General features: G+C 40.2%; 2 protein-coding genes and 1 long non-coding RNA gene across 3 annotated transcripts; all 3 read left to right on the forward strand.

Moving 5' to 3' along the window:
• The first annotated feature begins 9,304 nt into the window (after nucleotides 1-9,304).
• Nucleotides 9,305-47,238, forward strand: LOC146386248 (uncharacterized). The gene is made up of 3 exons (XM_084930105.1): nucleotides 9,305-10,415; nucleotides 40,968-41,123; nucleotides 47,176-47,238. Exons 1-3 carry the CDS (start codon nucleotides 9,441-9,443, stop codon nucleotides 47,236-47,238), a joined length of 1,194 nt encoding a protein of 397 aa, XP_084786231.1. The 5' UTR covers nucleotides 9,305-9,440.
• Nucleotides 47,239-48,701: 1,463 nt separating this feature from the next.
• Nucleotides 48,702-51,909, forward strand: LOC146386249 (uncharacterized). Its single transcript, XR_014800562.1, has 5 exons — nucleotides 48,702-48,882; nucleotides 49,349-49,427; nucleotides 49,713-49,749; nucleotides 50,367-50,462; nucleotides 51,250-51,909. It is a non-coding gene; the product is annotated as an uncharacterized LOC146386249 (long non-coding RNA).
• Nucleotides 51,910-64,548: 12,639 nt separating this feature from the next.
• On the forward strand, nucleotides 64,549-67,264 carry LOC146386250 (uncharacterized). Its single transcript, XM_084930068.1, has 2 exons — nucleotides 64,549-64,641; nucleotides 65,326-67,264. Exons 1-2 carry the CDS (start codon nucleotides 64,552-64,554, stop codon nucleotides 67,246-67,248), a joined length of 2,013 nt encoding a protein of 670 aa, XP_084786194.1. The 5' UTR covers nucleotides 64,549-64,551; the 3' UTR covers nucleotides 67,249-67,264.
• Nucleotides 67,265-72,089: the final 4,825 nt, after the last annotated feature.

The raw sequence follows: 72,089 nt of genomic DNA on the forward strand, positions 1-72,089 counted from the left end.
AATGAGAATAAGAAAGAAAAGTATTTCTTTGTGCTCCCTTTTCCCTTTTAATGCCCTTCCTGGCCCCCCTGGCAAAACTTTGCTAGACCCGCCCCTGCACAGTTACCAGCTGTCTGCTATGTAAAAAAAGGATCCTGGTGTTATTTGTCTCTCAGAAACAGTTCATAACTTCCCTTCAACTCATTCATGTCACCTAAAAGGTAAACCTGTTTCTCCATCACCTGTTCAGCTCTGATGATTCAGTAAGGACATCTCCTGGTTTTGTCATCATGTTTCCCTCTCACCACATATCTAAATCGATATCATGACCAGCAGCTTTTACGGCTGTGGCTCCAGCAAACATCAGCTGATACTAGAAATTAATATTAAATAAATTATAACAACAGCTTATCAAGCTTAAACGTGCTGCTGTTGATTAGCGCGACCTCCGCTGGTTTCCTCTTTCTGGCGCAAAGTGGGCGATAAACCAAAAAGAGAGACGGGACTTAGGACAGAAAAGCCGATCCGCTGATCGTTGATCAGTTTCATGATTGAAGTAGCAACAGTAGAGGGAGGGGGGAGAATGAGAGAAGAAAAGCCAGCTGACAGCGTAAAGACGCAGAATAACACCTTTGTGTCTTTTTTTCATTCCAGCTGAAGTCCGGGACAAATCGCGTTCCTTTTCAGCTCAATACGAAACACATAATATTTTCTCTGAATACGAGACGATTCCATGTTTTACGTGACGGTTGGCAACTCTACTAGCTAACCTTATGAACGAACTACAGTTCACTATCAGTAACAACATAGCACCCACCCAGCTGTATAGAAACTCCGTCATGCTAGCTAGTACGTAGTACGAATTATTGTAATTGACTGAAAAAAGTCAGCACAACGAAAATAAACTCCACCTAAACTTGGTTTATATCAGACCCAGATAGACTGCAGGTCATAACTTCTTACCTGATGTTCAGTTCCCCTGACCCTCGGACCGGCGGCCGCCTCGGGTCTCTCCTCCTCCTGCCTCCCCTTTCCCTCATCCACCTGCTGGCCTCCACCACTTGCTAATGGCCTGTATTGTATAGCGCTTTTACTTAGTCCCTAAGGACTACTTTACACTACATTCAGTCATTCATGCACACACTGGTGATGGCAAGCAACGTTGTAGCCACAGCTGCCCTGGGGCGCACTGACAGAGGCAAGGCTGCCGGACACTGGCACCACCGGGCCCTCTGACCACCACCTGTAGGCAACGGATGAAGTCTCTTGCCCAAGGACACAATGACCGAAACTGTCGGAGCCGGGGCTCGAACCGGCAACCTTCCGATTACAAGACGAACTGCCAACTCTTGTGCTGAATCTGTGGAAGCTACGCGATGCCACCACCAAACAATTGAGTTATTTTTACACATCTAACACATCTACCAATCCACCACCTTTCATTGTTTATACCGTTATGGAAAAACAACCCCCCCCCCCCAAGACATTGGCACATCAAAACGAAAAATCACCATCGGCCCACCGAGTACAGCTATGGCTGCATATGTGTTTAATAGTAGTGTAGGAGTAGTGTTTAGTCTTTTTTGTAGAGCTGGCAATGCAGCCGTTTTTGAGGGCATTGCCATATTGGAATCTCGACTTCTCCGATGAGGCTAACCAGAACACCGTTTACTCGAGTGTGACATTATTCCCAGGTCCGTGTTCCGATTTCCGAGGTAAGTCGAACACAACACACAAAGTAACGAATAACGACCCTATCTAAATCCCAGTAATGATTAAAACGTTCCTGATTTTGGCATAATAACTAGTTACCATGCTCGTTACCACAATAATAACATAGTTACTGTAACGTGTTACTTAATAACACTGGTCTTCACATATCCAGCGCCAAAACCTGGTGAACAGAACTAAAGATTGTGGGTGTAATTGTCAGCCCAGAAACTTTAAGATTTGTTGAACTCCATCCATCATCACTAACGTTACCTACCATCAGTCTAGCCATTACATGTTTCTTTCTGCCTTTCTACTCTCATATGCTTTTCTCCACATCATCTCACACAATTTCCCTCTATTATTTGCCTATTAGGTCACTGTCCATCTGTCCAACCCACATATGATCTTTCTCTCTGTCCATTTGTCTGTCTTTCACATCATTTGTCTATTGCAGCTCATATGAATCTTTCTTTTCTGTCTCTATCCAGCTGTCAATCCCTCTGTTATCTATCTATCTCTGCTTTCTTGAGGCTTTTTAGTCTTTTTTCTGCTCTGAGAAATCACGGCCTTGATCCCTGTAGGGAAATTTGTCCTGATAAAATGTCACTCTCGAACACTCACATGCAAACGTACCCACAAACACTAAAGCGCACTTATACACACAAGTACACACATACACGTATCCAAAAAGCCTGTATTTGTCCTAATAAAACGTCAAGCCGGCAGCAAAATGAACTGTAATGACTTTCAGGCTGTACTAATGGCCAATAAATCCTGGATTAGGACGCTCACACGCACTCCCCCTCTCTCTCACACACATGCACACACACACACACACACACATGCAAACACACCCACACAGGGTCATGTTTCATGGCGTGCTGTGCTGGGTTCATTCAGGAGTCAGATGGGTAAAGTTTTAAGCTGTTTTCAGCTCTTAATGACTGTTGTGCTGACTTTTATAATAACAGCATGGAAAGGAATCAGCAGGAATTAGCATGCTAGGATCATTTAAATCAATGATTCATGATGACTGAGGCTCAAAGCCATACACACTCGCTTTCTCACACACATGCATAGCACACACACACACACACACACACACGCATACAGCATTCACATACACAAATGCTTCCATCAGAGAATTTCACTTTATGACAGTTCAGAGTCATTTTCCGGCTAAATGTACAAAATAAAATCCCGGAAGCAGTGTCTCCGTCGTCTTTCATTATCAGCCCAGTGATGGATTCATTTCATTGCTTTATTTTAGACAGAATCAGCAGGATAAGGTGCAAATGAGAGGGGAAATTGTGTATGAGGGATGTTTATGGAGGATTTCTGCAGTATTAGATGATATGTGGGGGAGAATGATCAGTGAGATGGCGCAGAGAGAGAAAAGGTCATCAGTCATGATACAGCTGTCTTTGACTCAAATGACTTAGAATCAATATTACTAGAACTTTATCTGCTGTAGATACATTGAACTCAAATGAGGCAACATCGTGTTCATTATAAACCATGATGAACCTTTTGTAACCACCGAGATTTTTCTTTTCAGGAATTGACAGTATGTCCCAGCCAATATGTAGTGCTTTAAGTAGGACTAGTTCTTAAAATCCATAGTCTGTGAAGCTTTTGACTTCAAATTTTAAATGTTGGTGAACAGCAACTGCACCTCACAGCTGGACGTATTTGACGACATTAGAACTAAAAGCTCTTTGGAACACTGTCATGCTCTAATAATGTGATTTATCAGGAGCACTTTGCAAATAAAATAAAGCTTGTAATGTAATGTTGTACTCTATAAATACATTTTGAATTCATTGCACTTCAGAAGATCGTAGAATATGATGATTTTTTTTATTGTGTTGTTTTAAAATGATAATAACAAAAAAGCAACACAAAGCTTTGCACTCAAGCTTCTTGCACCTACCCCCTTTTCAGCAGATGTTCTGACATGGGATGAAGAAAATATTTCTTGTTCTTCTGACTCCCATTTTTTTCAAAGATTGCTCTTTTTGCTTTTTAATGTGATATCATTTTAAGGAAATTTGACAATTTGACAAAACTAAGATAAAAAGAAAATGCTTCATTTTAATAATGTGAACTATGATATTAAAGAACTGACCTAAAAAATTCAAAAAGACACCTTTCTATTTTATATTAACAGTTTACTTTGAATAGACTGCTACAACAGGGGGCTTTCAAATTATCCACTAGAATCATCCTCTTACAATCTTTCAGGAAATTTTGAGTTGGAAAGTGTTTTTTTTGTTTGGTCCATTTTTTAAACATGCAGAGAATTAATAAAATTGTACATTTTTCTTTTAGTGCTACCAGATTAATAGAGGAACATTAAAACAGAAGGGAGAGATGACAGATTGAGGAAAACTATTCACAACTAGATGTTGCTAAAAAATACAACAACAGCTGAAACAGAAGATTCTGAATTTTGTTTTATCATGCTGCACTGGTCAGAAAGGTGCTTGTATGCTACTTTGTTGAAACCTCAAAGGACATCCATGGTTTTCCAGTTCCATTTACATCACATTACTTTACAGCCAGTGTTCTATTAGTTGCTGTGTAACCAAAGTAGCCTCTTTCTGTGCCCTACATAATGGCTGAAATCGGTACACACACATTTTAACGTAAAGGAGGAGATAAAGCACAATTTATTTATTTATTTTTAACTTGTTGAACTATTTAGTTTACATGTAGGACAGTGGATTTGGATAAATCTGCTCAGTCAGTTTATGAATGCTGTTTAGAGCTTGATGCTTTATACAACACTGTAGGGGTTTTCCACTGAATGCAGCAAAGAGAATTCATAACTGAATTGCAGAGGGAGACTTAGACAAAGAGGTATGCAATGATGGCCATGTGGAGGAAACATTTGTGGCAGAGGAGGATACAGAGAGACTGGAGGAGGCGCCTTAAGCTGAGGGAGAGCAGAATGATATTCACTGTCACCCGCTGTGGGAGAAAAATAACATTCAGGATCTCAGAGAGAAAAGGAGAAAGAGAAAAGCCAAGAAAATAACAGGGACCAGAAAAAAAGAGTTCTTGCTACAAGGATTGCAGTTGCTTTGCCCAACATATGAGTTCAAGTTCCAATTATTAATTTATCTTGTTAATAAATTATTGAATTAACATATAATGGGTGCTGTATAATGGTGCTATAAATAATATACCAGTAAGCATAAAAATCACAAAGCGAAAAACAAGAAAACAAAAAAGAAAATGAACATTAATATCACATTTAGATAATTTTTTCCAGCAGCTAGGCTGCCAGTCCTCGCACATCACCCCTATTCTTGCTGTCCTTTGAGATAACTGATGTTGTGAACTGTGCTATATATCTCCTTTTCCTCCTGTGACTGTAGAATAGGTAAAGCTTGTCTGCACTTTTTAATAATGTACTTTAGTTGTTATTGCTTTATTATTGTGAGATTGTATTAATGTTTTAATGAAAAGCATTTCCACATTTCAAACACAGCATGAGCCTTCTTGTTGGCTGGCCTTTGAAGCGTGAATATTACATGTTGAACTGCACAGAAATTTAATCTAAGAGCACAGCAGCAGAGGCAATAAAAACGTAGTCATTTCAATGTAGAGAAGAAAACACTGCTTTTAGCTAGTTTGAAGATAAATATTAATGTAAGGATTTTATGGAACTTGTTTTTCTTGATAAATATTAATATGCTTTGAAGGTTAAAAGTTCATTATGCTTGGGGAGAGTAATAATGACACAGGCTGTGTTTGATTCATGTAGATGCAGCAAAGTGCAAAGAGGCTGAGCTGGAATAGTTTGGTCAATCACAGTAACCCACAAAGCAACAATTCAACAAATGAGGAATCGGTTTCTCAGTAAAAGCATTTTGTTGTGGAGATGTTATGGAATTACACAATTTGATCAGACAAGGATATGTAATTACAAATATGATTTTTGCATCCATTATGCATCGCACCAGTGTTTGCACTGTAATGTGTTAGAAAAAACAAACATGAAAAGCTGAAAGGAGTTGCAAAATGTGAAATATTCTTGAAAAAGCTATTTGTTTATTTACATAGACAGAAATGATCTAGTTTTAGTTAGTGTGACTCTTAAATCTTAGTAGTATTTGCACAACCTCCTGAGTCTCCTCAGGGAAGTGTCATGTGGGCTTGAACTGTTGTCACAACTAATTGCTTCAGCCTCTAAATGGATAAGTTTTTGTCTTTTTAAGCTGGAAAAATTATACATGAATACAAATAAATAGATATGGAGCACAGCTTATTAAAACTAATTTTTAAGTCAGTAAAAAAATAGGATGAAGGTTGTGTTGTGGAACACACGCACAAGCTAGCATGAATTATGACATCAACACAGCCCTGACTGGAGCCATTTATATGTCTGAATAAGGAAAAAGTCACAATAGTGTTGCTCTGAATGATTGGTAATGAGCAGACCAATGGCAAGAGTCTCATGGCAGTGGAGATATAGTAATTAGTAGTGATGGGAATTCCAGCTCGTTCTAGAGAACCGGCTTTTTCGGCTTGACTCACTAAAAAGAGCCGGCTGTTCTGGCTCCCAATCGGCTATTCAGGTTGTTTTGTTGCTTTAATTAATTTATTATCAACAACAATGTAAAATTATGCACAAAAGGAATTACTAATGTAAAAAACCAAACAAACGTGGTTTTATTTATATATGTTTATATATAAATATATACGCTGGCCCCTAGAGACAAAGCAAGTACAAAAAGGTACAACCTCCAAAAAGCATGTAAAAACTCCAAAGCACGTACAAACTCAGAAGCATATACGAACTCCAAAACGCATTGCTAGTGTAAACTGAACTTCCAAAACAAAGCTACCTAGATCACTTAAATTACACAATTGAAAGCATGTTTATTGTTTGTGTATTTATACCGAAGTACTCATATATATTCAAATAATTTAAAAAAAAGTTAATTTACCTGTTACTACCACACACCAAATCCTGTCATTGGTACTCCCTGGCTTGTGTAGCCACGAATGTTTTTAGAAAAGCACACAGAGTCAGTGCTTGCGAGAATGGGTGTGGTTGTTGAATACAGTGCTTTGAGTAGTCCGTGAGAGTAGAGAAGCGCTATATAAGAAGCAGTTCACTGACCATTTACTAGGGTAACAAAAGCACAGCACTTTGTGCTCTGTTTTGTGTTTTGGAGTTTGTACATGTTTGGAGGTTTCACATGCTTCGGAGTTTGTACATGCTTCTGAGTTTTTATGTGCTTCTGAATTTTTACGTGTTTTGGAGTTTGTCTGTCCTTGGGAGTTTGCACGTGTTTTGTCTCTAGGGGCCACCGTAAATGTGCTTTTATTTATTCAGTCCACATAAAATGTAATAAATAAATCATATAATACAAAAACAAACTATTTACATTTCAACTTTTAACTATTTAAATTTTCAGCTTTTTCCTTTTAAAAATATTTATAAGTGAAACAACACAAAACACTGCAAACCACAACACAATTAAATATAAATAAAAATATGCAAAACAAAAAGAAGATGCACATTCTCTGTCATCTGGGCCTGCATGAATAAACTTTCTGAATCCTTTATCATCCGCAACTGAAAATAGTTGTGGATGATTACTATACTTTTCTAATATGATGTTGTTGTCCCTGGCTCTCTTTCTCTCTCTTTCCCTCCTGCTCTGTTCCTGTGCTACTGCAGTGTAACTACCGCCCCTCTGCCCAGCGCAAGCACAAGGCTCGCATGCGGAGTGAAGCGAAAAAAAGTGAGAGAGAGAGGTTGAGAGAAAGAGAAAAAAAACCCACGGCTCCGAATAAGGAGCCAGTTTGTGTCGTTCACTTCAAAGAGTCGGCTCTAAGAGCAGTTTCGTTCGTGACCAACACATCACTAGTAATTAGTCCAAAGACTTCATTTTTTTAGATGAAGAAGTCTCCCAGTTCTTAGGCTTAACCTCACCTGAGAAAATTCCTACATCAGTGCTGCTGTCCAGCCTGTTGGAAGCCCAGCTGTGCCACCTCCCCAGCCTTCTCCTCACCTGCCTTATTGTTGATGGGGCTATAGACTGAGGATGAGAGGCCTACTTCCACAGCTCCCACTGCTCCCTGTTCCAGGATGAAGGAGGGCTCCTCCTGTTATCAGTCCAGGCCCCGGCCAGAGATCAAACCTAAGTCTGCCTCTGCTATAAGTACAGTAAACTTGTTTTTGAGTGCTCTTTTGGATCCTTTGTAACCTGAGTATTCTGAATATGGGTCGCACAGGTGTCCTGTGCAGCCACAGCCCCAGCTTGATGTGGTGAAGCCATCTCAATAAAAGCCAGGAACCCTGAACCTGCAGAACTTCCAATGGAACCTGAATTTATCCATAAAACCTTAAAACCCTTTCCATCTGAGTCAGAGCCCAAGTCCTGAGTTGTATGCGCTTCTTAAGCCAGTGGACCCGGAACCTTAAGTGGTCCTACCATTCTTCAGTCCAGCCCCCTGACACTCTTCTGCCACCCATGCCAGCCTCAAGATATGCCAGCTGGGGGACTTCTTCACCATCTTCGGCCCCTACCCATGCTAATAGAGGTGTCCTACTGCCTCCTTCATTGCCAGCCTTCAGAGGGTGTCCCCTACCGACATCAGCCTCCAGCCAAGACAGGAACCAACTCTTTGTTTAAAAAGTACTAATCTCTGATTATTACCCAGAAGGCAATACAGAGCTTAGATGAAGCCAGGCTCCAGTCTCTGAAGGTGTGCTTGACAGGGTGGCCCCGTTATTACCAGCTTCCCTCTAAATCCGTGCACTTGGTAACTAACTGGTGGCCCGGAAAACTAAGACCCAAGGATTTGTTCATTTTTAAGGCTAGAAAAATGAGTGATGTTATAATAACATGCCGGTTTTTACCTTTTCAAGAAAGGTGGGATTGAAAGAGAGATCGAAGTCCCCCCGAAGATGTTAAAAATAGTTTATCTATATGTGCTTTTGCTAATAGTAAATCATATTTATTCTTAATCAAATACTTATTGAAAGTAGAAAAGCGCTATATAAGAATCAGTTCATTTACTATAATCTATGAAATGATTCTAAAAACAGGCCTGTCACTGAGAGTCTGTGCAGTCATCATATTAATTAGACTTATAGTTTGATTACATTTTTACTACTATTACTTTTACTTTTACTTTACTCCCTACATTTTTAAACAGGTATCCTCCTACTCCTTATATTTTCAAAACAGGCTCATTACTATTGCTTCAATGCATTTTGGGGGAGTTATTACTTCGTCACAGCAAGCCTCCAAACATCAAACCGATTTGAGCCCAAACAGAAACACGAATGAGAATCCTGTTTGTTTATTAATCACCAGAGGATGCTGCATAAAACGAAATGACATATTCCAAAGTCAGGGGTTAACACAACACTGGAACACTAGCAGGGGTCCTAAGCTGCGGTTGCCATACTTCAGCATCTAGCTAGCCAAACAGAAGACGAGTGAACATAAAGGGAGTGATGTTGGTGTTCGCTCGCTCTGTGGTAGAGTATCACTTCCTGTTCCTGCTGAAAGACAGTGGTGCTTCTCAGTAGCTTATCTGCTTAGCTATTTAATGAAAAACTTTTAAATACATTATTTTTTCATAGTATAATCTTCACGTGCTTCATCCGAAGCACACTTTCTGTGTACTCACTACCTAATTTATAGCCAAAGTATTCACTCACTGTCTCTGTACTGTTTCGCTAGCTTAGCTTAGCTCGTAGCCGACTCGTTAGCACCATGGCTACTTCACCTGTCCCTCCTGCACTTTCTTGCTCATTGTGTCAGATGTTTAGTTACTCCTCTGCCTCCTTTAGCAGTAATGATATCTGTAACAAATGTAGCATATTTGCAGCTCTGGAGGCCAGGATTACTGAATTGGAGACTCGGCTTCGCACCCTTCATTCACCCGTAGCTAGCCAGGCCCCTGTAGCTGGTGCAGCCGAAGATAGCGTAGGCCCCGCTAGCTGTTCCCCGGCAGACCCCAAGCAGCTGGGGAAAGAGGGTGGCTGGGTGACGGTGAGGAGGAAGCATAGTCCTAAACAGAAGCCCCAGGTACACCACCAACCTGTTCATGTGTCTAACCGTTTTTCACCACTCGGCGACACACCCGCCGGGGGTCAAACTCTGGTAATTGGTGATTCTGTTCCCAGACATGTGAAGCTAGAGACACCGGCAACCATAGTAAATTGTCTTCCAGGGGCCAGGGCAGGCAACATTGAAGGAAATTTAAAACTGCTGGCTAAAGGTAAACGTAAATTCAGTAAAATCATAATTCACGTCGGCAGTAATGACACCCGGTTACGCCAATCGGAGGTCACTAAAATCAATATTGAATCGGTGTGCAACTTTGCCAAAACAATGTCGGACTCTGTAGTTTTCTCTGGTCCCCTCCCCAATCAGACCAGGAGTGACATGTTTAGCCGCATGTTCTCCTTAAATTGCTGGCTTTCTGAGTGGTGTCCCAGAAACGATGTGGGCTTCATAGATAATTGGCAAACCTTCTGGAGGAAACCTGATCTTGTTAGGAGAGACGGCATCCATCCCACTTTGGATGGAGCAGCTCTCATTTCTAGAAATATGGACAAATTTATTAAACCCCCCAAAATATGGCTATCCAGAGGTGGGACCAGGAAGCAGAGTTGCAGTCTTACACGTCTCTCTGCAGCTTCTCTCCTTCTGCTACCCCCCAAAAAACCCATCTTCATAGAGACTGTGTCAGCTTCCAAAAAGACAAAAAACAAACTAAAAACCAGCAATAAACAACTTAAACATAAACAATTACAAAGAAAGAACAATACAGTATCCACATCTGAACCAAAGAGTAAAACAGTGAAATGTGGATTATTAAATATAATCCACCAGTCTCCAAGTCTTGTGGATAAGTCTCTGTTAGTACATGACTTAATAATTGATCAACAAATCGATTTACTCTGCCTTACAGAAACCTGGTTGCAGCAGGATGATTATGTTAGTTTAAATGAATCAACACCCCCGAGTCATTCTAACTACCAGAAATCTCGAAGCACAGGCCGAGGGGGCGGTGTGGCAGCAATTTTTCACACCAGCCTATTAATTAACGAAAGACCAAGACAGACTTTTAATTAATTTGAAAGCCTGATGCTTAGCCTTGTCCCCCCCAGCTGTAAAACTCAGAAACCAGTCTTACTTGTTATCATCTATCGTCCACGTGGGCCTTACACAGAGTTTCTGTCTGATTTCTCAGGCTTTTTTATCTGATTTAGTGCTCAGCTCAGATAAAATAATTATTATGGATGATTTTAACATCCATGTAGATGCTAAAAATGACAGCCTCAACATGGCATTTAATCTGTTATTAGACTTCTCTCAAAATGTAAAAGAACCCACCCACCACTTTAATCACACTCTAGACCTTGTTTTAACATATGGCATAGAAACTGTCAGAGCTCTTTTGAGCCACTCATCCCTTTAACGTTAACTAGTAATGACTTCATGAACTTCTTCACAAATAAAATTTTTATCATTAGAGAAAAAATTACCAATAATCATCCCACAGATGTAATATTATCTACAGCTACTCTTAGTACCATTGATGTTAAGTTACTCTTTTTCTCCAATTGATCTTTCTGAGTTAACTTCAATAATTACTTCCTCCAAACCATCAACGTGTCTTTTAGACCCCATTCCTACAAAACTGCTCAAAGAAGTCCTGCCATTAATTAATTCTTCGATCTTAAATATGATCAACATGTACATGTAAATGGAGAGTCCTCTTCACACACTGAGGTTAATTATGGAGTTCCACAGGGTTCAGTGCTAGGACCAATTCTGTTTACACTATATAGCATACATTTTCACTGCTATGCAGATGACACCCAGCTCTATCTGTCCATGAAGCCAGATAACACACACCAATGAGTTAAACTGCAGGAATGTCTTAAAGACATAAAGATCTGGATGGCAGCTAACTTTCTGCTTCTTAATTCAGATCAAACTGAGGTTATTGTACTCGGCCCTGAAAATCTTAGAAATATGGTATCTAACCAGATTCTTACTCTGGATGGCATTACCTTGGCCTCCAGTAACGCTGTGAGGAACCTTGGAGTCATTTTTGACCAGGACATGTCCTTCAATGCACATATTAAACAAATATGTAAGACTGCTTTCCTCCATGTGCGAAACATCTCTAAAATTAGAAATATCCTGTCTTAGAGTGACGCTGAAAAACTAGTTCATGCATTTATTACTTCTAGGCTGGACGACTGTAATTCATTGTTATCAGGATGTCCAAAAAACTCGCTGAAAAGCCTTCAGTTAATCCAAAATGCTGCAGCAAGAGTCCTGACAGGGACTAGAAAGAGAGAGCAGATTTCTCCTGTATTGGCTTCCCTTCATTGGCTCCCTGTTAAATCCAGAATTGAATTCAAAATCCTGCTCCTCACATACAAGGTCTTAAATAATCAGGCCCCATCTTATCTTAATGACCTTGTAGTACCATATCATCCTATTAGAGCACTTCGCTCTCGCACTGCAGGCCTACTTGTTGTTCCTAGAGTATTTAAAAGTAGAATGGGAGGCAGAGCCTTCAGTTTTCAGGCCCCTCTTCTGTGGAACCAGCTATCAGTTTGGATTCGGGAGACAGACACTATCTCTACTTTTAAGATTAGGCTTAAAACTTTCCTTTTTGCTAAAGCATATAGTTAGGGCTGGACCAGGTGACCCTGAATCCTCCCTTAGTTATGCTGCAATAGACGTAGGCTGCCGGGGGATTCCCATGAAAGAAAGGTGACTGGAAAGGAAAAACTCAATGCATGAGTTTTTCCTTTCCAGTCACCTTTCTCACTCACTATGTGTTAACAGACCTCTCTGCATTGAATCATATCTGTTATTAACCTCTGTCTCTCTTCCACAGCATGTCTTTTATCCTGTCTTCCTTCTCTCACCCCAACCGGTCGCAGCAGATGGCCCCACCCCTCCCTGAGCCTGGTTCTGCCGGAGGTTTCTTTCTGTTAAAAGGGAGTTTTTCCTTCCCACTGTCGGCAAAGTGCTTGCTCATAGGGGGTAATTTGACTGTTGGTTTTTTCTCTGTATCTATTATTGTAGGGTCTACCTTACAATATAAAGCACCTTGAGGCGACTATTGTTGTGATTTGGCGCTGTATAAATAAAATTGAATTGAATTGAATTTGGAAAATGATAAACACACACTTGCCCTCTCGATGGGAAATTTGAGTACTGAAAAAATAACAAGATGGAACAGTCAACCGACATAAAGTATTATGCACATTGTGTAAGAAGGAATTTTCTTTTCACCGAAGCACTTCGAAGCTTAAAATATTACATTGACGCGAAGCATACGTTAGTCGGGCATGCTGCTAGGACTTTGGCTAATGCATCACCCAGCTTGCGACAAACCACTCACGGAGCATCGGGGACTCAGTAAGTCTACCTCAGACATATTGACTGACACAATTGCCAAGTGGATTGCAACAAACTGCAGACCTATTAATATCGTTGAGAACACGCGCTTTACATAGATTTGGTTCCTCGTTTCAAGGACTTGAAGTACCTCCCCAAGAGTGACAGAGAGAGAGTGGATAAATGTTTACAGAGTTTTTTGTTAACATGAATGTTCAAGATGCTTAATAAACATGTTAAGTGCGTATATTTTCCCCTTTTTTCTCGAGTCTGTTTGCTCATGCAAAATGAAAGGTGATTAATATAGAATAAAAAATGAATGATATTTAATTGTGATTAATCAAAATCCACAGTACCCCTGTGATGAATCTGATTAAACATTTTAATTGTTTGACAGCACTAATATATATTATATATATTAGTGTATACTTACCTATTAGTATATAGGGTTTTTTTTTTTAAAGTTGCATTTCAGAGGAGAGAACCTGTGTTAAAAGATTGAAGAAAATTATCCAAATTCTCTTTGAATTTAAGCATTTAACATTCTTTGTGTTTATCCTGCATTCCTTCATTATATTGCATAAATGTCTGTTAAAAGCTTAAATATATAGTTGAAAATTATAGTATTATTGAATAATAATGATTTTGATAACAATAAAGTAAATGCTTAAATAGCATTCTTATTAAAAATGCAAATATAAATGATTTGAGGACATGAGGCTGCAGAGAGATGCTGAGGAGATCAGGGAGAGAACAATTGCTCTCTAAACATGTAAAGATTGTTCCAAAATAAGTTATTATGAGTTTTATAAATTGATTTATACTAGTTTTTTTTATATCTCTGAATGTAAAATTACACTATATTGCCAAGGTTATTCCCTCATCCATTCTAATCACTTAATTCAGGTGTTCCAATCACTTCCATGGCCACAGGTGTATAAAATCAAACACCTGGGCATCTAAACTGTTCCTACCAACTTTTGTGAAAAAATTGGTTTCTCTCAAGAATTCACTGCCTGGTGCTATGATAGGAAGCCGTCTATGCAAAAACATTATTTGGTACTAAATATTCCAAGGTTAACTTAGGTTAAATTAGGTATAAATTACAACATGGAAGTAACTGGAATAGCAGCAAAATCACAGAGGAGAGTGAAAGGATGCAGGTAGGTTACCAATAGTCCACGATTCATGTTCATGGTAAGAAAGGGCATTGGATATTTCAGGCATTTTTAAAAATATATTTAATAGTTTTTGTGTTATTCATCAAGTTTTGATGGCTTCAAAGTGGGTCGACAGACCAATTTTCCAGAAAATATAACCTCAAAGGTATTTGACATATGAAGGTGAGATTTCTCATCAAACTTCCTACTGTAAAATTTTAATAAAAACCAGATGGCCTAAGAGTTGATTTGAGATGGACTAACTGTGTACTGTCAAACGTGATGGTGTTTGTATTGTCTTTGCAAGTTTGTTTGTTCTGTAGCTTTTAAACTGTGTCATAATGTTGTACTCAGTTCATTCGTTGTTCAGTTCCACAAGCCAGATGTGACAAGAAGATACACTCTTGTACTGCAAGGCCTGTTCTACTCTTTTTTTCAAAGTGTGTGTGTGTGTGTGTGTGTGTGTGTGTGTGTGTGTGTTTGTTTCAAATGCCACCAGCATTTTTCTAATCGACAGGGACACAACTTGGCACCCAGTGGAACCTCTCACTGTGACAGTTTTGGCTCACTGATTCACTGGAGTTTTGTGTGTGACTTGCCTGCATATATATGTATTATTGGGTCCATAACGACTTCCCTCTCCCCTCTTTGCAGCCATTCTATTGTCTCTTTTGGTTTTGCAACTCAGCATGAGTGCTTCAGGAGCCCACTATGCTCATTACACAAACATGCACACACATACAGACACACACACATGCACATATAATTGCACACAGAAGAAGGAAGACAACCCCAGGGACTGTCTTTGTCAAGTCTCTTTCCCTTGTTCGCTGCCGTTTTTGTTTTTTCTCTTTTAGCTTTTTCCTTCTTCACACCTCCCCTTTTCCTTCTTTTCTCTTACTGTCTGCCATCCCTTCTCTTTTCTTACTGTATTCTGTCTTTTTTGTTAGCCTCTGCCTTTCACAAAGCAGTCCAGGTCAGGGAAGGCCACTATGCACAGCTTTGGCCTTCCCTCTCTTCCACCTGCTCTCCTCTATTGCTTCTGATACTTCCCATGAAACCTGTAGACAATGATGGACCTAAGGAAAAAGCAAAAACACACTCCTGTATTGTGTAAAACAAAATCTAGCAGTTGTATTCGCTTATTATTTTTATTATGATTATTATTATCATTATTATAAAAAATGCAATTATGGAAACTCATTTTGGTGGAGAGAAAAATCTGCAACTCAACTAAATAAACTATATAGAACTAGAAACTGTCAAATTTAGAATTTAGCTTCAAATGTTGCAGCAGCAGGATTAAGGATGACCATAACTTGATGCAACTGTTTTTGCTCGTCTGATGGTTCTTACAGGCATCCTTTTGACAGGTGTCCACATTACAAATATTCTATATGTAATGTTCTTTTCATTTATTGTTTTATGATAGTAAGGACCAAAATCTCTTTTACTGAAACAGATTTTAATAAATGCAACTCAGAAACATCAGTAAACCAGCAATTTGTCAAACAAGTAAGGTTTCAGTTGGTTAATTCATGTTCAGGGAAGAGGAAAGTCTTTTTTCAAAAGCCAAATTTGTTTCTCAAGGTTGACCCACAGTGTGGATTTCTTTCGTGCTGCCTTTCTGTGGATTTCTGACAGATCACAGACATTTTTCATACTGTATTTTGTCATCTAACGTCACCGTGCTGAGCCAAAGCGAAACCTCAGGATATTTACATCTCCCACCAGCCCCTATACAGTGACAACCGGTGTTAATTAAACACAATGCAGTAGAATCCTACCATGACCAATTTAATACATCCTGTCTGTATGGGGAAGTAAGAGCAGTTTGTCAGATGGGAACTGTGTCTGAACGCATGGTGTCCAGGGGGACTATAGTGGCAGATGGACCCACTAAGAATAGTAGAGTCAAACTGACGGCATGGGTTGATGGAGGACCAAGTCAGGCCTGGGCTGATGAGAAACCCAAGCAAAAACATACATACATAACATGTGTTCTCATTTGATGTGTTAGAAGAGAGCAGAATATATACACCAAACGTGGCCTTAACTTCCACACTGTGGCTTTTATATATTTGTGTTCCTTTTATTTAAAGAATTTTTTGTTTTCTTTAGTTAATTAAAATGTCTAAAAGTGTGTAAAAGGCGTGGGAGATGTGTGTTGGACCAACATGCAACAACAACAACAAGTTATAATCACTTTGTCTATACACATACAGGCATACTGTATATATTTGTGTGTGTGTGTGTGTGTGTGTGTGTGCGTGTGTGTGTGTGTGTGTGCGTGCGTGCCTATGCATGGATAGTATGATAATAGAGTCCTGAGTGACAGAGGTATCAGCAGATTAGCCTCTTAATGTAATACACGTTACAGGATTTTGCTGTATAGCACAATCCAGTGTACACTAGATGTTCCCTTCCATAATTCACAGTGCCAGATGGTACAGCAGCTGTAGCCCAAATGTAGCTTTCGTTAAGGAGTTAGACTATAACTTAACACTAGCAAGTGGGAGAACGAATAACTTAAGACCTACACCTGGCCCATATATAAATGACTTCTTGCTGACTGCTGTCATGCCAGAAATGGCAGTGATTAATGTTAGACAACATTAACTTATGCCTCTTAATTCCTGTGGACAGCTGTGTCCTGAGGAATTATGTTTTCAGGTTTTCAGGAGACCCTGGTGGGAATTGCAACAAGAATCTCTTTAATCGACACTGTTTTTCAAGGCCACAGTTAAAAAAAAAAGTCTAACAGGTAACAATTGGTAATGAAAGAAAATGATGACACTTTATAAGCATAACTCGTAAGGAAGTTAACTTTATGATTAGTTTATATTATTCTGCAAACACTTTTCTGTTATTTTTCACCATAATTAAAAAACAAAGACGAAATGGTGCATTCGCTGTTCATGGTTAACAACTCGTTCACTACTATACTGTGACAGAGTAGTTAAGACATATCTACAGGAAGATCATTACAGGAAGTTGGTGTCTAATTGGTAATTCTAAATTAACTGTTGGTGTGAATGTGGGAGTAAATAATTTTCATAATCAGACATCAAGTGATACGTGAGTAGCCTGACTCTCCTCCAGTGACAACTGGGATTGGATCCATGTGAAACAAGTTATAATCCAAAACAGGCTTTAATAATAAATCTGTCTTAAAAATGGTGCCACACAGGGAACTATTATTTGAGTATATTTTGTCATTTCATATCAGTTCAATTTGGACTGTACAGATAGTTGTATGTGTAGTTTTCACAGTTTGCACTTGTTACATTTTTTTATAATTGAATTAATGTCATCATTAGTTCCCTGTTACCTCTTCCAACTAAATGGTGAGTGGAACAGTAAAGTGAACCAAAACCAAAAAGTCATATTTTTTGTGAAAGTGGGAAAAAACAGTTAATCTTGGACACATGTCAGTGTCAGGATTCTTGAATTGTGGACCCAGAGTTTAGCATTTTTAAGTGTCTTTTGGGTTTCAAGAAGTGGCTTTGTTCCTAGTCTCTGTTAGTATTGCTTTGGTTCTCTGTTTTGTGTCTAGGTTGGTGATAAATCTCCCCTCATTGCCTGATATATTTATTGTTCAAGTCTTCGTTTTTCCTTTGTCACGTTGCCCCTCATCGCTGCATCCCTCCCAGTAGCATGTTTTTCCTTGAAGCATCTCAGTTTTTTTATTATCTACCCCTGGCCTTTGTTTCCTTGTGCTTTTATAAGAGTTGAGCAATAAAGCTGCCTGTTTGAATTCGCTTTTGTCTCTGGTGTCCTCTGGATCCTCTTCCTGCCTACTGCACAGCCGCACCATGACATTAAGTGTTAGGCTTGTTTAATGTGAGGTACACTGGCTAGATGAGGAGCTAATATTGGCACAGTAGTCAAATAATATTCAGGCTCTCTCCATTTATTATCATTATCTCTCTCCTGCTCTGCACTCCGCTCTGTGGAATTCATAACAGCCTGACAGTGTGTATGTGTGTGTGTGTGTGTGTGGCCAAAGATGTGTATTTGTGTCTGTATTTAGAAGAGGACTGAAAAAAACCTTACAAAATTTATGTGTTACTGAGCATGCAGACTTTAGCATGCATTTGTGTTGATGGTGACTGTATTTGTGTGTGTGTGAGTGTGTGTGTGTGTGTGTGTGTGTGTGTGTGCCGGCTGGAAAATAAGCGTGCATGCATCCCCTAAATCACATCACACGGCTAATGTAGATGTTAAATTGAATCGGCTGCTGCATCATTTGTCTGGTGGATCGTTACTGGTAATAGGTCTGTCATATTAGTGAGGCATTCCTCATCTGGACAGTAAAATCTCTTTCCTGTGCTCACTGGAATAGCTGTGCTTAAGTCATTGTATTTTTTCATTTGTTTTCTATTTGTGCAATCTCACAAACAAGACAAATGCCATACTCGTGCTATTTATTGTGATTCCAAATACAAGTTGAATTACTCCAATGTTTGAGAGCTGACAGATCAAACCTTGATGTACAATGGAAAGCTGTTTAAATGCCATACATGAACCCAAACAAAAAACCTTTTTAGACAATTATGAACAAATTAATGTTTAAAAATAATTAAAAACAAATTATGCAACTTAAAAATGTTGATTATTATTCCAAACACACACAAAAAAGCTTGTGCTTATGCTTATTGTTAAAAAAATGCAAGCCCCCCCCCATAAAAATCTGTATACATCTACTGTGGTAGATGATCATATATTTCTACTTCTTTCATCAGGCTAAAAATAGTAAGGCCAGATTAGACTTTGCCAAAAGGTCCCCAAAAAAGCCAGAGTAGCAGCAGCATTCTTTTGGCACCATTCACAAGCCACAGTAACGGTGGTCCAGCACAAACACATCCTCCAACCACACACACCCATATTTGACTTCAAACTCCATTTGAATCAAAGCATCAAGTTTATTTCACACCTCAAACCTTTTGTAAATAATGAAACAAATAAACTGCAATAAATTACAGGTTGACAAATACATAAAATAAACTACTACCTCTTTTAAATAACAGAAAAACAAATAATCTTCATGGTGTAATTATTTTACATGTAGTTGTTTTTTGTTTTTTTGTTTTTGTTTTTGTTTTTTTTTACTGTGTAATAATATTCAACATTGCTATCAATACATTTTTCAAAAAATGCCTCTGTGCAAATGGGTTTAAAACAGCTGTGGGATACTGTTTGTCCTTGATTTGGACAGCCCAGCGCATGCTCCTGACGCAGGGCAAACAAATTCTCTCGCAGAGACCTTGTGCAGGTGAAGCCAAAGGGAAGATATGTTTCATCACATTTTCTAGTCTTTGGCTTGGAAGGAAGTTGGTTTGGAAGCATATTTGGGGATGCCTCATCTTCTGCTTTGCGTTTGTGTGGGAGCCCCGTCAAAAACCTGTCCATTATGCTAGCAGTGTCCAAGCATTCTTTTTTTTAAATTCACACACACACACACACAAACACACACACACACACACTTTGGGAACCACTGGTTTAAAGGTTTGTGGTCCAGTCCCCTTTAATTTTGGCATATCGAAATGTAAGTAAAAAGACACCCGTGACATGGAAAATCTCTCAGACACCTCTTCTGCTGCGAATGGAGCCTACAAATGCCGAGGCTTGAGATAGCCTCTTCGTCACAGAGACTGAGATCCTTCAGCTCATCTTTACTCAGAACTGGAATAAAAGAACTTAACATCCAGATTTTTTATCAGAGAAGTGATAGTGTTAAAACTGTTTCTGTATAACTGTTTTTTAATTGCTAATAGTGAATCATGCATAATTCTAATCAAACTATACCTCTGGTGTCAGCTATCAGGTACTATCATGTACCGCTGTAAGAGGCAGGCAGGATTGAGCCAAAATGCAGGACTGAAGTCAAAACTCAGACACAAGAAACCTAAACTGAGACAAACTATTCTGACGGGACAAACAGCCAGAGGATGAGAGAGATTGTGACAAGGAACTCACAGGCCTTTGGTGACAGAGAACCAAAGGCTAGATATGAAACTAAGACCTGGGGATACAAAAAGACGGATCACAACTATAATAACCAAAACTGGGATCTTCACCTCAGAATATTAAATAAACCAGAATCAGAAGTCAAACACAAATGCCCAGTTACAGACCCAGGACCATGACAGGTACCAGGGGAAGAAAGACTAAAATCATGGTTGTCTGCTAATTTTCTCAATTCAATAGTAGTAGTTAATTCAAACACAAAACAGAGGTTCTTCTGGTAGGAACCAAAACTGTTTTGGATGAATTCAATACATTTGCTTTTGGAATTGTCAATAAATAGAGAGTATTGACAAACCTCTCTTTCCTCATATGTTAAATTTAGTTGTTTTTGATAGCAACTCAGATTATGAAACAAATATCAATAACACATGATCTAAGTAACATTATTTGGCTATGCCCATCCTTTGCAGCTCAAAGTACTCCTATTCTTGTATGTGCTCTGATTACATCTTGTATTGATTATTGTAATTCGATCTTTTCTGGCCTACCAGAGAAATTTCTTCACAGCTTCCATACAGTTGACCGTGTCAAAACTAAAATATCTTTCAGAACATCTTACTCCTGTGTTTCAGACTCTTCATTTGCTTATTTTAAAATATTGCATAAATGTGTAAGATTGTGCATCTTACTTTTAGTTCTTTCTATACTCTTGTTATCTACTGAACATTGTCAGTCATCCCATACTCTTTGATTCTTCTCCACCATTATTCTCATTATACCACCTGCTCATTTGACCACCATCGGCTTAGAGTTTTCAGCCATGTGACCCCTCGTCTTTGGAAATCCCAAAACCACATTTGCAACATTGATTCTCTTCTCTTCGGAGCACTAGGTGGGGTGACTCCCAAGCTAGGTGAGTAGCTCCAGCAGATCCCAGTAAATTCTTTTACCGACAGAAAAAGACTCCGACTCAGTGTTGTCAAAGCTCACAAAATCATCTTTATTCTACATTTCCGGAAAAGGAGAGCTGCAGACGTTAGCAAGCATCAACAAGTCTAAAACATTACAAGCCAGATGCGTATATATAGTTCTGCTATACGTCACACACAGTCACACATAGTTTTGATCAAAACAACTCTGCAGTGCACTCTGCCTAGTTTCACTTTCTGTCTGCACGGCTTCCTGTTCTCTGCACAAAGCGTGCAGAGTTTCCTATCAGTATTTCCTATCAGTGACTTCTACACACATCATAACTCAAAGTGGCGTTTTTCTACTCTGGCCTCTACAAAACAATATAATACAGAAAATAAGCACTAAGAATATATATTCATTCCATAACACTATCTATCTATCTATCTATCTATCTATCTATATATATATATATATATATATATATGTGTGTGTGTGTGTGTGTGTGTGTGTGTGTGTGTGTGTGTGTGTGTGTGTGTAGGCACATGATCAAAAGTGGGTCAGTGACCCTCTTTAGGGAGAACCCCCTCTGGGGCTTAAATACCTGGGACTCTCCACCATTTGGTCTTAGAACTGAAAAAGCTTCTCGAATGAGAGGTAAAACGTCTTCAAATAAGTCCAGGCACTTTTCTTTCCAAGCTCCTTAGATTAACATGACCTGGATGACTGAGAACCTACACAGACAAACAGTCAGAACTGGGTCCCCAATGTTGAGATGCAGAGAACTCTTCTACCAGTGTACAGGTAACAAACCAGGGTCATACAAGTGTATCTATCTATCCATCGCTTTTTATAAAGCACTTTAAAACAACCACAAAGGACACAATGTGCTGTACATTGCAGGTAAACAATAAAAGTACATAAGATGTAAAATAAAAGATAAATTAAAAAAGATCAAATAACTAAAAGGAAAACTAAGTCTTGCTGGGGCTGAAAGCCAAAGAGTAAAAATAAACTTTAAGAAGTGTTATTAAAGTGGACAGTGAAGGGGCCTCTAACACACAAGGGCAAGTTATTCCATAATTTTGGGGCAATGATAGAGGAGGCCCTGTCCCTTCTGAGCTTCCTTTTGTACTTCCAGGAGCAGCTGACCTGAGAGACCGACAGGATGTGTAGGGGTGAAGAAGCTCAGAGAGGTAAGGTGGGGCAAGATTGAGAAAACATTTAAAAACAAATATAAGAATTTTAAAATGAACTCTAAAATATAAAGGTAGCCAGTGGTTATATGCTCTTTTTTACGAGTTCATTTGTGCAGCTTGATTTTGAGCAGCAGATTTAAGGGTAACAACTGACACACATGAAGTGAGTTACAATAATCCAGGAGAAATAAAATAAAAACATCACTGATCACTGTTTCAAAGTGCTGCCTAGAAAGAAAAAGGTGTTGGCAATCACCTTAAATGATAAAAATTGGACTTAATCATCACTCTGATTTGACTGTCCAATATAAATTACCGTACAACTTAAAACTAAGGTCAGTAGCTCCTTCTGGTCCAGGTATTCTACCACTCCTCAGTGGACAGTGTGCTCTCCTGCCGTCTGGGTGTCTGGCTCCACAGAGGGTAATTAACACTGCCCCCAAATCACTGGCTGCCTTCTACCAACACTGAAGTTCATCTCCAGCTACTTCTGTCTCTGGAAAACCAGGGCCACATCCTGCTCGCCACCTGTTTCACCCACTGCCCTCCAGTCAGCACTTCAGGTTAATCAGGTCCCACAGCTCCATGATTAAAAAGAGGTTCTTCCCCTGGGCCATTCGGACAGTAAACAAAAATGTAAACATGTAGATATAGTTTCTGTTTTTGAATCTGAAAGTTTTAGGACAAGGGTGTAGGCCAGATCAGGCCACAGCGATGGTTAGCCTGGGTATCAAATTCTAATCGAAGAAGGGAGGATTTCAGCCTGACCGTTTACAAGAGATAATAATTGGTTTTATAATTGGTTCCAACTTGTGTTAAGAATCCTCCAGCAAGAGATCCCTGAAGTCTACAATTACTGGACAATAGCAACTTTTAGTCAAAAATGTGCACACTGGCACACAAACTGCACCTTCCCTAGAAGCATCCAGCTAAATGTTTTTTTATCTTTTTATGTCCTCATGATAACAATCGGTTAACAATTGGTTTATGTCACCCATCCCAGTGTTTTGAGTTTGTACTATTATTGATCTTTGATTTCATCATAGCTTTTGACCGCTTTGTGTTTTGGTTTCTGTTTTGTATTTCTGGCTCTCTAGTTCTTCTTTGTTTTTTGATTTCTAGTTCTTAGGTTTAGTGTAGGTTTAGTTTTGTCATGTTCATTGTCTTGCTCCCCAGTCAGTCGTGTCTCATGTTGCAGTTTGTTACTCCCGTCTCTGTGCTTCATCCTCTGTTCCGAGGTCTGTCAGGTTTCCATGTCTTAGTGTCTAGTCTGCGTCTTTGTGAACTGTCTCTCTGTTTTACTTTGGTAGTTCTTGTCCTATGTTAATGTTTTCAGTTTTGCTTCCGCTTGGTCTCATCATGTTTGATTACTCCCAGCTGTGCTCTCCTCCTGTGTCTCATTCCCTCGTTATCCCTCTGTGTATTTAAGCCCTGTCTTACTCTGTGTCTTACCCTCATTCTCTGCTGTGTTTTGCCTACCTGCCTGTTTAGTTACATGTACCTTCCAAGTTTACTTAGTGTTGTAGTTTCTGATGTTCAGCAATAAAAGCTGCCTTTTGAGTTTACCTTTTGTGTTTGAGTCTGCGCTTGGGTCCTCTCCTGTCTGCTTCACACGGCCAGCACATGACAGGTAAAACAATATGCTGAAGGTGCAACATTAAGATAAATTGAGAGAAGATATGCCAGGTGGTTCAGGAACTGACAGAAAGAACTGGAGATCGATCAGAATGGAGTCATTATATCTTGAATGGAGTCAAATATCTCCAAGACATTACCACTGCAGTTTTCCAGTCTACCAGGGCATTGCAAATTTTGTCATAAGTGGTCCCAAACCATAGGATCACAGCAACTTGCACAGACACAAACTCTGATTTATTGTGATCATTTATTTATGTTGGTTAGGGTTTTACAATCATACAGACAAAAGATTTGAAAAATGGAATTGTCTGCCCTCAGTTCTGATCCATTTCCACTCAAGACTTGTGGGATCAACGTGTGCATGCTGTTCTGCTTAGGGTGACCAACACAACCACACTGGCTGACATGTGACAAATGCTGGTTTAAGAATGGAATGTCATCCCACAACAGTGTGTGATCAAAGTGGTGAGCAGCATGAGAAGGATGTGCCAGGCTGTTGTGGCTGTATAATGTATACATTGTTAAATTGCTAATATGTTTTGTTTCTTCAGACTTCAATTGGCCAATCCAATAAATGACACCAAATAACAGTCAATAGCAAAATAGGCTGTTTAGCTTTGGCAGAGGAGATTTGCAACCTTTTTCATGGGAGCACCCCACGTACTCAGCTCTGCTGTTTCTTTACAAATGTGGCAAACTAAACAGACCTTCCAACAGGGCAAGACTTATTGCCAAGAAGCATTGTTACAACAAAGAAATAATCAACCAAACACAAATTTTACATTTTGTGCTAAGATTATATTTTATAACTTTTTTTGATGTATACCAAAGCTCAATCAATTTTAAAAAGAACAAACAATGGGTAGAAAACTGTTAACGAAAGGTACCCAGTGTTAAATAACACTTCTAGATACAACTAAATATTACACATCCATCCATTATATTCCACTTATCCTTATCAGGGTCACAGGGGGCTGGAGCCTATCCCAACCAACATAGGAAGAGAGGCGGATACACAGAGAGACACACAACCTTTCACACCTATGAGCACTTTAGAGTCATTGATAACCCCAGTGACTGTATACTGGGAGGAAGCTGAATTACCTGGATAGAACCCACGCAAACATGTGGAAAACATGTAAACTCCACACAGAAATCCCCCAGTCAGATGATGGAAACTCAGGACCATGCTAACCACCACCCCACCATGCACAAATATCATACAGCAGCATAAATTAGTGTTATTATCCATATTTTTTTCTGTAGCGGCCATTTACTTTATTATGTTTATTATGCATTGAGTATGTCTAGCCTTTCACATTTGGCCACAAAGTGATAGTGGTAGTGAAAAATATAAAATTATAGTAAAAGGTTATTCTATGCGTGACAGTTGGATTCACAAAAATGTCATGTTTATATGAGACACTTCTGGCAAATTGATTTATTCCTCTTTCAGACTTATTACTATATAGCATTAAAGGAATGCACAGAGAGAATATTAATATGAATTTTCATTGACCAGTCTTGAATGGATGTAGCAACATTATCTCTCTATTACACAATATTAACTTTTTGGCAGCTACCATCAGCCACCTATTATGTTATTGATTTCAGAGTCTAGACAGAACCCCCGTTATACATGCAATAGTGCTGCAGCTGCTTTTACACACACCACTAATCCATAGAAAAGTTTATCCCCTTACTTTTGAAGAATAACTCATGTTATCAACAGAAGTCTGACACTTGTGGATCAGACAAACATTTCAAACATTCTTACAGCATCACGTTTCCGTTAAATCCTTCAGAGTATAGTTAATTGCCAATGTGATTTGTGAGTGATTCACTGAAACCCTGATAGACAGAATGAGCTCCTCCTTCTCTGTTATACTATCACAGTCTAGATCCATATTGCTGCTCTTTTCAAAGGCCAAAAAAATCAGATTTAATTTTACAGATAGTGTGGTTTTTTTTTAGCTGGAAATGTGTGGATTACCAATTCTGGGTGAGGAAAGAGTTTTTTGTTGTTGTGCACTGATAACATATGACAGGCAAACACTTTTGAATCTTCGTTCCTTCCATTCGTGTCGGACCGACCCCTGCTGGACTGTGGGCAATGCTAATCTACTACAACTGGATATGTTCTTCAGCTTCTCCTACCTACAATGCTACAGGAAGCGGGGAAGAAGACGTGGCCGTCACGCCTTTCTCAGAGCCTTTCTCAGAGCCAGAATTACGGACCATGTACATCCTAACCTGGACACTCCATCGTTTTCTCCTTCCTCCCTGGATTGCTCTGACGCTAAGTTGCTTACTCATCGCTGGATTTATTCGGTTGATCATCAAGCCTCCTCTGCCCTTTCTTCAACACACTTTCCTGCTCGGATTTGGATAACATTGCGCCGACGGGGAGTTTGTCAAAGCAATCTAAGTACTCTATGTCATGCTTCTAGAGGTGACTTACTACCCTGGCCACGAATGGCACTGCTTAATGTCAGGTCGCTGATAAATAAGACCTTTGTTTTAAATGACTTCTTCTCTACTAGCAGCCATGATGTTTTATTCCTTACAGAAACCTGGATTCGCCCTAGTGAGCTCATCCCTTCCTCTGAACTTCTTCCTTTGGACTGTCTTTTTTAGTTCACCGAGGCTTTCTGGTAGGGGAGGTGGTTTAGCCTCGGTTTTTGAAAACTTATATAATGTTAGGCAACTTTCCTCACCTGCTAGCTTTGCTAGCTTTGAAGCTCAGTTATTGGAGATGACCACTCTGTGTGTGTTGGTCTACTGACCGCCCAAATATAACAAGTGTTTTATCTCGGACTTCGCCAACTTCCTGGGTTCTGTTCTACGTTCATTCTTGTCCACAGTCTTGTTACCTCCCGTATTGACTACTGCAATTCTCTTTTGCATGGTCTCCCCCAAAAATCCCTCCATAAGCTTCAACTGGTTCAGAACCCCTCCTACCAGCACAATCAATCAATCAAAGCTTTATTTGCCACATGCAGGTTGCCCTGCAGTGAAATGGGACCCCCCCCGACCTTACACACACAACACAGACATCACATGGGGATACAAGTCGGAGATCGGTAGCGTTACAGAAAAACACTGAAATGTACACAACAATGGGAAAGTACAAGAGGGAAAAAAGAGACCTCTACTCATGCTGGGCTCCTATGGGAGGACAGCATGAGAACAGGAAACAAAAAACTCCTCTGTACAAAAAGCACATAAATGTCCACAGCACAACTTTGTGAAAGACATGACAAGCCACAGGATTGGGTGGGGGGTGAGGAGTAATACGAAGCGAACACAGCAGCCGCCCTGCACAGCGCTACCATTCCAGCGCGGCACACAGACCCGCCGTGTTCCCCCACAGGAAACAAGCATCGAAGGCGTTTGGAAAGGGAGGGGGATGAGTGTGTGCTTATCAGTGTAAGTGTATGTGTGTGCGTGTCCATAGTTCAGCTGAGACAGTGTCCTTCGCCCTGCCAGGCTAAGTAAACAGTCTTCCAGCCAACCCAGGTGGCCTTGCATGGAATGGGAAGGAACAGACTAAACACAGTCGTTATCAGGGTCTTGTTTTTCGGCACCAGCCCCTGTTCTTCAGGAACTTCACTGGCTCCCTGTGAAATTCCAGATAATATTCAAACTACTTCTGCTCACCTTCAAGGCCATTCATAACCTCGCTCCTCCTTACCTTTCTGACCTGTTAAGCACTACCTGTTCTGCCCTTTCACTTTGATCTTCTTCTTCTATCCAGCTTGCTGTACCTTCCTTCCGCCTCACCACCATGGGAAGCAGAGCTTTCAGCTGCTCTGCTCCCAGGCTGTGGAACTCTCTACCCCCAGAAATAAGAAATATTGGTTCTCTCCCCCAGTTTAAACCTCAACTCAAAACCCATCTGTTCAAATCTGCATATTCACTGTGAATCCACTGTTTGTTAATTTTATTTTGTGCTTTTGTTTTATTTTTCTTATTTTGTCATTGTTTTATTATGTGTTTTATCCTATTGTAAAGTGTCCTTGGGTGACTTGAAAGGCACTCATGAATAAAATGTATTATTATTATTATTATTATTATTATTATTATTATTATTATTAATAAATATGACTCTGTTCTTATTATTGGTGATTTTAACATGCACATCTGTTGTAAGAATGACCTGCTTGCTAAAGACTTTCTTGCTTTAACTGACTCTTTTAACAGTGGGTAAATGGACCAACCCATGTTAAAGGATATATTTTGGACTTGTTCTTTACGTATGGCCTGGATATAAGTATTAAGGATATAAATGAAGCTGGAATGATCATTTCCCAGTTATTTTTGATATTGGTTTATCTGCCGTGGGACCGCAGTCTGTAGCTCCCTCTTGTCTGCTACATATACTCAGCTCTGAAGCTGTGTCAAAGTTTGCTGTGTCTTTTTTGGAGTTGGTATTTATGATTCCTGACTGCTGCTCAATTCGCTCATCTGATGGTTATGCTAATATTTTGTTATCATTATTTTCTTCTACCCCTGATTTGGCTGTACCTGACTGCTGTTCTCTCTGCTCGGTTGATGGTTATGGTAATATCTTGTTAGCTCTTTGTTCTTCTAGTCTTGATTCTCCTGCTCCCATCAAAATGAAGCGCTCTAGAACCTACTCTCATTGCTGGCTAAATAATACTACGCATGCCTCACGACGTGTTTGTCGCTGTGATGATAGAAGGTGGAAAAAAGGTAAACTTCAGGTCTCTTATGATATGTTACGGACTAGCCGCTCAAATTTTCAAACTGCTGCTAGAATGGCTAAAGCATCTTTTCTTCCCAAAGTCATTCTGGCTAATGGTCACAACCATTAGCCAGAATTTGTTACTTTTTTTTGTAACAAATTTTAAGTAAAAAATTTTGTTACTTAAAATTTTTAATTCTGTTGTTAATCCCTGTTCTGATGTTCCTTTACTATATTCACAAGCTCTTTGTGAGCATTTTCAAATTCTCTTTTTAGATAAGGTTTCATCTTTTAAGTCTTCCTCTTCATCTGCTTCTTGTCCTGTTTTTTCCTCTGGGTGTAATTCAACTTTTCATCGAGTTGAGCCCGTGGTACTTTTGACTCTCAATCAGCTGGTTGATCAACTGAAAAACACCAATACTGTGTTTGATATTCTCCCATCACGCATTGTTAAGGGCTGCTTTGATGTAACTGGACCAAGCATTCTATTCTTAATAATTTAAGAATAGTCTCTGGATCTGTCCCACTGGCCTTTAAGCATGCTGTAGTCCAGCCTATTCTGAAAAAAAAAAAAGAATCTTGATTGTTATGATCTCTTGAACTACAGACCGATCTCTAAGCTTCCATTTCTGTCCAAGATCCGGGAGCAACTAGTTCTTTCTCAGCTTCAGGCGTATTTAGACGCAAACAACATTGCAGAGAAATTTCAGTCTGCCTTTAAGCCACGGCACAGCACTGAAACTGCCTTGCTTAGAGTTCTCAATAACCTTCTTATAAGCACTGATTCTGGACGCTCTGTGGTCCTGGTTTTATTGGACCTTTCCTCTGCTCTTGATATGGTGGATCATAACATTCTTCTACTAAGACTTGAGCATACTGTGGGTATTAGAGGCACTGCCCTTAACTGGTTTAAATCTTATCTGGCTGACAGATCCTTCCCGGTTAATTTGGGCAACTTCTCGTCTTCCTCGGTACCTGTACGCTGTGGTGTGCCTCAAGGATCTGTATTCGGCCCTATTCTCTTCTCATTATATCTGCTCCCTCTTGGAGTAATTTTTGATAAGTATAATATTACCTTTCATTGCTATGCCGATGACATACAGATTAACTTTGAGATTACTGACGATCTTGCTGTGTCTTTTCATTATTTTCGTGAATGCATGCGTGAGGTTAAAGATTGGTTTAAGAGTAATTCTCTTGTCTTGAACAAAGAGAAAACAGAGATTGTGGTGTTCGACAGCAAAATCCTCCGCGACCAATTGTGTGCTGCTTTGATGCCCTTTGCTAGCTCCTCTTCTGATTATGCTGGTAATTTGGGTATATTATTGGATAGCTCGTTTAAATTTGACAAGCAAGTGTCTGCTGTAGTGAGGTGTAGTTTTCATCAGCTGCGCCTTATTTCTAAGGCTATGCACTATGTTCCTCATAAAGACCTGGAGAAACTTATTCACGCATTTGTGACCTCCAGGTTGGATTACTACAACTCTCTTTACATTGGCCTTTCCTCCTCCCTTCTCCTTAGGTTGCAGACTGTCCAGAATGCAGCAGGAAATTTTCCTCCATCACTCCTGGTCTTGCCGGCTTGCACTGGCTGCCAGTTAAGTACCGTATTCAATTTAAAATACTACTCTGCACGTACAAAATTATTAATAATTTAGCGCCGAGCTACCTCAATGAACTTCTTAGGTTACACACTCCTGTCAGAGCACTTAGATCTGCTTACCCAACTACCCAGGTGGAGCAACCCCGTTCTCGGCTGAAGTCTCGGGCCGACCTTGCATTTGCTGTAGCTGCCCCAGTCTTATGGAACAATTTTCCTGTTGCTATCCGGGTGTCTGACTCTATGCCATTGTTTAAATCACGGTTAAAGACTTATTTATTTAATCTTGCGTTGCCATCTAGCTATTTAATAATAATAATAATAATAATACATTTTATTTATAGGCGCCTTTCAGACCCTCAAGGTCACCTTACAGTAACACATAAACAATACCATAAAAAACATAAGAAAAATGTATATATAGCAAACATGGTAAGATAAAATTTAGACATAAACAGCCATAAAAGTATAAAAGCAAATATAAAAACTGAGCAAGGTAAAAATGGCCCAAGACAGATCAGGTGTATGCAAAAGTTATGAAGCGCTTTGAAAGTGAGAAGCAGGATCTTGAAATTGACACGGAGGTGAATTGGAAGCCAATGGAGCTGTTTAAGAACAGGTGTTATATGTTCAGTGGATCTAGTTCTGAAAATAATATGATCAGCTGTATTTTGAACTAACTGCAATTTATGGAGGGATTTATGAGGTAGACCATAGAGAAGAGAATTACAGTAATCCAGACGAGATGTGACAAGAGCATTGACAAGTATGGCGGTACTGTGTGGTGTGAGTGAGGGACGAAGACGGTTAATATTACGAAGATGAAAGTAGGAAGACCGAGTGATATTATTTATATGTGCTGTGAAAGACAGAGTGCTATCGAGGATGACACCAAGACTCTTAACCTGAGGGCAGGGGAGAGTTATCAATGGATAACGAAAGACTGGTTGGAACTGTTGTCAGTTTTGATCTGGTGCCTATTTAAATGAATTCTGTTTTATTGCCATTAAGTTTAAGAAAGTTGTGAGTAAACCAGACCTTGATTTCACTTAAACAGTCAGAAATGGATGTGGGTGGGAGAGTAGCTGTGGGTTTGGAGGATAGGTAGAGCTGGGTGTCATCTGCGTAGAAGTGAAACTGGATGTTATGCTTCCTAAAAATATTACCTAGGGGTAGGAGATAGATGATAAAAAGTAAAGGACCCAGGACAGAGCCTTGGGGTACACCGGAATTAACTGGAGTAGATACTGATCTGTGAGGGAGTAATTGAACAAACTGTGAGCGGCCAGAGAGATAAGAAATAAACCAGGCGAGTACAGATGCTAATCTGTGAAGGAGGATGCAGTGGGAGATACTATCAAAAGCTGCTGTAAGGTCAAGGAGAATGAGGATGGATATAAGTCCAGAATCAGCTGCAAGCAGAAGATCATTGGTGATTTTTACTAGGGCTGTTTCTGTACTGTGACATGAACGGAAGCAAGACTGAAACTGTTCGTACACGTTATTTCCAGTAAGATGACGATGAACCTGTGCAGCCACTATCTTTTCAAGATTTTTTGCTAGGAAAGGGAGATTTGAAATTGGCCTGAAATTATTTAGATTGGAGGGATCTGAACCATTCTTTTTCAATATTGGGGTTATTATTGCAGTTTTAAGAGAAGAAGGAAGAGAACCAGATATAAGAGAAGAGTGTACAATATTAGCAATCAGTGGGGCAAGAGACGGGAATGAGAGTTTAACAAGATTTGTCGGCAGTGGATCAAGTTTACACGATGATGACTTTAAGTTAGTAATTATGGAAGATAGCTGAGTTATTGTGGGAAGTTCAAAATTGGATAGAGAGAATGACAGCTGAGAAGGACAAAAAATGCAGATAGAACAATTGACCATAACACAGGACGAGGGCAATTGTTGGTAAAGATTCTCAATCTTGGTGTAAAAAAAGTCCATAAATTTGTTGCAAACTGCGGCAGAGTGTGTATGTATGGCAAAGGTATCTGGGGGTTTAACAATATTATGCAATGTAGAAAAAAAAGTGCGAGTGTTTCCTTCAGCGGATTCAATAACAGAGGTGTAGTAAGCAGATTTAGCATGATGAATAGCTTCTTTATAATGTTGTATATGACTGAGATACATGTCCTTGTGAATAGTAAGTTTTCCTGGAGAGACATTCCAGGCAGCGTCCAGTAGCTTTAAGTTGGCGAAGTTCAGATGAGTACCATGGCGCAGAGCGAGAGAAAGAAACAGTTCAAGTTTTTTGGGGAGCCAAGGTATCTAAGAGGTTGATTAAGTTCATTGTTATAGTGAGATACCAGGTCGTCTATGGAAGCTGAGGCATTAGTGGTAGGTAAATATATTAATGCCATGGGAAAGAGCTGATAGATCAATGCCCCTAATATTTCTAAAAGTAATTGAGCGGTTTTGTTTATTTTTGTATAGTGGGAAACTAGCATTGAATAAAACGAATTTTTGGTCTGAAAAAGGCATGTCCAATACAGCACAATTCTTAGGGGTGACACCAATGCAGCAAACAAGATCCAAAATGTGTCCTTTGGAGTGTGTGGGAACGTCCATATATTGGTGTAAGCCAAAATTGTCCAGACAGGATATAAACAGGATATAAAATCTCTTGTGAGTATTTGGTGTGTGTTGATACATTTTTATCTGTTATGCTTTGTTAACTACTTTTATGTATTATGATTGTTATGGTTTTTATGTTTAATACGTGCTGGGTATTTTCTCTTTTCCCTCTCCCATCTCCTTTTTTCCTATGTTATTTTGTCAAGCACCTTGGTATACCCTTGGTTTTTCACTGTGCTTTATAAATAATGTTTATTATTATTATTATTATTGACCAATCAATTAAAATGTAAAATAATTAGATTAAACAGTTAGCAGGCATAGTACCAACTAATGGCAATGGTGATGACTAGTTGACTGGTTGACAACTTGGACACATCCTTTGTTTAAACCAACGCAGCACTTAATCATTAGTTATTATTAATCTTTCACTCTCTTCCACAGTGTGTCCTTGTTCCCTCACTCAGCGTGCAGCATTATTTACCATCCCCAAATTGAAGGACACGTTATATTTAATGGGAGATGTCAGAGACAGGCCACGAACTGGGCATCTTAAAAAGACCACACCACAAGAAGACCATTTCCTTACCCTGTCAGCACTTAGGAACCACAGGCAGTCTCTTACAGCTTTGCACTCAAGGTTTACAGAATAATATTGACGATGGCTCTCTATTTAGCTAGGTCAAGTGATGGCTTTTGAAGCAACGGCTTAACTACTGCCAGCTTCAAGGCCCGTGGTGCATAGCTGTTTAATAGAGGTCGGTTGAAAAGACTGCACAGAGCAAACCTCCAGTCTTATTGTACTGCAATGGCTGCCCTTCACCGTCGGGCCCATTGGTGGTGTGCTGATTCTGGCAACATGTGCACTGGAACCTGAACATTTGGAGAGAGGTTCAGCAGTGTGTCCAGATTCTGCCAACGACAGTTGAATTGTTGAGTCAAAATGTGGAGAAGATACAGAGAACACTATTCTGATTGCTGGCCAATGTGATGGTGTGGGTCAGCATCACCTTCACTGGAAAACAAGGTTTGTCATCATTGGAGGCAATCTCAGAGGGATATAGAGATGTTATTCTGCAACCAATGGCAGTCCATATTGTCAAACTTTGGGACTGAACTCTATCCTCCTGACAATGCTCATTACCACAGAGCAGGATTTGTTAGAGACTACAGAATTTGAGAGTGGAGAGGTCTGCCTGCAGTCTTCACCCAACTCCACTGAGCATTTATGGCTGCCGTTTAAAAGAAAGTAAACAGGCTTTCAATTCAAGGAGCTTAATTTTGTAAGGTAAAGACCCTACAATAACACAAAGAAAACAGAGTAAAAATCAAGAATACGACCTCCTGTGAGAAAGCGCTTTGGCGACAGTGGGTTTCCTTTTAAGAAACCTCTAGCAGAACCAGGCTCAGGCAGGGGCTGCCATTCACTGTATCCAGTTGGGGTGAGGGGAGCAAGACAGGACAAAGACATGCTATGGAAGAGAGTCAAAGATTGATAATAACCAATAATTAAATATAGAGTGATGTATAAACGTATGGTGAGCGAAAAGAGAAGAGAGAACGAGAAACAACCAGTGCATCATGAGAAGCCCTCAGCAGCTTAGACCTATTGCAGCAGTAACTAAAGGTGGATTCAGGGTCACCTGATCCAGCCCTGACTTTAGGTTTGTCAAAAAGGAAAGTGTTCCAGGTTCCACAGAGGAGGGGCCTTAAAGCTGAAGGCTCTGCTTCCCATATTACTTTGAAATATCCTAGAAACCACAAGTAAGCCCACAGTCTGAGACCAAAGTGCTCTGAGGTGATATGGTACTACAAGGTGATCAAGATACGATGGAGTCCAAAAGCCATTAAGAGTAAGCAACACTTTTGATACCATGTTGCCCATTTCTGGAGCCGACTATCATAACCTCAGTTTTATTTAAATTTAGCAGCAAAAAAAAAAAAAAAAAACTAAAATTAGAGGCCATCTAGGCCTTTATATCTTTAAGACATTCCTGTAGTTTAACTAATTGGTGTGTGTTATACCAGGCTTTACGGATAGATAGAGTTGAGTGTCATCTGCATAGCAGTGAGAATGTATGCTATGCCTCCTTATGATACTGCCTAAGGGAAACATGTATAATGTAAACAGAATTGGTCCTAGCACTGAACCCTGTGGAACTCCATAATTAACCTCAGTGTGTGAAGAGGACTCTCCATTTACATGAACAAACTGGGATCTATTAGATAGACATGAATCAAACCACTGCATTGCAGTACCTTTAATACCTTTACAGCATGCAGTCCTCACTGCAATAAATTATTATGGTCAACAGTATCAGTCAGGTGTTTTACAGCTACTCTTTCAAAAAGATTGGGGTGTGGCCTATAATTAGCTAAGACAGCTAGGTCAAGTGATGCCCGTGGTGCATAGCTGTTTCATAGAGGTAGGTTGATCATATCTAAGATTCAAACGTTGCAATTTAAACATATTACCTATTACAAAAAAATCACAGTTTGGTGAAATAATCTTTTTGAAAAGGGTGTCAGTATCTGAAACCAGGTCTTCAAATGACAAAGTGACTTGCTAAGACGGGGATGTTTTAGTTGGTAGGTCAGACACTTTGAAAGGTTTCTGGGTTTCACCTTTGGGCCACTGTGCATATAATCGTCTGCTCTGGCCACCTCCTGTTTGATATTTCAGCAACAGATTATTTGACACTGAGCTGCAGCACACATAAAAGACTTTTACATAATTCAGATCCCTCCACATTTCTTGACCTTTCCAACCACTTTCCTCAATCGCACACACACATGCACCCCCCCCCCCCCACCCCCCACCCCACACACACACACACACACCACCTGTCACGTTTTGCTTCTTGCAGTTCATTGCCTGCCTGGTGACAGTGTTGACAACTAGCGCACACACGGGTATGTGTGTGTGTGTGAGACTGAGAGCAGGATGTGTAAAAGGCCAGATGATCTTTCACCTCGACTATTCAGGGGGCTCTCTCTTTTCCTCAGCCTCTTTTCCTCTTTCTCTTTCACGCACACACTTGCATACACTCTATAAGTATGTGTGTACATATGCCCTGTATGTTCTAGTTGCGTGTCAAGTTTTATATTGGCCAAATCTGCTGCCACACTGTCTCTTAATATTTTATTAGCCCTTTCCTCCATTCTACCATTCTTCAACTCCTGCACCACACCCTGCAACCCCCACCTCATACTTCATGTCACTCTGTGCTACATAGTTCTTTCTTTCTGGAAGCATCTCATCTTGCTAGCATTGTGTCACACTTTGGCTAGAGTTCAGTGAAAAGCAGGAGGTGACAGCTGTATCTAACTAGCTGTAAGTTGCTGCTCCCTAATGCTGGAGTTCTGTTGGGGTGCCTTTGGCCATACTGGGCCTGATTCACTTTGTCACTGAACTCTGTCTAAAACATAGAAACAAACTTTTAAACAGAACACTGCACAGTTTGCTTAGAGAAAAGGTAGCAGGACATCTACTTTTGTCCACTTTTGTCTTGACTGGAAATTCAGTATATTTACTTACTTGTATATTAAAACAAACAACAAAGGGAGTACTGCTGATAGATTTTTTTTCAGTGTTTATTGCTTCATGAGCAAGGAAGCAGGTACATCAGACAGACAGATAGGTAGGATTGTTATATATACAGGGTGGGCCATTTATATGGATACACTGTAATAAAATGGGAATGGTTGGTGATATTAAAGTCCTGTTTGTGGCACATTAGTATATGTGAGGGGGCAAACTGGGTGGTGACCATGGTGGCCATTTAGAAGTCGGCCATCTTGGATACAACTTTTGTTTTTTCAATAGGAAGAGGGCCATGTGACACATCAAACTTATTGGTAATGTCACAAGAAAAACAATGGTGTGCTTGGTTTCAACGTAACTTTATTCTTTCATGAGTTATTTACAAGTTTCTCTTTGTTCACAGCCATTGACATGTCGAAGAGGTTAACACGTGAGGAGCGGATCGAAATTGTGTTGATATCTGGTGAACCCAGTAACTGGGTCATTGCAGCAGATTTCAATGCAAGACACCCTACGAGACCACCCATCTCCCATGCTACAGTTAGCAAACTGCATACTAATTTTCGTGAAACTGGTTCAATGTTGGATTTGCCAAAATGTGGACGCAAGAAAACTGTCACTAATGAAGAAACATCAGTGGCTGTCCTAGCTTCATTCAGCAAGAGCCCACAGCGTAGCACTCGCCGCATGTCACTGGAGAGTGGCATTAGTCGAACATCCCTTCGACAGATATTAGCTACTCACAAATGGCACCCTTACAAACTCCAGCTACTGCAGCATCTCAATGAGGATGACCCGGATCGGCGCACAGAATTTGCAGAATGGGCAAAACAAAAATTGGAACAGGACCCTCAGTTCACGCAGAAGATTTTGTTCAGTGATGAGGCAAACTTTTATGTGAATGGTGAAGTTAACAAACAAAACCAGCGCTATTGGTCTGACACTAACCCACATTGGATGGAAACCTCCAAGACTGTTGGAACAACAAAAGTGATGGTTTTGTGTGGTATATGGGGTACAATGATAGTGGGTCCATTCTTCATCAATGGAAACCTCAAGGCCACTGGATATTTGAAATTGCTACATGATGATGTGTTTCCCTCTTTATGCACTGAAGCTGGCACGTTCCCTGAGTTTTTCCAGCAAGATGGTGCACCACCACATTAAGGGTGCCAGGTCCGAGCATTCCTAGATGAACAGTTTCCTGGAAAGTGGATTGGTCGTCGTGGGCCAGTTGAATGGCCCCCAAGGTCTCCCGATCTGACCCCCTTAGACTTTTATCTTTGGGGTCATCTGAAGGCAATTGTCTATGGTGTGAAGATACGAGATGTGCAGCACCTGAAACTACGGATACTGGATGCCTGTGCTGGCATTTCTCCTGCTGTGTTGCTATCAGTGTGTGAAGAGTGGGAGAAGAGGGTTGTATTGACAACACAATGGGCAGCACATTGAACACATTTTATAAGTGGTCAGAAACTTGTAAATAACTCATGAAAGAATAAAGTTACGTTGAAACCAAGCACACCACTGTCTTTCTTGTGACATTACCAATAAGTTTGATGTGTCACATGGCCCTCTTCCTATTGAAAAAACAAAAGTTGTATCCAAGATGGCCGACTTCTAAATGGCCACCATGGTCACCACCCATCTTGAGGAGTTTTCCCCCTCACATATACTAATGTGCCACAAACAGGACTTTAATATCACCAACCATTCCCACGTTATTACGGTGTATCCATATAAATGGCCCACCCTGTAGAACTGCTTCAGGATCAATTGATACCTTTGCAGAATGTTTTTCCTGTCTCTATGGAGACAATACAATGTAAGTGATGGTATAAACACTTTCCTATCCTAACAGCTACTACCAGATGTACTTGATTACTTGTTCTGACTTGTGAAGGAAAGACAGTGCAGACACTGTCCAGGCCCTCGTCATATACTGACCAATAACTATAAAATATAAACAAGGTCATAATTACAATTGCAAGATATTAACTCACAATTTAGTTCCTTTGGTTATAAAACACTTAAACTTTATTACATATCACATTAGAAATTATGCAACGGATTAAATCCACATAATCACCATTAAATTTGCAATTTGTATTATAATGTGATATTAAGTCGAACCAAAGGAGGAACACTATAAATTTCTTAATAGTATAATATTTTATTCAGCAGTGTAGCATTTAATAAGACTAGCACTTTAGAATCTGTCCAAATAAAGGCCTTAGGGCTAAATTCCAAAGCTTGCAGGATTTGATCAGTTATTATGTTTTAAATGGAACTCCATACCTTCTTGTCATTGTAAACACTTCTTTCTTCATAACGTTTACTGTTCGGAAAACAGAGAAAGACAGAGTTGCATTTGTGTGTGTGTGTGTGTGTGTGTGTGTGTGTGTGTGAGAGAGAGAGAGAGAGAGAGAGAGAGAGAGAGACCTTAAGTTTCTTTACAAGCTGAGAGTGACAAACAGAAAGACAGAACCTGTGAGTGGTTAGTGACAGTCGAGAGGGCTCCACTGTAATTGTTTTTCTTCTTATATTTTCTTGGGGAGATTGTGCCATCAGTGTCTGCAGACCTACAGGTAGCCGAGCTAGGCAACAGATAAAGATGACTGACAGCTTCAATTTTGATCTAGATTCATCTCACTGCTTTTTCTTTTCTTTGTGTCCATTGGGCAGCAAAACACAAATAGGAGAAAGTGGTAGTATGTAAATAAGCTGCACTGACATAGTTGCCAAAAACGTTATCTGGGAAGTCGCAAAGTAATTGTGACTAAGCGACATCAACATCTAGCCAGTGGTTTATTGTGTATCATTTTGAACTAAATAAAAAACAAGATTGCTGTTTGAGCGGTCTGTCTCCAAAAACCTGAAGGAACGATTTTAATTGAATTTCCAAAAAAACTCGCACTCAGTGATATTGATAATGAACTCATTTACTAGTTTGCTTATTTACTTATTTTTAGAAAGTAACATTTTGTACTGTTGCTTTAAATGTAAATGTATTTAAAAAAAATAACTTAATATTTAGATTAAATGTAGGTATACCTAAGTAAATATTAAAAAGCAAACTACAGAATATGCACACATGCACACACACAGAACTTTTTTAGCAACCAAACTGTGTAAAATGTGTTCATCTCTAGGGTCATTACTTGGTTTACCTCACATTTATTATTTACATTCAGACATATTTTTTGGTTGACTTTTGATTAGCGATTTCTTCATTGTACAATTTAACTGTTTGTCTTCTACTTTGTGACTCAGACATTCCACTTGCTGGGATTTATTTGGGGCTAACTTTAAAAAACAAATATCTAAATGACCCTATTAGTGATTAGTTAACATGTTTCATACATTTTCCCCTTTTTACTTTCTTGGAGATAAAATCATTAAATTATTATGTCTGTCATGATGGCATTGTCCCTGCCGGCGCTGCCTGGAGTCTGGCACCTCAGCCAACTATTCTTGTTGAAGAAAAGACATCAGTAGTAAGTTAGCCATCTGTCAGATGTGTCAGTGAGACACACCTGGCTGCTTCAGCATAGGAAAACTTGACTGAGACTGCCCTGAGCTGGGCTGCTTATGCACTCCTGCAGACATAATAGGCAGGCAGTAAGTGGGTGGAGGACATTGTCACACTCAGTGTAGCACATAGCAGATCCGCAAGAGAAAAGAGCTGATTTGAAAGTAGAAATATAATTATAAACAAAGCAACAATGTATTCCTCTAAGGACCAGCACAAACTGCTAGCACCATTAACTACTGCTGTATGTTTACACTACCTCATTATGAAGCCTAATTCACAGTGGACAGAAGCAATTTGAGATGTAGACGAGGGGGTACATTTCTAAATTACATGGTATTACAGGATAAACAGTTACAGGATTTGGCTCAGATGTACTGACTGATTTGATGTTGCACTTTTCTCTTGCCCTTTAGCACCATAAGCCTGAAATCATTAGGAGGCTTATGGTGAAATCATTAGTTATGCAACTCATAGTTATGCTTTCGCCATACACTCACAGTTAGTCCTACTAACCTTACTCTATGTATCACATTTTCTCAAGAGAACATATGTACAGATTTAAAGTGAATAATAAATGGACAGATTTCACACAAATGACAAAATTAACAATAAAGTCACTGTCCTCACGAACATAGATTCAGCTTTACAGACAGCTAAACATCCTCCTAATCAAAATTCAAGGAACAGGCCAATGTGTTGGGTTGAATGGTTTACTAAGGATAAAGTGTGAAACTGTTGACACAAGCAGAAATAAAACCAATAAAAACGTTGCATCAATGCACAATATAACAAACACAGCAGTAAAGCCACTGTCGTGGTTCTGGGTGTTACCCAGTGTTTTGTGTTTAATTGATATTTCTTGATTATTTGTTATTTATGTGTCCCAGTCCTGCGTGTGGTGAATCTAGTTTTGCTTCTCTATTCACTGTAGAGAGCAGAGCAGCGGCGTAAAGGACGTCCTCGCCGTACCTGGGTCCATCAGGTCCTCCAGAAGCAGTTTGGTGAGTTTCACCACTTTCTCCAGGAGCTGCGTCTGGATGACGGCCGCTTTCAGCGGTACCACCGTCTTTCCCTCGCCCAGTTTGAGGAGCTGCTGTCCTGCGTCGGCCCGCATCGCCCGCCTAGACACCAACTACAGGCGCTCAATCCCACCAGCAGAGCGCCTGTCCGTCTGCCTGCGGTTAGTAAAAGTGTTTAGTCCTTTATCGATACCTGTGCTAATATATGCTCATTTGAAGTCCCAGTGACTTTCCCACGGCAAATGCAACCAAATTTCTCAGTGGTGTGACTAAAGAAAATCCTAGGTCTCACCAGTGCAACCAGCCGTTCGGGTAAAAAAAAAAAAAAAAAAGTCTCTGCAAATCTGAAAGTCTCTGTGTGGCCAACAGCAGACAACATTATGGCCATATAGTTGGCTAAACCAATCATGAAGGTTCTGCTTAGAGTAGCTGAACGCCGCAGTACTGACTCCGCAGTGGAACATGGGAATAGAGCAGCTGCGAGAGAATTCAACATTAATGAATCAATAGTACAGAAGTGGAGGAAGCAAGAAGAATGAGTTGAGTACAGTTTGATTTATCTGACTCTTTGGTTTTGCTTAATGCGCCTTATAATCCGGTGCACCTTATGGTCCAATAAATATGGTAACTTATCTTTTTTGTAGATATGTGCTCCAAATAAAGAATTTTGTGTTGACAAGATTGTTAGTTAATCATTTACAAACCAAAAATGTCTGTATGGACAGCAATTTAAAAAAAAAAGTGAACATGTAAAGCTGCAGTGTTAAGTGATGCGGTTGAAAAATTTGGGTGCTTTTGCACTGGTGCACCTAAAAAACAAAGTTAGGTGCACCAGTGCAACCGTAGCGAAAAGTTAGTCTAGAGTCCTGGTTTTCCTAGCTCTTGTTTTCTTAGTTCCTAGTTACAGTTCAGTTCAATTCAATTTTATTTATATAGCACCAAATCACAACAACAGTTGCCTCAAGGCGCTTTATATTGTAAGGTAGACCCTACAATAATGGATACAGAGAAAAACCCAACAATCATATGACCCCCTATGAGCAAGCACTTTGGCGACAGTAGGAAGGAAAAACTCCCTTTTAGCAGGAAGAAACCTCCAGCAGAACCAGGCTCAGGGAGGGGCGGGGCCATCTGCTGTGATTGGTTGGGGTGAGAGAAGGAAAACAGGATAAAGACATGCTGTGGAAGAGAGACAGAGATTAATAACAAGTACGATTCAATGCAGAGAGGTCTGTTAACACATAGTGAGTGAGAAAGGTGACTGAAAAGGAAAAATTCACTGCATCATGGGAATCCCCCGGCAGCCTACGTCTATTGCAGCATAACTAAGGGAGGATTCAGGGTCACCTGGTCCAGCCCTAACTATATGCTTTAGCAAAAAGGAAAGTTTTAAGCCTAATCTTAAAAGTAGAGATAGTGTCTGTCTCCTGAATCCAAACTGGAAGCTGGTTCCACAGAAGAGGGGCCTGAAAACTGAAGGCTCTGCCTCCCATTCTACTTTTAAATACTCTAGGAACAACAAGTAGGCCTGCAGTGTGAGAGCGAAGTGCTCTAATGGGGCGATATGGTACTACAAGGTCATTAAGATAAGATGGGGCCTGATTATTTAAGACTTGTATGTGAGGAGCAGGATTTTGAATTCTGGATTTAACAGGGAGCCAATGAAGGGAAGCCAATACAGGAGAAATCTGCTCTCTCTTTCAAGTCCCTGTCAGTACTCTTGCTGCAGCATTTTGGATTAACTGAACGCTTTTCAGTTTTTAGGACTTCCTGATAATAATGAATTACAGTCGTCCAGCCTGGAAGTAATAAATGCATGAACTAGTTCTGCAGCGTCACTCTGAGACAGGATATTTCTAATTTTAGAAATGTTGCACAAATGGAAGAAAGCAGTCTTACATATTTGTTTAATATGTGCATTGAAGGACATAATCTTGGTCAAAAATGACTCCAAGGTTCCTCACAGTGTTACTGGAGGCCAAGGTAATGCCACCCAGAGTAAGAATCTGGTTAGATACCATATTTCTAAGATTTTCAGGGCCGAGTACAATAACCTCAGTTTTATCTGAATTAAGAAGCAGAAAGTTAGCGGCCATCCAGGTCTTTATGTCTTTAAGACATTCCTGCAGTTTAACTAATTGGTGTGTGTTATCTGGCTTCATGGACAGATAGAGCTGGGTGTCATCAGCATAGCAGTGAAAATGTATGCTATGTCTTCTAATGATGCTGCCTAAGGGAAGCATGTATAGTGTAAACAGAATTGGTCCTAGCACTGAACCCTGTGGAACTCCATAATTAACCTCAGTGTGTGAAGAGGACTCTCCATTTACATGTACAAATTGGAGTCTATTAGATAGATATGATACAAACCACTGCAGCTCAGTACCTGCGATACCTACAGCATGTTCTAATCGCTCTAATAGAATATTATGGTCAACAGTATCGACAATAATCCGTTTCACCTCAACCTTGCTTACCTTTCCGTCATCACTTGGAAAAGTCCTTGTGATCAGTCCTGTGGGCCAGTCAAGTCTCTTCAGTGAATTGTCTTTCTTCACTTGCTTCACTATCACTTTATAAATCTCAAAACCCGTCTGTTTAAAACTGCTGTTTCCCTGTGATCACATTGCCACTATTAAATTTCCTGTTTTTTTGTTCATTTATTGTATGCTATCCTTGGGTGTTTTAAAATATAAATAAAATATATTATTATTATCATACAGAACAGCTACAAGCACCTGTTAACCCAAAGGCCAAAAGGAACCATGATAAAGATGAATGAAGGTCAGCCACTGCAAAACACTTCCAGAAGGTAATACAGGTGCTGAGCAGCCAGCTGAATGATATATGTGTGTGTTCTTCACATACTTTTCAGCTGGGTCTTATAGATTTATATGCTGTACTTCAACAGGATTTATAATCAGTACTTTTCTTAATCTTTCATTCAATTTAAACACTGTTTTACTTCAAAGCAATTTCTCATTAGTTCAATCACATATTAATATGTTTTATGATGTCTGGATGAAGTCTGTATGGTTTACCGAAAACACATAAACAGGGTGCACCTTTAAGACTGATTGTCTGTATGATCAACTCGGTTACCTATAACATCTCTAAGTTTGTGGCTTCGATCCTCAACCTGTTGGTAGGCAGCTCTGAACACCACATCCACATCCAGGATTTTGTTGAGAAGGTGAGAGATGTCATTATGGAGGCAGATGAAACCATGGTCTCGTACAATGTTGCATCCTAGTCATTGAAGCGTTGGAGGTAGTCCGTAAGAGATTACAGGATGACCCCAACCTCAGCAACAGGACCAATCTCAGCATCGACAAAGTGTGTTTGCTTTTGGAACTGTGTCTTCATTACACCTATTTCACAAACAAGGGTCAGTTCTACAGGCAGAAACATGGGTGTGCCATGGGTTCCCCAGTTTTACCCTTCGTGGCCAACTTGTACATGGAAGAAGTGGAAAAGCTTTGTTATCCTACCCTGGAACACCACCAAGCCATTGGTTCAGGTATGTGGATGACACCTGGGTAAAAATCAAATCTCAGGACGTACCACATTTCACGGATCACATTAACTCGATGGACCAACACATCAAATTCACCAGGGAGGATATGAAAAGTGGCAGGTTAGCCTTCTTAGACTGTGAGATTTCCATCACTAATGGAGGACATTTAAAAGCTCATGTGTACTGTAAACCTACACATACGGATCAGTATTTAAGGTTTGACTCTAATCATCCACTGGAGCACAAACTGGGTGTCATCAGGACGCTACAACACAGAGTGAACACCATCTTCACAGACACAGCGGCCAGGGAGGCAGAAGAACAGCACATCAAGAAGGCCCTGAGTAAATGTGGTTATCCCAGCTGGACTTTTGTCAAACCTGGGAAGGCGCCAAAAGAAAGCTCCAGGTGATCCAGGAGAGAAGGACAACCGCTGCCCAAGCGAAAACCTGTAGTGATCCCATATGTGTCAGGAGTATCGAAACAGTTGAGACGCATTTTTTCTAAACACCGTGTGAAATGCACTACACACAGGTACACACACACACACAGGTCTTTATCACCAGATTCCACATTTATTTATAGTTTTCCCTGGGTTATGACTGAACACAGTCCGACAGCTGTCGGTCCCAGCTGATTTCCCTCTCTCTCCGCTCCTCTCCGTCTCACTATAAAAAGGGAAGGAAACCATCATCAGTCCAAATCGCCATCAGCTGTTCTCCCCTGCATCTCCAGCACCGCCCCATTGAGCTCACTGCACCACTCCTCCCCTGCAGCCGCGCCCGGGACCACACCTCCGCCACACACCGCATCTCTGTGGCTTTTAAACCCCAAAGCACGCTGCGCCAAAAATTGGTCCACCCCAAGGATCGGGTCCCCCGACACAAACAGAGTAACATAGTGTACGCTGTTAAGTGCCAGGAGGATTGGCAGGATATATACATCGGGGAAACCAAACAACCTCTGGCTAAGCGGATTGCACAACACAGAAGAGCTACCTCGTCAGGCCAGGACTCTGCAGTCTATTTACACCTACAGGCCAGTGGACACTCTTTCAATGATGAGGATGTAACATCCTGGACAGGGAGAAATGCTGGTTTGAGCGTGGAGTCAAGGAGGCCATTTACATGAAAAGGGAAAGACCATCTCTGAATCGAGGAGGGGGCCTAAGGGTACATCTGTCTCCATCTTACAATGCTGTGATTGCAGCCATTCAACTCTCTGTGAATGGAACTCATGGACATTGATCAATGGTCTTTGATCAATGAGCTTTGATCAGTGGTGGTTGATCAATGGTCATGAGAATTTGCATATTAATGATCAAGGAACTGACCTCGCAGCACATTGTTCCTTCAGTGGGCTGGTTTCAGTCATTATGCAAATGTACTGTTTATAAGATTGGGGAAACCTGCAGTCAGCTAAGACTGAAGAAGTCACTTGAATGAGTGACGAAATGTTTCTCCCACTGAATATGCTACGTCCAGATGAACAGAATCAATTTTTAGGGATGTTTTATGATATTTTCTCTATCACAGTATACTCAGTATAACTTCTGTCTCAATGATACACAGTGAAGTCAGAGATTCAGAGAGTCTTTCATAACCTTGCACACATAGAGAGAGAGCCAGCGATGAGCACCTTAGTCAAAATGATCCTCCCAGATATGAAAAAGTCATGCATCAAAATCATTTTGTTACTCGTCATATTGATTAGGTTTATTCTTAATTACATCCTATTTAGAATTAAGCACGATTAACTATTAGCAAGATTATATACAGATGTGGTGTGTTGTATCACCTTTCCCATGTAAAAGTTTGTCTTTTTATTTCACTCTTGGGTAAAGATAAGCCAAGGGGATCTCAATCTCTTTGATAGTTTCAATTTAGCATCCACCTGGTTCATAAATTCTTTTTGTCTTCCACAATAAAACTGTTGAGACTTGTTATTACTGGAGATTTTAACTTTCACATAGTTGATACTATGATGCAAACTTCATCAAACTAATGAAAACTTTTCATCTGATCCATTGTGTGTCTGGCCCAGCACACTGGGTCAGACTAACAGAGAACATGTTTTTTCTGTCGGTTATAATATTGATTGATTGATTAAACTTTATTCGGCGAATATTCTTTTTAACATGTTTCTTAATTTGGATTGCCTGTTTGTTTCACATGTGTTTCGCTCATTCATTTTAATCACCTTTATATATATATATATATATATATATATATATATATGTATATATATATGCGCTGTTTCTTTTAATGATCATGCAGTTTCTACTTCAAATTCTATATAGATTTTAGTAGATTCTTTCAGTGTTTCTGTATGGTAGGCGGTGTAGTTCCTTTTAAAACAAGGAAGGCTAATTTTAACAATCCTCACCCTGGAAAATTGATAGTATTCACTCTTTGAAGCAGACCTGTCAAAAAGTGGAGTGGTTATGGAAAACAACAAAGATCCAAGCTCTTTATTTTCTGCACGAGTTACTTATTTCTCTCACTTGATTTTTAATAGCAGAAATCAAAATCAAATAAAAATCAAAAAAATATTATTTGACACAGTCAAAGACATTGTTAAACCTGTTTCTTCTATCAATAAAAACGGAAAACTTTTTTTCCTTTTTTATTGGAAAAGTTAATGATATCAGAGCTAATATGAATCACTGTTTTTTTTTCTCCCGTCCCATGTTTCAGCCCACTATCAGTCCTAGAGAAATTCTCACCCATATCATCAAGAGATCTCATCAGGGCAGTTGACAGCAAATGTTCCTCTTGTTCACTAGTGGTTTTACCCATAGCATTATTCAGAAACATTTTCAACAACATTGGGGCATTTGTCTTTACAGTAATTAACAGTTTACTGGCTATGTCCCCCAATGTTTTAAACAGGTTGTTATTCATCTTCTTTTATGAAAGCCTATTGCTGATCCTACTCTACCTTCGAATTTTTGACCAATTTCAAAGTTGTTGTTGTTTTGTATATAAAAAAATGAGAAAAAGTAACGGCAAAGAAGCTAAATGACATCCATCCATCCATCTTCTTTCGCTTTATCCGGGGCCGGGTCGCGGGGGCAGCAGCCTAAGCAGAGAAGCCCAGACCTCCCTCTCCCCAGCCACCTCCTCCAGCTCATCCGGGGGAACACCAAGGCGTTCCCTGGCCAGCCGAGAGATATAATCTCTCCAGCGTGTCCTGGGTCTGCCCCGGGGCCTCCTCCCAGTGGGAAAAGCCCGGAACCCCTCACCCAGGAGGCGCCCAGGAGGCATCCTTGTCAGATGCCCGAACCACCTCAGCTGGCTCCTTTCAATGTGGAGCAGCAGCGGCTCTACTCTGAGCCCCTCCCGGATGGCCGGATTTCTCAACCTATCTCTAAGGGAGATGCCAGCCACCCTTCGGAGGAAGCTCATTTCCGCCGCTTGTATCCGCAGTCTCGTTCTTTCAGTCACTACCCACAGCTCGTGGCCATACGTGAGGGTAAGGACGTAGATCGACCAGTAAATTCAGAGCTTCACTTTTACACTCAGCTCCCTCTTCACCACGACGGACCGGTGCAGCGTCCACATCACTGCGGCCGCAGCACCAATCCGTCTGTCTCCGGCTCCCTTCTCCCATCACTCGCGAACAAGACCCCGAGATACTTGAACTCCTCCACTTGGGGCAGGAACTCATCCCCGACCCGGAGTGGGCACTCCACCCTTTTCCGGCTGAGAACCATGGCCTCAGATTTGGAGGTGCTGATCCTCATTTCCGCTGCTTCACACTCGGCTGCGAACTGTTCCAGTGCGAGCTGGAGGCCCTCACCCGATGAAGCCAACAGAACCACATCATCCACGAAAAGCAGAGATGAGATTCTGAGGCGACCGAAGTGAAAGCCCACCGCCATTTGGCTACGCCTAGAAATCCTGCCCATAAAAATGAACAGAATCGGTGACAAAGGGCAGCCCTGGCGGAGCCCATCACCCACTGGGAACGAGTCCGACTTATTGCCGGCAATGCGAACCAAGCTCTTGCAACAGTTGTATAGGGATCGAATGGCCCATAGCAATGGGCCAGACACCCCATACACCCGCAGCACCTCCCACACACTGTAAACCCCAACAGTCTACCTGACTTATAAAGTTTGTGGATATAACAATTGAAATTCCTCACAAAGTTGAAAGAACTTAAAACTTTTCTGTTCTGTTAACGATTCAAACTGTTATAATTATACATGGCTTAGAAGTTAAGAGTAAATACTGCTTTCTTAATTATGATTTTTGAGTAAATGTTTTTTTTCCGAGCTCCGCATGTGTACGTCAACTACGTCATGACGTTTTCTCTCTAACCTGAACGACGTTGACAGAAAATTCTGTTCAATATGGCTGCCCTTCTCGAGCGACTGGAGAGCACATTTGGAGAAACTTGTAAGTAAAACGGAACCTTCGTTATGTTTATTTTTTCTGTAAAAAAAGCAAGTATATTAATATGTTGCAGCCAATAACTTGTTTTCGAATGCGCTGTTGTTTTAAAAAGCACAGACCCAGGTGGTGAGTAGTTGTTCGCTGTTGTTCGCGCTCTTTTTCAAACTGATGATGTCATTAGTTTTACAGTTTTAACCGATTAAAACACAGTTTTAATAAGAATTGCACATAAAGAAAGTGTCTTAGTGATATTTTAACGACCTATTGCCAACGCAAGAAAGTTGGCGTTTTTACAACAGCAGCCTCATTGTTCGGCAGGTTTTTTTTTTCTTCTCATTAGCATCGTTCAAAAGTGACTTAGCTAGCAGTGGCAACTTCTATCTAAAACAATTTAAATATAGCAAGGTGTTGTATATTTAGTGTGCTGATAAGGTTTTCAATATTTTTATTTTTTCTTCCAAGGCTGAAGGCTGAAGACCGAAGACAAAAAGACAGAAGAAGAAAAAATTCAGACTGCAATTAATTTCAGGTGGAGACAGTAAACACAGGTGAGTTGAAAGATCTATTGAAGAGTCCTTTCTTCATGGCCATTAAAACATTTTTAGGTTAAAAGACCTGTTTTTTTTGTTTTTTTTTTTAATCATGCCCCTGCTTTGTCACACTGAATCATGTTGAAAAGATATATTTTCATGGCTCCCCCCATTACCATTACCTTGTATTTCTTTCTACCAGTCTATTTTATTTTGTGACATTAACATCTTAAATGTACCCCGCCAGTTTAATTATTAATAGCTGTGTTAGTATTTATAATGCATTTTTTTTATCATGTGCAGATCTACCAAGGGTCAGTGGCACAGTTCACCTTTTGTGGTAAGTTATAACACTTCATATGTGGTCACATAAGTAAGTTGTTTCATCAGTTGTTCAGTTCTTATAAAATAATATTGTATAATTGTACCAAATCACTGAGGATACATCCAATGTGTAAATCCCAATCAACAATTTTACTGTGATATTCGCTCGTGTTTAGAGAATCTCCATTATCTTTGTTACTGAGTTTCCATTTTTGTAGGGCCAAATTTGTATTAAAAATTAATATTTTCATATGATGTGAAATGACTCAATCATTTCTAATTTTTAGAAGAAACCATTCATTAAGTCCCTTAAGGTGCAGATTTCATATATTGATAATGATAAAATTAACACAAATTAAAAGTTTCACTGATAAACACACAATTTTTCCTTGCTTTGAACCCCATGTTCTATATAGATCTGGAGAACACTATTTTAAAATATTGTGTAGGGTTTTTGTCAAATGATTAAGAAACAGACTCTTTGTCACAAGAGACAGAAAGGTTGTATCTTAAAAGAAATGTCTCCAAAATTTAGTAGAGTCCGATGTCATGCAGTTTCATAAACATGTATTCTCCCCAAAGAATGACACCTGAAAACTTTGCGTTAAATGAACTTTTCTTTTCCCTTTTTAGGAGGTGCCTGATATCAACGTGAAACGCACTGCAGTGCTTCGTGCCTTTCCTGTATACCTGCGGGAGGAGGATCCAGAATTCTTTAAGACATGTAATGTAAGTGTATTTTTGCATCACTTAAATTCTGCCTGTGAGATAAAATGCCATGGATTTTTTTAAATACAATTTAATACCCTAGCAGCTACCAAATTGTACAAGCAAAATACCCTCTCTTTAGAAAACCCTCACACACACACAAACACACACACAGGGTCAGGAGCAGGGCACAGGCGTATCACAGCACTTCGGCTATGCTGCAGGTGGCCCCAAAACCAGGCTGAAGTCGAGATTTAGTTTCTTTTTGAGATAAAGTCATGAAATAAAAAATTACTTTTTTTTAGAAAAATAACAAACATACAAATTATGTAGTGCAAGAAGCTAACACTTTAGCTTTAGTTAATGTACATTTTTCAAAAAAGTAGAGTACCCTAACTCGTTACAAAGTAACCCACTACACTGCTGAATGTTTTGCTAGATTACAGGTCATGCTTGTCTCATTCTCTCAAACCAACCTTACTTATTTAATTGGGGCGATCGTGGCTCAAGAGTTGGCAGTTTGTCTTGTAATCGGAAGGTTGCCGGTTCGAGCCCTGGCTCCGACAGTTTCGGTCTTTGTGTCCTTGGGCAAGAAACTTCACCCGTTGCATACTGGTGGTGGTCAGAGTGCCCGCTGCCCGCAGTGTCCGGCAGCCTCGCCTCTGTCAGTGCGCCTCAGGGCGGCTGTGGCTACAATGTAGCTTGTCATCACCAGTGTGTGAATGTGTGTGTGAATGGGTGGATGACTGAATGTGTAAAGCGCTATACAAATACAGGCCATTTACCATTGATACTGTGTCTATTCCAGGCGGACGCATTGGATGAGTCGACCCTAATTGACACTCCAGTTGCCCTTCTCACTGTGGTTACCGACGGCCAGTCCAGTCCATTTTACTTCCTCAAGCATGGCTGTTGTGGTGAAAGGCGACTAGGGTGATGCGTGATATTCCCAGATGCATTTGCTTTATTGTTTGGCTTGATCTATGCTCTGCATTTAGACGACCCCAGGAAGCTGGTTCACACATTTGCCTTTGTCCAAAATATCTTCATGGGGCTTGATGACGGCAAACCCCTGAAACCCCTGCCTACATGCTCTTAAAGAATATAAGGCAATGTTTGTTAGGACATGCACTCTGTTACTGAGCACTTTGTTTGAAGCACTTTATTTAAAGCACTCTAAGTTTACTACAGGCTTTGGGTGGATTTAACTCCATCAGTTTATCTAATTTTCCTATACTTGACTGCCTGTTCTGGTTATTTGGAAGCTGATCGTCTTTGTACCCATTTTAAAAATTTGTTTTTCATTTCTATTTAAAAAAAAGTGATTAGTATTTGACTTTTTGTTTTGCATTTTTGTGTATTTTGTGAAAGTTGCAATTAGGACTGATGTCGTCCTTTGTGATTTTATAAAAAGATAAATGTTCTACACTGAATTTATAATGCTCACTTTATGGTGCCCATGTCCATGTTAGTGGTTTCATAAAAACATTTGTGATGTTTTTAAATTTTCATGAAAAAATGTTAAATAAACAAAATGTAAAGTAACTGAATTTCTGTACTTTTTTTTTTAGTAGTCTACACTCAAACATTGAAACATAAATATCTTTTAATTAATAATCATATAATTTGAGTTTAGGTTGTAATATAATTGCATTGTGTTGCATCAAAATGATAAACTACAAGAAATACAAAAATATTGAAATTAAAGTATACAGTCTTTGAGTAAAGCTCAATTAATAAAATATAAAAAATAATTTTAAATTTTTAGGTTAACAATAAATACAAATTTTGAGTACCCCCATACTTAGAAGAGATGAGTTTGTGTACTTAAATCTTTTGAGGTAATCAGTTTCCACAAAAGTTTTGAGTTCAGTCAACTAATTCGGGTTTACAGTGCAGGACACCCCGAGGGACACGGTCGAATGCCTTCTCCAAGTCCACAAAACACATGTAGACTGGTTGGGCAAACTCCCATGCACCCTCAAGTATCCTTGAGAGGATAACGAGCTGGTCCAGTGTTCCGCGACCAGGACGAAAACCGCATTGTTCCTCCTGTATCTGAGGTTCGACTAGCGGACAAACTCTCCTTTCCAGCACCCTGGCATAGACTTTCCCAGGGAGGCTGAGGAGTGTGATCCCACTGCAGTTGGAACACACCCTCTGGTTCCCCCTTCTTAAAGATGGAGACCACCACCCCGGTCTGCCAGTCCAGGGGTACTGCCCCTGATCTCCACGCAACATTGTAAAGGCGTGTCAACCAGGACAGCCCTCCAATGTCCAGAGCCTTCAGGAACTCAGGGCGGACCTCATCCACACCAGGGGCTCTCCCACCAAGGAGTTGCTTAACTACCTCAGTGACCTCGCCCCCGGAAATTGGCGAGTCATCCCCCTCATCCCCAGACTCTGCTTCCTCCTCGGAAGACGTGTCAGTGGGATTAAGGAGGCCCTCAAAGTATTCCTACCACCGCCCGACAATTGTCTCAGTCGAAGTCAGCAGCGCTCCGCCAGCACTATACACAGTGCAGGTAGAGCACCGCTTTCCCCTCCTGAGACGCCTGACGGTTTGCCAGAATCTCTTCGAGGCAGTCCGAAAGTCTTAAACCTGGTTTAAATCTGGGACTCTCCACCATTTGTCCCTCGAACTGAAGAAGCTTCTCAGATGAGAGGTGAAACGTCTTCAAGCAACTTAAAGAAGTCCAGACGCTTTTCTTTGCAAGCTCCTTTGACTATGATGACCTGGATGACTGAGAACCTTCACAGAAAATTATGTTTAATATTTGTTTTTGTGGTTATTACAGTATATGTGTAATAATGTCTAAGCAATATCTCAGCTGACAAGCAGGAGGGGAAAAAAGAGAAAGAAAATGAAGTTTTTTTTAAATATAGATAGATCTTAGATAGATCTTAAAGTATGTGCTAACGAGCTGGCTGATGTTCTCACTTCCATCTTCAACCTCTCCCTCAGCCAGAGTACTGTCCCCACATGCTTTGAGACCACAACCATCATCCCTCTTCCCAAGAAATCTCAGCCACCTGCCTAAATGACTATAGACCAGTTGCACTGACTCCAGTCATTCCAAAGTGCTTCAAGAGAGTGGTGCTGGCCTACATCCAGAGCAACATCTCAGACACTCTGGATCCCCTGCAGTATGCCTACCAGCTCAATAGGTCCACATCAGACGCCATCGCTGCTGCCCTTCACTATTCCCTCTCCCATCTGGAAAAGAAAGACTCATACATCAGGGTACTTTGTGTGGGATGACAGTATTGAAGGCGGAGCTGTAATCAACAAAAACTCACTCACAAGCTGGCAACACTCAGCCTGCACCCCACCCTATGTGACTGGCTACAGGACCTTTTGACTGGCAGACCCCAGACCGTCGGGATCGGCAACAGGACTTCAGCCAGCATTATTACAAACACTGGCGTCCCACAGGGTTGCGTCCTCAGCTCCACCCTCTACACCCTGTACACCCACGACTGTGTCGCCTCTAATAGGGATAACATCATAGTTATCATAGAAGAATCATAGAAGTTCGCGGACGACACTGCAGTGATCTGTCACATCACTGGAGGGAACAAAGCGGCTTACAGGAGAGATGTGGTCGGTCTGGTGTCATGGTGTGAGGACAACAACCTCATCCTCAACACTGACAAGACAAAGGAGGTGAAAGTGGACACAAGGAAGAAGAGGAGGCCTCACCAGCCGCTGTCTATGTGGAGCCTTGAAGTGGAGAGGGTGAGCAGCTTTAGGTACCTGGGTGTCTACATCAGTGAGGACCTCACCTGGACACTGAACACCACACAGTTGGTCAAGAAGGCTCAGCAGCGGCTGTATTTCCTGAGGAGACCGAGGAAATTTGGTATGTCGGCCATGATCCTCAGCAGGTTCTACAGCTGCATTGTGGAGAGTACACTGTTACGCCCCTAGCCTAGGCGTGTAGAGACGCACATAAGGTTGGAGGAGAGAGAAGCAAGTACCCGCCCTGGTTCCTAAACCAAAGAGCCGAAAACCAGTTATGAGTCAAAAGGTGATTTTATTTAATGTCAGGAAGCATAGCTCCAGGGTGAACCCAGGCCAAAATAATAAACAAAACCAATTAAGTCCCGCCAGAGAAAACTAACTAAACTTCCTAGCCCAGAAACCGGAGAAAACAGTTCAAAAGAAAAGGCGGCTCACCCCTTCAGCTTCAGCCTATGCATGCATAAGCACTGAGTTTATACACCAGTGGCGGCTCTCACAGAGCACGCTTACACAGATACAAAGTAACCCAAAAAGTTGGAAATCAGGGCCAGGTCCGCGTCTGCTGTCAAAACTGCTCGCTCGCTTCTCTCTCTCTCCCGGCAGCTGTCAGAGTGGCTTTTTGAACGCAGTCACGTGCTCCATGGTCCAATCAGCAGCCCACTACTCTTCATTAGGGGAAGGAGCTGCAGAGAATCTTGAGACACAGTAAAGAGACATAAACACAGCAGCTCACACAGACTTCTTATGGCCACAGGCCGTAACACCCCCCTTCCCAAAATCAAAACGTCTCCTTTGTAGATGTTTTGACAGTTACGATTAAAGGAAAATAGGTGATAATACATTTCTGTACCCTTTTTATGGCGAATTTCCAGGATGAAATCTTGCACCAGGAGAGACCATCTCATGAGCCTTTGGTTCGAGTTCTGCATTCGCATTAAGAACACCAGGGTATTGTGGTTGGTATAAACGATCACAGGCGAGGGGCTGGAACCGACGTACCTCAAAATGCTGCAATGCAAACAGCAGGGAAAGGGCCTCTTTTTCAATCATGCTGTACCTTTGCTGATGGACGTTGAATTTCTTTGAGAAATCGCCGATTGGGTGATCCACACCATGTTGATCTTAGTGCAATACGGCACCTGCTCCGCTGGCACTGGCATCTACCTCTAATTTAAAAGGACGTGCAAAATCAGGGGCAGCCAGCACTGGAGCACTGCAAAGGAGAGTTTTAACAGCCTGGAACGCACTCTGACACGCAGAGGACCACACGAAAGGTTTTAACTCGCTAGTGAGGGGTGCGACCACTTCTGCGAAATTTCGACAGAAACCCCGGTAGTAGCCCACCATGCCAAGAAAATGGCGGAGCTCACGCCTAGTACGAGGGGCAGGAAAATCCAGTATGGCCTGGATTTTCGCCAAAATAGGGCACACTTGTCCCTGACCCACCTGTTTCCCTAGATACGTCACTGTGGCTTTGCCAAAATCACACTTGGCGAGATTGAGGGTGAGGGATGCCCTTTGCAAGCGATGGAACCCATCTGAGTGTTTTCATATGCTCTGACCGGGTGTCTGAGTAGACGACAATATCATCCAGATACACTTCACAATTGCAAACGCTTCCCAGCACAATATTCAATTCATAAGGCGTTGGAATGTGGCGGAGGCGTTGCGCAACCCGAAAGGCATGACAGAGTACTGAAGAAAATGGTCAGGAGTAACAAAAGCAGAGATGTCGGCTGCATGTGATGTTAGAGGAACTTGCCAATAGCCCTTCAACAAATCCAGCTTAGTAACAAATTTCGCAGAACCGACCCCATCGACACAATCTTCCATTCTGGGAAGAGGATAGGAGTCAGGTTTGGTCACGCTGTTCACCTTACGAAAATCCGTACAAAACCGCGGGGTTTTATCTGCTTTAGGCACTAGGAGACACGGGGAACTCCACGCACTAGAGCATAGGTGTCAAACTCTGGCCCACGGGCCAGAGGTAGGCCCGCAGCCTAATTACATTTGGCCCGCGAAGCCATACCAAATTATTATCAGAGCTGGCCTATTGGTATTATACAGCTAATATATATATTGTTTAGTATTAAGCTTTGCTTGTTCCATATTCAGTTTTTTAGCAAAATGTGTTTGAGTCCATAAGAAAAGATTCATTCTTATATCTGGAGGAATAAATATATTTCAATAAATATTAACGTTAGCCCGCGACTTTGTTCCAGTTTTGAATTTTGTATTTGAGTTTGACACCCCTGCACTAGAGCTAAGAACAGCAAGACGATTTTCCAACAGATAAGAAACTTCTGTCTGGAAAAGAACACGTTTAGTGGGATTCACCCGGTAGGCATGCTGTTTGATTGGAGGGTGGTCCCCCACATCGATATCATGCTCCAGCACGGTGGTATGGGAAGGAGTGTCAGAGAAAAGAGTAGGATGATTCTCAATCAACTGACACACATCATTTTGAACCACATCATCTAAATCCTTTAAATGTGACCTTAGATCACTTAGGATTTCAGAGTTTCTAAGTCATGCGCAGCCCTCAGCACAACCGTAATCTAAACCATCACTTACTGGGTCATACTGGGTTTTGGAAACTGGCACCCCCACAGTCGCAACTGTTGACACACCACAAGCAAAGTAAGGCTTCATCATATTGATATGACACACATGACACTTTTTCCTTTGCTCTGGGGTGTCTATGACATAATCCGTGTCACTCAATTTCGCCTGTACTGTGTACGGACCACTGAATTTTGCCCGGAGGGAAGAACCAGGGACCAGTAGAAGTGTTAAAACTTTATCACCAACCTCAAATTTCCTTTGCACAACTTTTTTATCAAACTTCCTTTTCATCTTTCTCTGCACTGCAACGAGAGCATCGCGTGCGATTGCACATGCTTTATGCAAACACTCTCTAAAAGAACTCACATAATCCAACACATTTTCCCTAGGAGCATCTGTGTCGGACAAAAACTTCTCCTTGAGTAGTCGCAACGGGCCACGCACTGTGTGACTGAACACCAGCTCAGCAGGGCTAAATCCTAGCGACTGCTGCACGCTTTCCCTCACCGCTAAAAGAAGCAGCAGCAACCCCTCATCCCATTCCTTTCCAGACTCAAGGCAAAATTTCCGCATCATAGATTTCAATGTCTGGTGAAACTGCTCGAGTGCACCTTGCAACTCAGGATGATATGTACTAGACTTCTGATGTTTAATACCAAGTGATTGCAAAACTTGAAGAAAAATCTTAGACATGAAATTAGAGCCTTGGTCCGTTTGGACAGATTTCAGCAACCCAAAAGTAGAAAAGAAGTTCACCAACGCCTTAACAACGGATTTAACTTTAAGGGTGCGCAACGGAATTGCTTCAGGAAAACGTGTAGTGACGCACATCAAAGTCAAAAGATACTGGTGTCCCGATTTTGTTTTAGGAAGTGGACCAACACAGTGGATAAGTATGTGCTCAAAAGGTTCCCCTAAAACTGGAATAGGGTGTAATGGAGTGGGTGGAATGATTAGGTTAGGCTTACCGCTAATTTGACAGATGTGACAAGAACGACAATACTTAGCAACGTCATTCTTCAATCCTGGCCAAAAGAAATGGCGCAGAATGCGGTGGTAGGTTTTACTAATACCTAAATGTCCAGAAAAGTTGTCATGGGCAAGACTAAGAACTTTGTGCTGGTACTGTTGAGGCACAAGAACCTGTTTAGAAACATTCCAACCTAGATCACCAGCTGCAGGCGGATACCAGGTACGCATTAACACATCATCCTCAACACTATAAACACGAGGGTACTGGTCACTAGAGTTGGCAGCTGAAAAACAACCCACAAGAGTCGGGTCACTGTGATGTGCCAAAACAAAATTATTTTTTGTTAACTTCCAAAGGCAGTTGAGATGTCACTGATGGGCTAGTAGAAAAATGGGCCAGCACAGAAAAAAGAATCAGACAAATCAATGTCACCATACTTGTGCTTGTGCGTGCGAGTTACAGCGCAAGCAGGGAAAACAGAGGGTGAGTGCTCAGCACCAGGCTCAGATAAGAAAGTATCAGGCACAGGGTTCTCAACCACGCTCAGAGTAGAAAACACTTTCCTGTTCACTAAGTCATTCCCCAGAATCATCGCAACTCCGGGCACTGGCAAATGATCGCGCACCCCAATCGTTACCGAACCCAAAACGAGCAGAGATTGTGTAGTGGCACTCGCAAAACATCCATTTTTACTCTCCAGACAAGAGCATCCGAACCACAGAAAGAGTCATCAGAAAAAGGTAAAACACCCCTCAAAGTTAGTGTCTGTGTGGCTCCAGTGTCACGCAAAATTGTGATCGGCACCCGATCCTCCTCTTCTCCGGTCAAAGAAGCAAATCCTTCCGTCACAAAGGGACGGTAGCTATTATCAAGGCTGTCACTTCTCACTTCATTGCCAAGTGAAGTGGAAGTAGACATAGAACAAACAAAACCAACACTTTTCCGCTTCCTTGAAGTGTGAGCCTGCTCCTTGCGCTGAAGTGATGGACAAGCAGCAACGAGATGACTGATTTCATGACAATAAAAACATTTGCGGTCTGACACAGCAATAGCAGCAGAATGCGTCTGTCGCTTAGGAGAAACCCTATAACTTTTGGCATGTTGAGTTGCGGAAGCGTACTCACGGCGCGCCGTCGAAAGTGCTGCACGATGAGTTAACACAAATTATTCGGCAAGGACAGCAGCTTTAGACAGTAAACCCAGCCTCTGTTCATTAAGGTACACCACAATATTTTCAGGGAGACATGTCTTAAACTCCTCCAACTGGATCAACTCTCTCAGCTGAGTAAAGTCCTCTGCTTTACTGGCAGCCAACCACTTGTCAAATATGACAGCTTTCTCCCGTGCAAACTCCACAAACGTTTGGCTGTCGGACTTGCTACACGAACGGAACTTTTGCCGATACGCCTCCAGGACCAATTCATAAGCCAAAAATAGTAGACTTGACAACCTCATAATCCAGACTATCAGCAATGGAAAGACTCCTCCTGCGCTCTTCCTACTAATTTACATTGCAACAACAGACTCCAGACATCCTTTGGCCATTTTAAAGTGGCTGTGATGCGCTCAAAAGCAGCGAAATAGGAGACAACCTCTCCCTCCCTAAAAGGAGGTACCAAAACAATTTGCTTGCTAGCGTTAAACTGGTCTACTATGGAAGTGTAGGGGGTTGTACTTACAGGGACGGGAACAGCGTCCTTCGCTCGAGAAGGATCCAGCTCCATAACTCTTATGCGAAGATGCATGAGCTCGACTTCCTTGGCCTTAGCCTCCAGCTCCACCTCCTTCAACCGAAGGGCAAGCTTGAGATCTTCCGTCACCAAACCCGTAGCAACCTGGCCAATCGGGTCAAATTTAGGGGATTGAACGGTTTTTCTACCAAACATTGTTAAATTTCTGCCTTTTTAGAATGCAACGGAACATCCACATTGAATAAATTAGCCACTAATAACAAATCTGCTTTTGTGCATCGCTCCAACGTTTCAATGGAGGGCTGTTGTGCAAAATCATCCATGTCAAACGACATCATGAGCAAAGCAAAAGAGAAACACAACATCCAATTACTCTAGGGCCGCAAAACTCGCACCTAACGCATAGACGAATGACACTCTCCTTTTTTCCTCAACTCCCTCATGGAAAACTGCCTCCATCCTCAAAGACCCCACACACCCCCAACACGGACTGTTCACACTTCTGCCCTTGGGACGAAGGTTCAGAAGTGTGAAATCCAGAACATCTTGAGTCAACAACTTCTTCTTCCCCACTGCCATCAGACTCTTGAACAGCTGACCTATTTTAACAATAATAATAATTTTTGCACATCAGGTCATCTCACATATCAAACCAGCATATTAAGCTCATAGCTCTTTTGCACATGAATCTATTTAATACTTCAATTTTCTTTTTTGTGTCCATTTATTTATTCATATTATGTATTTTATCTATTTGTACATATTAACTGGCATCTGTGTGTGGACAGCAGAGAAAGAATTTCATTGTACAGAGAAATGCTTTTCTTGGTACACATGACAATAAACGCTTTAAATCTTGAATCTTATCAGATGCCTGAACTATGTTATCTAACTCCTTTCAACCCGGATGGCCAATGAATCTGCTCCAAGCTCCCCCCAGGCTCCTTACCTTGGCTCAAAGCTTTCCTTCTATGGTTTTACGTATTAGCGTGCATATATTGGTAATTCACTGACTTATGTTTGTTATATTTTACTACAGTTACCTTTTGAATTGTTTTGAAAGTCCCTAAAAAAGTTAACAGCACATTGTAAATTGGTTTGACATCTCTGACATACACTTGCAACGCAAAAGCACAGAGAAGAAGTTTAAGTGCACAAACATCAAAGAACAGATGATCATAAATATTAGGTTCTCTAAACACTATTCCTCCATGTGGAGAAATGGCTTCTGTGTGAATTCAGTCATTATTTTCCAACAGTGCAAGAGCAGTTACTTTGCATCATTACCCATGGCCATAACACCACATAATGACAGCATTTCACTATTCCTACAAATTTTACCCGTTAAATGGCATTCATGCAGGAACTATATTTTCCACACTGCTTAAAGAAAAGACTGAATATAGGAATATAAACAACAAAGAGCAGGGATATGTTCCACACGACAACCGTTTTAGATATGTGCCAATCAGACTGCATAAAGATTAACAAGAATGGAACATTTACAAATGCTTTGTTTCCAGAGCATTTGGAAACAATGTGCTGCTAATGATGTTTTCCCCACTATCTTCCTGCCAGTCTACAAACAGTAGTGGAGGTTTCATCATACAGTTACCAGTAAGACGGATTTCATCATCTCTAAAGGGCCATTGGAGCATTTTTGCATTTCTATACACTGAGCTTGCAGTGCATTGACCCTCATTGTACATTCGGTACATTTCAAGAATTGTTTATTTCCCTTCTTGTGATAGTCTATAGTGTGGTGTGTCACAGACTATATGCTTTATTTTGGCATTCTCTAGTGTATCTGAGTTCCCAACTTAGTTGTTTAAACTCTTAATTTGTTGCTAGTCTGAGACAAGTAAGTAACAAATGGAGCTCATCTGGAATCTAAGTGTCCTTGTGACCAAGTGGGTGAGAACACCATTTGTCCAGAGTTTAGTCTTGTTATTGTCAGTTAACATTCTTGATTGTTTTGACTATGCCATATTTTGCACTTTTACAGAATACTTAATAAAACATCTTGATTCAAATCAGCTTTGCCAGGTTTTGTTAAGTTAACTTTTTTTTATTTTTTTTATTTTTTTAATTTTTGTAAATATTTTTAGTAACAGTGAGTGTAAATCACCTGGACAACATCTGTCTCCTGCCCTTCTTCAGCCACTTTGGCCAAGTTATCTCACATTTGGTGGCAGCAGTGGGATTCTAGGCCAATTAAGAGGGAGGGGAGAAGATGTCTACTCGAGCAAAGAGGGGGCTTGTTCCAGAATGTGAAAAAGATGAATCACAAGATGCTAGTGACCAACAAGGGGCAGTAAGTGGCCATTATAATGGACAAGAGAATATAGCTGAACTGACCAGACTATTGCTATCTCTGATGCAACAACAGGCTGAATGATGCTAAACTGGAGCGGGAGCACAAGCGCCAGCAGGATAGATTGAGCCAATTCAGCATCAGTTTCCCCAGCTTCGACAGCAGGTGCAGCAGGAGAACCATGAGCATTGGCTCCTGGAAGTTCAAGCATCTACATCTGCTTCCTCAAGAGGACCTACTCCAGAACCATTTCCCAGTACACAAGAAACAAGCAGGCTTGACTCAGAACCATTCCAGCTACTGTATGGGTATCCTGTCAGAGAATTGCCTAATTCAGTTGTTCCAAAAGAAATCATCACAGATCAGGGCACCAATATTACTTCTAAGCTGCTCAAAGATATCCAGCTTGCTAGGAATTCAAGGTGTCAAGACCAGTCCCTATCATCCACAGACAGATGGCCTTGTGGAAATATTCAGTAAGACCTTGAAATCAATGGTCAGGAAGGTTGTGAATGAAACAGGGGCAGATTGGGATCAATAGCTTCAATTTCTGTTATTTGCCTACAGAGAATTTCCACAAACCTCTACTGGGTTTTTACTATTTCAGCTGCTGTATGGGCATCCTGTCAGAGGTCTAATGGATGTTCTGAAAGAAGCTTGGTAGGGTTCCCTTTCAGAGCAGAGATTTTGTGAACTCTCATGTCCCCAGAATGAGAGACAAACTGCAAATAGGAACTTGCTAATAATAATCTGGCTCATGCTCAACAACAGCTGAAGCAGATACATGATAAAGCTTCAAGCAGAAAAGTTTTCTGTGAAGGCCAGAAAGTTCTTTTACTTCTGAGAGCAGTTTTCTTGCAAAGTGGCAGGGACTATATGAAATCACAAAGAAGACGCGCCCAGCTACATATGAACTTTATTTGCCAGACTGTTGGAAGAACCATCAAGTGTTCCACGTCAACCTTTTGAAAGAGGGGACTGACCAGCCATAGCACTCAACATCCCTGTGGGCGGGCACAGTTATGGATGAGGAAGAACTTCATGAACAGTACTTCGCTTCCTCAAAAGTGTGTTTCCAGACCTTCATCATTTGCCATTTGAAAGATGTCAGGAGGTGTAATCACTTATGACCGAAGAACTCTTTAGCCAGGAGCCAGATCATAAACACCTCACTGACCACAAGATCACTCTGCATTCTCCAGACCAACAGCCAATTAGAGATACCACTTGCTGTATCCCAGATAAGCTATTGCCTGAGCTGAAAAATGAGCTGGAGAAGATGCTGGTTGCAGGAATCATTGAGCCTTTACACAGTGAGTGGTGTAGTCCTGTTGTGCTTGTCCCAAAGAAAGATGATTTTAAGTTTAAATTCAGTATCTGTTTTTGATCCTTGTCCAGTGCCAAGGGTTGATGAATTGATTGATCACTTGGGAAATGCTAATTTTCTGACAACTCTAGAACAGTTATATTAACTGACATGACAAGAAAGTCTAGTCCTACAAAGTTCAAGTGGGCTAAAGAGACAGAGAATGCATTCAGTGGTTTGAAAGACTGTTTGTGTCAGAAACCTGTTTTGCACTGTCCAGATTTGAACCTTCCGTTTACAGTACACACAGATGCCTCTGAGGTGGGTCTAGGAGCTGTTTTACTGCAAGGAGAGGAAGGACAGCAGCAGGCCATCCAGTACATCAGCCAGAAACCTTTTCCAAGAGAAATGAGGTATTTGAAAATTTAAAAGGATTTTGATTCATGTGTCAATGCATTTTTATATTTTTTGTGCTCCAGGTGCTGCTGGTGTTTTTTTTTTCTTTTTTCTTTCTTCCCATTGTTTGTCTTACAGTTGTGCATATTCTATTTGTGCTCTATCCTTTTATTATATTCTCCTATCCCCCTCCACTTTTTTCTCCTGCCTTTCAGCTTAGATCTTGTCACACTGTGCTATAATATAGTACATATAATATAATATGATATAATATAATATAATATAATATAATAACTGAAATATAACAAGGAAAACATTTTAAATAAATAAAGATAAAACAAGAGGATTATAGAGGACATCGTGGTGCATTCAGATCATAATTCTGATTTCAAAAGCTAGGATAAACAAAAACAAATAATAACAATAATAGAATAAACATCAAAATAAACAATATTGTAAGAGAATAAAAATCTGTGACATATGTTAATATATGAAAAATGTATGTTCATGGCTTTAACAGGTTAATGGATGAGTTTCAGATTTGATCAGTTTTTTTAAAAAAAATAAACTGTTCATTTCAAAAACAAGTCACATCCATATTGGTCAGTTTTCTTAAACAATGTATTCAATAATAGCTGCTGACTGTTTAAAAAAAATAAAAACAGTGTTTTTCCCTACAGTATCTCAAATGCAAGGCAGTTTAGCCAATTGTCATCTTATCAAAGCTATGCACTATGGAAGCGTAGAGCTGCCACCCAGGCAAAAGAAAAATACAAGTGTATCACGTTATAACGTGAAAAGTTTATTGTTCTAACAAGATACTTTTCCTGTTTGTACAATATACTATTCACGTTTGAACAACATAATATCACGTTATTACAATATACATAATTATCACGTTCGTACAATATAATTATCACGTTCGTACAATATAAATATTATATTGTACGAACGTGATCATATATTGTACAAACGTAAAAAAAAAAAAATACCATTACAATAACATTTTTTATTGTAAGAACGTAAAACGTGTTGCGTTCGAAAACCCAAATCCATGGTAGTTGTGGAGAGCTCACGCTCTTCAGAACTGCCACTTAACTTTGAATGCCCTGCTTTCAACATGGACACAAACACTGATAGCCCACTTCTGAGATTTCTTCGGAATCGTGGTGTACCTGAGGACTGTCTCTTACGAATGCTACAAGAACACGTAAGTGCTCTCTTGAGGGGGAAATTTGTAAAACTCGCTTTTTACGAAGTTACAGCGTCTAAAAATGTGACATATTGCTAAGTTAGCAACCACAGCGGTTTTCGCTTCTCTCGCTTTGACTGCGTAAGGACGTAACGGTAGGCTGCATTGGTGTGGATCTATATGGAATGGAGAATGTAAAACAAATTAACCCGCTGTATAAAACTGGGTCGTAGTAACATGTGGTCACATGTTACTACTTAACCCGTATGCAGATTCCAGGTTTCTTAAATATATCGCTATATTATGTGATGCACAATGTTTCCTTGTTTATCTAAAAACAAATAAATTAAACTGTGTTTATATTGATATTTGGCTTCAATTTAAAAAACCAGTGAGTTCAACCCTTTGTGCTCTGTGCAACTGAAAGATACGTGAATACTAATTTACTTTTTCAAAAGTGGGCGTTGTATATACTGTAATATTTCTATTAATAACATGTTAGAGAATCTCATTAATGTTGCTGGCATAGAGAGAGGAAAAGAATAAATGCTAAATATTGATGGCTGTCACTAAAATAATAACAGACAATTATCAAAACGCATGTGAAATGTACATACATTTTTTTAGTGAGGTACCTCATGTGGTGTGGCAGCAGGTATACCTTGTCCTTCTGTATAGTAATAAATATCTCTGTTATTACAGATTGATGCCACAGTGATTGATTTCATGGATGACAAGACCCTGTCTGGTTACATCCCAACATATGGTGATCGGATAGCTGCCAGACGGTTCTGCTTGGAAAACAGTGGTGCAAGTACTAAGGAATCAAGAAAAAACTCATTGCTCGAAAAATTGAAGGAAAAGATGGGAATCAATGAAAATGAGAAGAAACCTGATCATGAGGAGGCATTTGTTTCTAAGAGAAAAAGAACATATGCAAAAAACAACAAATGGGCTGAGAAAAAGACTCGAAAAATTGAGTTAGGGTGGATCCATAAAGGTAAGCAAGTGAGAAAGCGCAGAGGAGGAACAAGGACCTTTGATGTGCCCAAAGACTCCAAAAAAGCTGACATATTACAGTATGCTAAAGATCTTTTCTTTCCAAGTGGAAAAAGCAAATTTGGAAGATGGGTGGTGTTCAGTCATGACATATTAGACTATCAGGAAGAGGCCGTATTTGATGAAGATGTCACAGTTGGAGAACTCTACTCAGCACTTAAAATGGGAATGTTGAGATTTTACTTGTGCACAAGAAGATTTTCCAATAATGAAGATGATGAAGAAGTTTATGATAGAGGGAAAACACATGTAAACAATGTTACACAACTGACTGACTCACATCAAGGAGATGAAGAAGCTTCTCACACTGTTGTGATCTCATCATCAGAATCTAGGAATGCTGATGAAGATGTATTATTAGACACATCTGAGGTAATGATTGGACCCTACCTTGGAGAGCCTCTGCCTTGTCAACTTGATGACACTTTAATAGATGAACCATTCCTGCAGTTTGAGGAAGATGATCTGGTCATCACATCCATTACACTTCCTCCAACAAACACAGCAGTCAGTAGTCCAGATACATCTATAAGCAATGAAGCAATAAGCTCTGCAGGATCATATGATGTTGTCTGTGTTACCATCAAACTTCACAGGGTTACTATTCTGGAGGAGATGATCAGCCAGTTCAAAGATCCAGCACTCCTCATACACCCTCTAAAATACACCTACATTGATGAAAACGGAGCTGATGCAGATGGCGTATCAAGAGATGTGTATGCTGCATTTTGGTCAGAGTTTGTGGACAACACAGCTGAAGGAGAGGAGTTCAGAGTGCCATCACTGTCTCCTAAATGGCAGGAAGAAGAGTGGAAATCCATGGGTAGAATTTTACTGAAGGGATTTCAAGACCATGGATATTTCCCTTGTCGCCTTGCTCCTGTTTTCACAGTGGCACTCATCTTCGGTGAGAATCAAGTATCAGATGATCTGCTGTTTGAAAGTCTTCTCTTTTACCTAAGTCAATCAGATAGGGATCTGATAACAAGGGCACTAAAAGAAGATCTTTCAGATGAAGACAGGGATGAAGTGCTGGATCTCATGGATCGCCTGGATGTATCAGTGCTTCCAACCAAAGAGAACTTAAAAGGCCTTCTTCTGAAAGTCGCACACAAACAATTAATCCAAAAACCAGCATATGCCGCGGAGAAAATGTCCTTAGTTGCAAGCCACTTCCTAAAAGAAGCTTTTCAAAGCCCACAAGATGTCCTACAAATGTATGAAGATAAAAAGCCAACAACGAGAAAGCTTTTGAAGTTGCTTACTGCCTCTCCCACCACTCAAGCAGAGAAGCAAAGCTTCAGATTTCTGCACCAGTACATCAGAGGACTTGACGATACAGGGCTCAGAAGGATGTTCAGGTTTCTTACTGGGTCAGATGTCATCTGTGTTGACAAGGTTGAGGTACTGTTCACGCCTGTGGATGGACTGGCACGACGACCTGTGGCACACACATGCGGCCCTCTTCTGAAACTACCATGGACATACACGTCCTACCCAGAACTACGAAATGAACTGGACAATGTTTTGGCTGCTAAAAGCTCTTATGAGTTCAGCATAGCTTGATTAAAGTCCATCATGTTTAAACCAAAGAATGAAAGGTTTGCACTAACAATGACGGGCTATGAAGCTCTAAAGTTTGTTAAACCCATACCCAAACCCATACCCAAACCCCAACAGGGAACACATCACTGTAGAAAAAAAGAAAGAGCTTAAATTTCAGGGAAGTGTTTTATTAGTAACCCCCCCCCCCAGGTCCTTTTCCACAGGTCTGTGGTACAGTTTTGTAGGATACACGATGTCTGCTAGAGGGGATGTTTTGTTTAGTAATAATTCAAAAGACTTAATATTAATTATTTTCAAGTATATTTTTTTTACCTTTCCACCAGTCATTTGTTTAGAACATATTTTAAGGGAATAACTTTGGAAGGCAATGTGTTTGATGCAATAGTTGACTGGAATAAAAGACAGAAAATTGGCACATAAGTTAAGTTTTGTAGTGTTTATCAAGAGTCCGTGTTTTCTTCTCCTTGAACACAAATAAAAGGGAGGTTAACATCTAACAGTGTTTGTTAATTATTAAATAATGCAGAATTTTTACATTTACCAGTTTACAAGAAACTGTTCGTGGATGAATAGCAGTAGCACAATGTGTTCAGTAAAATTGAAAACAATATTTCATGAATGATAATGTATAGGATCAGCAGTTTAAAAAATGTTTTTTCGACAGTCTTAAAAAAGAAATCAGATATAATAGAAATTCAGTTAAAAAATAATTGGAAATGCCAAAAGGTTGAGATTATTCAATGCAAGTCTTTCTACTGATTTATTTTTAAAACATTTTGCGTATTCAAGCATTTATTTCAATGTTCTCATTTCAATTAATAAACAGGTGTGAGATGTTTTCTTTAGATGGGAAGCAAACACCTGTTTTTTGCATAAATGTCTCAGTCAAAATATTAAAAAAAGAAAAGCAATACTAATACAAGGACCTGCTTTAATTTTGATTCTTCACTGGAGTACACAGATTTGGTTAAATATATTTAGACATGCTTGCTTGCTACTATCTTGAACCGAAAATCCAAACAAAATAATAATGATTGTCTTTTCTATTGTTTATTGCACAAATAAAACATTGTACCAAAAAATATGTGCGTAAAAATTCCCAAATCCCAATTATATTTAGGTTGATAAGTCCTTCAGTATATAGGCTCTCAGGAAGAGATACAGTTCAATGGATTCATCTGCTGTGCTTGGTGGAAGTAAGAAGTTCTCTGACATTATAAGGCAACACAAGCTGAAAACGGTTTCATCACAGGTATAAGGTCCTCTCTGTTGACATTCTTGCTTACAAGCATCCACTGCCTCCCGAGAAACCTCTTTCAAATGATCCTGTCCTCCAAAGAGATGAGGGATGGTGTACATGAGAATCGGACGTCCACTTGGAGCAACTGCATTTCTGCTTCTGCGTATTATGTGGGTGTTCCACATATGTGCAACTTGCTGCAGTTCTTCCTATTAAATATTAAAAATTAAAAAAAATCTCATATCAGTAAAAGAACACATTTCTCTTGGGTCAACATGTTACCCAAAATGGCGCTGGCACGGCTGGCAGCCTTAACCCAATTTCCCTCGGGATGAATAAAGTACGATCAATCAATCAATCAATCAATCAATCAATCAATCAAAAGCACCACACAGTGACAATCAGAAAAACAGAGTTTAGCAAAAATACTCAACAACAAGAATAACAGTGGTAGACACGTGATACTGTGGAAAATTTTAAGTAATTATTAAACGTGAATTGTTTTAGACAGTGTGATTTTATGTTTCTGGCCAGTGAAATATGCATTTTTTCATATCCTGAACGCAGTGATAATAGGGATGGTGCATGGTGGGTGTTAAAGCAAACTTTTTATTCTCTCTCCGTGTCTCTCTTTCTCTCTAACACACACACACACACACAATGACTCATTAAAAGAATATAAACATGGTTACATACCTCGATGACGTTCAGGCACGTAAACAATATGAGCTGCTTGTCCAAAAAACATCCAGAAAAGCAGTCATGGTCTTTTAGTTCCTGGAGACGATTTATCCAGTGCTGAGCATGATGTCGTCTCAGAAAGGCCCACCAGCCTTCAATACGCTCATTGTGATTGCTGGATCCAGTAATAAAACAGTTTCTGACGTTCGGATCCATAGTCCAGCGCAAGAATCGTTGCATCTCGGCCATTATGACATTTTCTGTTCCCAAATCAGAGCGAATCCTAGCAGGTGTTCCCATCCTCTTTTCAACTTCTGCTATGAAATATCCAGCAATGACTTTGGGATCATTGTTTGTTGAATAGGCATGAAGCCAAATCATAACTCTCGAAAAGCCATCAATAGCTCCATTTATACAGATTCCAAAAGGCTTCAGTTTGTCATAGGAGTCAACATGCCACATGAAATTTGGTCCAGGATTTACATACGTGCGTCGCATTAGGCAATTTCTGCGTCGTTGCTCAACACCGTAAGGGTCAAGATATTTCAGTAAATGTCTCACAGTACTCTGCGTGACAACATAACCTGCCTGAATGCAGTTCAGGTGGTGTAGTTTGTATCCATGGAGCCTCCCATGTCCCTCCAGTTGATCAATAAGAAATCGTGCCACCTCAATCGGATCGGACTCATTCTTTCTCCTGTACAGTCCCATGCGTTTTAGGTTTCTTCTAAGTGTCCGCATGCTCATCACAATACTGTCCAAACTGCTCAATAACAGCAAAATCTCCCCATGCCTCAATCCAAGCATAAAATAGAACTTAATTAATTCCAATAAACGAGCCATTTTCTCGCACTCTGATCTGCACTGTCACCCACTTCACTATGTTTTACGCTTCCGTAGTTTTACGGCAATATATCATGCTCAAACAATAAAATATATGTTATAACGTGAAAACTTTATTGTTCAAACAATATAATTATCACGTTCGTACAATATAATATTTAAATTGTACGAACGTGATAATTATGTATATTGTAATAACGTGATATTATGTTGTTCAAACGTGAAAAGTATATTGTACAAACAGGAAAAGTATCTTGTTAGAACAATAAACTTTTCACGTTTTAACGTGATACACTTGTATTTTTCTTTTGCCTGGGTGGCAGCTCTACGCTTCCGTAATGCACTGATTAATTTTGTATGGTATAGAAAAAAAAATCATTAGAAAATTAAATGCTAGTGAATGTATCATATTCAGAATTAGCCAGGAGCTATTTTAATCACCACAGAAAATAAAATATATTTATTTCAGTTTCATGACAACAAATTAGCAGCTTTTTAAAATGACTGAAAACATCAATGAACAGCAGGACCCACAGCGCTGATACTAATATTGGACTGAAACGTTTTATGATGTTGATGCTCACAGTATATATGGACCAAACTCAAAGATCTGTCATTTACTGCTGCAGTCTGCAGCACAGCCTGAGAGCTATTTTGCAAGTGCTGAATTGCAAAGGTGTGATGCAGTTTAACCAAATGCTGTATTACTCATTAAACTACAAATAAACATTAGCAGGTGGTAAAAGAACAAGCTATATGACTTCAAGGCAGATGTTTACTATTTCTTGTAAGATTCTGAGAAAAATCATCATCAGTAAAAAGTAACAGCAACAAAAATGCTGTGTGAGATTAAAAATTAATGTCCTAAGGAAACAGTATTATTTTAGTTATTATTTTAGCGACACACTAAAATGTGCTAAGTCTTATGTAAAAAAAGAAGAGTATTTCAAATTGTTAGTCTGTATGGCGTACAAAGTAAAGAACATCAGAGTGAAAAACATATTCATATTAATTCATATAATGAATGAGGCTAAATAGGAAGACTTCAACCAAATCTGCAAACTTTTAGAATTACAAGTTTTGACAGTTTGAATATAACTAAAGAAAAGTTTAAACAGTTTCTTGAAGTGGTTTTAAACTATCATGCATTAAACTAAATGATGCTTTTTGACTTTTAATAAACAATGCTAATTTAGCTGATTAACTGTGGTTTCTGCCTCACCTATAAATGTCATGAAACTGTTATAAAAAGCTTATACTGCTACCTACACTGATGTAAATGACATCTTCAGATAAACAGTGTCAGTGTCATGAATCCCAGAGAATTTGTAGAAGAATGGACCTGTTTTATTTGTTTCTATAGATTTCTGAAACAGCTTAATAAAACTAGTAAGATCTGTTTTGTTTTTTAAGGCAATTGTTAGCATGGTTTTAAAAAGTACATATATTTCCTATTCCACTTATTATTTTAAGGCAGTTTGTTTGCATTTTTTTTCATAGCAAGAATAATTAGAATTGACACTGTAACTAATTTTCTACTATTGTTTCAGTTATCTGATATACTAAGCATGATTGTGGAAATATGGTCTTGATTTAAAAAACAAAAACTCATGTATAACACATTTATTTTGTCAATTTAAATTTTAAAACCATATTTTCAAACTGTATTTGACATTCACCAAGGTGCAGAAATACTGACATTTGCCACTGTAAACACATGCACAAAGAGTGAACCTAAATACATTCATGTATGAAACTAAACATAAATATGCAAAGAATTGGATATTTTCGCTATAATTGTTTACAGATTACCAAGATGATGCTTTCACTCGGCTAGTAGACAGAAATGTAAGGGGAAAACAAGTCAGCACACTTCCTTGATGCGGACACAGTTGCCGTAGAAGAAAAAAAAAAATGGAGGTGAATTGGACATTCTGCGATATGTTAAACATCCCGGTAAATAAACAATAATGTGATAAATATTGTGGTGACTATGCCGAGGAGGTAGACCCAAACTCAAGCACATCATTAACGCGTCTACCTGTATGTTGTGTCAGGAAGGCAAAGTGAAGGGCAG

The sequence above is a fragment of the Perissodus microlepis genome, chromosome 6 (genome assembly GCF_051167445.1).
Source record: "Perissodus microlepis isolate ML-2025 ecotype Zambia chromosome 6, ASM5116744v1, whole genome shotgun sequence".
NCBI classification, from domain to species: domain Eukaryota; kingdom Metazoa; phylum Chordata; class Actinopteri; order Cichliformes; family Cichlidae; genus Perissodus; species Perissodus microlepis.

Excerpts from the sequence above, each read along its gene's own strand:
- LOC146386248 (XM_084930105.1), top strand. The coding sequence starts at position 9,441 with ATGGCTACTTCACCTGTCCCTCCTGCACTTTCTTGCTCATTGTGTCAG. Across the intron at positions 10,416-40,967 it reads AACCCATCTTCATAGAGACT|GAGCTGCGTCTGGATGACGG; the intron begins GTGTCAGCTTCC and ends CACTTTCTCCAG. Across the intron at positions 41,124-47,175 it reads CGCCTGTCCGTCTGCCTGCG|CCCACTATCAGTCCTAGAGA; the intron begins GTTAGTAAAAGT and ends CCCATGTTTCAG.
- LOC146386250 (XM_084930068.1), top strand. The coding sequence starts at position 64,552 with ATGGACACAAACACTGATAGCCCACTTCTGAGATTTCTTCGGAATCGT. Across the intron at positions 64,642-65,325 it reads TACGAATGCTACAAGAACAC|ATTGATGCCACAGTGATTGA; the intron begins GTAAGTGCTCTC and ends CTGTTATTACAG.